General features: G+C 44.8%; 2 protein-coding genes, 1 long non-coding RNA gene and 1 other non-coding gene across 5 annotated transcripts in view; 2 read left to right on the forward strand and 2 right to left on the reverse strand.

Moving 5' to 3' along the window:
• Positions 1–6,580, reverse strand: part of LOC141374095 (uncharacterized) — a 16,144-nt gene extending 9,564 nt beyond the window's left edge. Inside the window, exon 1 of the long non-coding RNA XR_012380666.1 lies at positions 6,168–6,580. This is a non-coding gene — a long non-coding RNA (uncharacterized lncRNA). The remainder of the gene's footprint in view (positions 1–6,167) is intronic.
• Positions 6,581–24,680: 18,100 nt separating this feature from the next.
• Positions 24,681–49,155, reverse strand: LOC112831071 (uncharacterized). The gene is made up of 6 exons (XM_073900881.1): positions 49,078–49,155; positions 47,793–48,194; positions 28,266–30,093; positions 27,953–28,077; positions 27,123–27,195; positions 24,681–25,245 (listed from the first exon to the last, which is right to left on the reverse strand). Exons 1-3 carry the CDS (start codon positions 49,153–49,155, stop codon positions 29,845–29,847), a joined length of 729 nt encoding a protein of 242 aa, XP_073756982.1. The 3' UTR covers positions 24,681–25,245; positions 27,123–27,195; positions 27,953–28,077; positions 28,266–29,844.
• Positions 32,175–32,281, forward strand: LOC112832114 (U6 spliceosomal RNA). The gene has a single exon (XR_003210316.1). It is a non-coding gene; the product is annotated as a U6 spliceosomal RNA (small nuclear RNA).
• On the forward strand, positions 48,957–53,692 carry DUSP6 (dual specificity phosphatase 6). 2 transcript variants are annotated; one of them, XM_025882494.2, is made up of 3 exons: positions 48,974–50,052; positions 50,674–51,108; positions 52,161–53,692. In XM_025882494.2, the coding sequence occupies exons 1-3, from the start codon at positions 49,653–49,655 to the stop codon at positions 52,466–52,468; spliced, it is 1,143 nt and encodes a 380-aa protein (XP_025738279.1). In that variant the 5' UTR covers positions 48,974–49,652; the 3' UTR covers positions 52,469–53,692. The 2 variants fall into 2 exon arrangements, with proteins under 2 accessions (XP_073756633.1, XP_025738279.1); XM_073900532.1 differs by lacking the exon at positions 50,674–51,108 and having other exon boundaries at positions 48,957–50,052.
• The last annotated feature ends 17,585 nt before the right edge of the window (positions 53,693–71,277 follow it).

Genomic DNA, 71,277 nt, shown 5'->3' on the forward strand with positions numbered 1-71,277 from the left:
ACCCGCAACAAGGAAGAACCCCGAGAGGAGGACCTCATAGGCCTTGCGGGAATGGACTCAGACTGAGGGGGGCCGGGCTCTTTCCTCCTTGGCCCCCAGGAGCCCACGGTCAAAATGAAGGTGGGGGGCCAACCAGTGACTTTTATGGTTGATACTAGGGCCAAGCACTCTATTGTCACCTCCCCAGTGGCACCTTTCAGCAAAAGGACTGAGACCATCCTCAGGGCCACTGGGACACGGGCAATACAACAGCCCTTTTGCCAGGCTTGCCAGTGGGAACTCGGGAGCCATGAGGTCCCACACGAGCTCCTTTATCTGCCTGATTGCCCCATCCCTCTCCTGGGCTGAGACATACTCTCCAAGCTTAGGGCTCAAGATAACCTTTGAGCCCACTGGACACAGTAGCCTCCAATTGAACCCAAGGCAAGAGGAGATGAAGTCTCTAATTCTAGCAATTACCACGCCAAGGGAAGAAGAATGGAGGCTATTCTGTGTCCAGGTCCAACCGAGCAGCCCGCTGGAGTTCAGACTCGCCTTCCCTTCAGTATGGGCTGAAAACAACCTACCTGGATGAGCCCGGAATCAGGCCCATATCATTGTTGAACTGATCCCAGGAGCCCAACCTCAGAGGCAAAGGCAATACTCGCTTCCACAAGAAGCTAAGATTGGCATCCAAGAACATCTGACCAAACTCAAAGAAGCAGGTATTCTAGTCGAGTGCCAGTCGGCCTGGAATACCCTACTCCTGCCAGTCAAGAAGCCAGGAGGGGGATACCGACCAGTTCAAGACCTGCAGGCCTTCAACAAGGTGACCATCTCTCTGCACCCAGTGGTCCTGAATCCATACATCCTCCTTGGCCAAATCCCCAGGTCGGCCAGATGGTTCACTTGCCTAGATTTGAAGGATGCCTTCTTCTGCCTCCTCTTAGCTCTCCAGAGCCAGCCACTATTTGCCTTTGAATGGTCTAAACCTGATACACACGCCATATGCAACTGACTTGGATGTGCCTCCCGCAGGGGTTTAAACACTCACCAACCCTCTTTGGGGAGCGCTGGCTGCAGATCTCGCCAGCTTCCCAAGAGACACCACATGGTGCACCCTCCTCCAGTATGTGGATGACCTCCTCCTCGCCAGTGACACACAGGAAGACTGCACAAAAGGCACAAAGGCCCTCCTACAGCTCCTGTCAGACTCAGGATAACAAGCCTCATGGAAGAAGGCACAAATCTGCCAACAGGTCCGATACCTTGGTTTCCTCCTCACCCAAGGGAAAAGAGAACTAGGGCCGGAGAGGAAAAGGGTCATTATCTCCCTGCCACAGCCCCAGACAAAAAGGGGCCTACGAGAATTCCTGGGGGCTGCAGGATTCTGCTGCATCTGGATCCCTGGGTTCTCGGCAGTAGCAAGACCTCTCTATGATGTCTTAGGGGGACCAGATCGAGAACCCCATGCCTGGACTGAGGAAGCAGAAGCCACCTTCACAGAGATAAAGACCGCCCTGGGGCAGGCTCCAGCCCTGGGCCTACCAGATGTAGAGAAACCCTTCAATCTCTTTGTGCATGAAAAGGAAAAAATAGCTCTCGGGGCACTCACCCAGACTGTTGGACCCTGGCAATGGCCAGTTGCTTACCTGTCAAAGAAGCTGGACCCCGTGGCAGCGGGATGGCCACTGTGCCTCAGGGCGCTGGTGGCCACAGTCCTACTCATCAAGGAGGTGGACAAACTTACCCTGGGGCAAGAACTTAACGTCAAGCTCCCTCATGCAGTTGTGTCCCTCATGAGTGCACAGGGACACTGCTTCCTTTCCAACTCTTGGCTGGCACAATACCAAGGGCTCCTCTGCAAAAACCCATGGGTCACCCTCGAAACAGTAAGGACATTAAATCCAGCAACCTTTCTCCCCACAGAAGAGGGGGAACCAGACCATACTGCTCCAAGGTGACTGATGAAGTCTACTCGAGTTGTCCAGATCTGCAGGATCAAGCCATAAAGAATCCAGAGCTCATGCTGTTCAGCGATGGCAGCAGTTACCTACAAGAGGGTGCCTGGAAAGCGGGTTATGCAGTAACCACAACCACTGAAGTCCTAGAAGCTAAGGCATTACCAACTGGCTGGTGAGCACAATGGGCTAAACTATATGCCTTGGTCCCAGCCCTCACCCTCAGTGAAGGCAAGAGAGTCAACATCTACACTGACTCTCGGTATACCTTTGCTACTGTACATATACACGGAGCCATCTATAAGGAAAGGGGCCTCCTAACCGCAGCAGGAAAAGCTATCAAGAACAAAGAGGAGATACTGAGACTCCTCTAAGCCATCTGGCTTCCAAAGGAAGTAGCGATCCTGCACTGTAAGGGACACCAGAAAGGAGACAACCCCATAGCACGAGGAAATCGTCTGGCAGATGAGGCAGCCATGACCACAGCCAGTGAGGACATGGACAGAGCCCCTTCCCTCACCATGGCCCTGACACCCCCAGAAGAAGTCCCTCTGCCCGGTTACACTAAAAAGGAAAAGGAATGGGCCATGGCAGAGGGAGCCACCCTGACTGAAAAGGGATGGTGGATGATGCCAGATGGGCACATCTTTGTTCCAACAGCAACTAGAGGGAATCTAGTCAAGGAATACCACCAACTCACTCATCTGGGGAAAACTGCATTAGAGGCCCTTCTCAAGAAGCACTACTACATCAGTCAGCTGCTGGCACTATGCCAAGCAATGAGTGAACGATGCACAACATGAGCTAAAAATAATTCTCAGTCTGCACCATGGCCCCCGCCAGGTGTCCAGAGGATGGGAGCAACCCTCTTTGAAGATCTAGAGGTAGACTTCACAGATGTGCAACCAAGCAGGGGGTTCAGATATCTCCTAGTAATAGTATGCACATACTCTGGGTGGGTCCAAGCCTTCCCCACAAGGATGGAGCAAAGCCGGGAAGTAGCTAAAATTCTCTTGTGGGAGATTGTGCCTCAGTTTAGCCTGCCATTAACAATCCATAGTGACAGTGGACCCGCATTTGTGGCAAACATTGTACAGGTCTTGACCAAATCTCTCAACGTCACCTGGAGACTCCACACAGCTTACTGGCCCCAAAGCTCAGGGAAAGTAGAGCAGATGAATGGCAACCTCAAGGGGACCTTACTAAAGTTTTGTCAGGAAACTAACCTCCCATGGCCGGATCTGCAACCCCTACCTCTCCTGCATGCTCACTGCATGCCCGGGACATCAGGTTTCTCCCCATTCGAATTAATATATGGACGGCCTCCCCTGTGCTTGGAAAGCCTTCCAGGAAACTTGCATCAGGTTGGAGATAAAGGGATAAAGGAGCAGTTTCAGGCCCTGGGGGCCACCCTAAATAAATTACAAAAGTACACCATTGAGAGGGCCCCAATCTCTTTAGGGTCTCAGGTACACTCTTTCCAGATAGGGGACTCAGTTTGGGTCAAAGATCGGAAGAAAGACCCCCTGAAACCGCAGTGGACAGGGCCGCACACTGTTGTTCTAACCACCCCTACTGCCCTCAAGGTTTCAGGTGTCACTCCGTGGGTCCACCACTCCAGAGTGAAGAAAGCTCATCATTCAGACAAGGAGCCTCACCAGTGGAGAGTCCAGCCAGACTTCACGAACCCGCTCTGGCTTCACCTTTGACGAGACCCCACCAATTGATGGACACCTGCTCACCGTGGTCCCTGGCTCTCATCGGCATGATTTCCCTCATCTTGGGAGTCGGACTCTACACTGTTGCCCCTCCTGACTGGACTTTCCCCAAGAGACGTACTATTGTCATTGCGTATTGGGTGTCCCTAGGGTATATTACTGCACTCACTTGTCCACGGGTTTCATCTGCTGATGGGTTAGCCACGATGACTCCCTCTACCTAAGGTCTTAGATCGCACTTATACTGGCTCTCTGCTGTCTACTCCTGCATGCATTTCACCATGGTTTTCCTGGCCTCAGTCATTCCTGGTCTTCTGCTGCCTGGTGTGCTGTTCCTCTGCACTGCCTCTAGCTTGTCCGGCCAGGCAAGGGGGGCAAACTCTCATATCGCCATTACTGGTAAATGGACTTTCCAGCTTATCCCCCTCAGTCCTGCACCAGCACCCCCACTGACTTCTTCCACCTGGGATGGACACCCACCAAAGGTTGACCTCCACTTTGATGAATGCCAACTTCTTGATACCTCCTGGGAACCTCATAGACAGTGTTGCTACCATGGTCCTCACTCAGGTTACCGGCTGGTAGATATCTACATCTGGGGGGGCCTACGCCTCAACAGCCAAACACCTGTCCTCAGTTCTGCTCGCAAGCCTGGGGATGCGAGTCATGGGTGGCAACTTGGCCGGGAATGGAACGATGGTCCAATGGGTGGTGGAGCCTCAAACAGTGCAGTGACATCCGGATTTCCTTGTCACGAAACGCTACACAACACCACTCCATCCTCTTGCTCTAACAATCACATGTATATCAGTCTTAGAACCCAATGCCACATCATGGGCCACAGGAATCCCTCTCCTGTTGGGCCAATATCACTCTATAGGGACTGACCCCATGGCCAAGTTTATGATTAAGTCTGTGTTTGCCCCAAGCCTTGCAGTCAACCCCCAGAGTCAGACAGAAAATAACCCGCCCTGGAGCATCCCTGGGTCCCCCATCCACACGCAGCAAGCATCCGTAGCGCAACTGTTAGGTATGATTAATACCTCCCACCAAGTGCTTAACCACTCAAATCCACCCCTAGCGTCTGACTGCTGGATCTGTGTAAAGCCCAGTCCCGTCCAATACCTACGTGTCATCCTCAACCAAGCTACCGTGTCACCTCCTACCTTGGCACTGGGGACCTTAGATTATCCCATTCTGGCTCTGGTACTGCTGTATGGAAACTCTTCCTCTTCCATCACAGGCCACAGTCGGGTCTGTGCGCCTAACAACACTTTTCTGGCTTGTGATCAAGGTGTATACATCTGCATCACCCCGCACAATCAATCATGCAAGCTTGTCAGATCTTACCCGATCTTTCAATCCTCCCCGGGAGCCATGCCCCACTCATATGGAGACCTCCTAGCCGCCCCCGACATTCCCCCATGGCCATCCCTCTTATCGTGAGCCTGTTGGCTGCATCAGGTGTTGTCCTTGGCGCCACTGGCTTCGGGATGTCTCAGGTTGAGTACCAGGGGCTAACTCAACAACTCACGGTGGACTTTTCCGCCCTCACTTGGTCGGCTCTGGCCTGCAACGCCAGCTCAGTTCGCTGGCCTCAGTGGTCCTCCAAAACAGGTGCGGGCTCAACTTGCTCACGGCCGCGCAAGGGGGCTCTGCCTTTTCCTACAGGAGGAATGTTTTTTCCTTGCTAATGAGTTGGGGGTGGTCCAAGAAACTCTGACCCAATTACAGGAACGAGTACATCGCTGGTGGGAATCACTCCAGTGGACAACTTGGTGAGATCCCCTCTCACAATGGTTCCCTTGGTTTGCCCCCCTCGTTGGCCCCCTCCTATTGCTTCTCCTCATAGTAGCACTTGGTCCTTGTATTCTTAATGCACTTACTAGGTTTATCACTACTCAAACTGCTAAAATCAGACTCCAGTTACTCCTTACTATCGTCCCGTAGAAGATGAAAATGATGCCCTCTAAGTTTAAAGGGGCATCAAAGGAGGGAAAAGATAAACAAAATCTGTGTCCTAAGATGGCCAACCAAGCCAGCGAGAGAGTCCCAGCCCCTGCCCCGGGGCTCTTCCGGGTTCTTCTCCCTGCCCTGCTTCCTGTGCACACCAATCCGGGTCCTTCTCCCTGCCCCGCTTTGCACACATGCCAAAAGTGCCAAGTATGCAGAAGTAGAAGTATATAAATTGCCCCCTTTGTTTGTGCTTGGGGCTTAGACCTTTGGAGACCACTCTCCTCTGAGCCCGCCGGCGTTAAATAAACCTCCCATCCTCCAAGATCTCCGGGTGCCACTTGGTTCTTCCTTCGGGCGATCCAGTCCAGGTTCCATAACACCCACATCTATCTATTTTCCCGAAACAATTAAAAGTTGCAGACATGATGCCTCAGTCCCACTAGAAATGCCAGTGTGTATTTACTAGAAGACAAGGACATTACCTACATAACTACAGTTCAGCCCTCAGACGAAGGAAGCTGACGTATGGGGTACCACCATGGAATCCACCTACCTCATTCAAATTTCACCTATTGTTCTGGTAGGTACAGAAAAATTTCTTTTCCCTTCTGTTTCTGGATCCGATCCAGGATCATGCGTCACATTTACTTTTGATGTCTCTGTAGTATTCTTCAACCATTCTTTATCTTTTATGACTTCAAAGTTCTTGAAGATTTCACACCATTTTTTTTTTTTTGTAGAATCTCCCTCAGTTTGGGTTAGAATGATGGATTTCTTTATGATAGTATATGCATTTTGCCAGGAATATCACAGAAGTGGTGCTCTTCCTCTGTGCATGTCATACCGAAGGACGCATAATGTCAACCAGTCCCGTTTTTGACAATGCTTATTTTGATCCCTGGTCAGAATCAGGCAGGTATACTTGTAATAAGAAACGAGGTTATTGCAACCATTGTAGGTATGAGAGGTGCCTTTGCTCCAACCCCTGCACAAGAAGATGAAAAAAGAATCCAGGCTGGAAAGAAAAGCTTAAGAAAGTGTGCTACTGAGGACAACCAGATTTTCTCATTTAATAATTTCCTTGATTGTGAACGAGAAGAAAAATATGGTTTTCCTTTTTCTCCCTGCTAACAAAAAAGGGTGTGTTCTGGTTGACACATTCAGGAAGTACCAAGTTTGCTGTTAAAAAGATTATAAGACATGTTTTTGCCATATCAAACCATGAGATTATTCTAGGTCATGTTTTTATTGCTGACTCAGTCATCCATTTGCATGAATCAATTTTAACCTCCAAACTTGTCCAGTATAATCCAAACATGAATAGTGCGTAGGTTACAAGTGGATCAGAGAAATGCCAACTTGGGGCTGGAAATTTGAATTCTGGAGCAGCTGTTTCAAAGATAAGTGGCACATTGTGGAAACAAGGCAGATGGCCTTCTGAAGAGTACTCAGAACCCCCGTGGGGGCGGGGGGCAGAGCCAGCGTCCCCACAGAACAGGGGTCCTGGGCAGCAATCTGGTTAAAACAGGGGTGGCTGTGGGTTGTCTTAAACCTAGGTCATAGGCAGCACACTTTTAAGACTTAAATTATGTACAACAGGTCCGAAAAGTAGTAAAGTTCTCTATGCTTTTATATCCACCTTATATACTACTAAGAAAATGTCTATTATATATATCAAATAAGATGATTATTTTTATTTGTAGCAAATGGCCCAAATCAATCTGATCAACAGAGATTATGAGATTCTTCCTGGTAAGTTGCAGTTCCTTCGAACCGGTCAGTCGGCATTATTTGAGCCCAGCCAGTTGGTGGGTCATGATCCGAGCAAGTCTCAGAACAAATAGGTCAAACATATGCACACAGGGGCACCTGGCGAGCTCAGTTGGTAGAGCAAGCGACTCTTGATCTCAGGGTCGTGAGTTTAAGCCCCATGTTGGGCATAGAGTTTACTTAAAGCACAAAAGCCAAAGCCAACAGATGCACATCTTTTAGCTAGCTAACGGGCAGGCAGGAGCACTCATGGCTGTGGACAGCTCCCTAGCTGTGGCTATCCCGGCCACCCAGCATCTTACCAGAACAGCATCTTACCTGGGGTCCTCTTCCTGACATACTCACAGGAGGAGTGTATAGGTAACATTTGAGTGAGACCAGGCAGGAAGGGTTGTCCGTGGAGTGGAGGGACCCAGGGCTAAGAGACCCCAGATCTGACTGGGTGTGGACTGCTGAGCCCATGAACGTGCCGCCCATGCAAGGTCAATGGGTCCTGTTTCACCACTGCTAACTCACAGACAAATGGAACTCCAGTCCCAGGCTCCTCCTGTCTGACTCCTGAACTCCAAATCCCACTGCCCCTTGATATTACAAATATAACATGTCCAAAATTGAACCCCCAGTCTTCCTCCCGATCTGCTCCGCCTATCTCAGTCAGTGGCAACTCCAACCAGGCCAGAAACCTCAGAGCCTTCCTTCGTCTCTCTTTATCTCTCATAGTACCCATCCAAACCTGCAGCAATTTCCATCAGGCACACCGTCAGAATAATGCTAGTCCTGCACCACGGTCACCATCTCTCTGCTCTGAGCCCCCAGAATGTTTTGCCTGAATTATTGAAATAGCCTCACAGCTGGTCTTCTTCTTTCTGCCCTTGATCCCCTGCACCACCAGAGTGATACCACTGAAGAATGTGCCAGGTTCTAGAAGCCTTCTGCTCAAAATCAGATGATGGCTTTCCATCTTAGAGTAGAGCAAACTTCTTGAAAAGATCTTTGAAATCTCACATAATCAGTCCCATTTTTTTTACAACAGGGTTAGATCTTGAGGGCATTATGCTAAGTGAGATAAGTCAGATGGAGAAAGACAGATACTATATGAGATCACTTCTAAGTGGAATCTAAAAATGCTGATAGAGGGACTCCTGGGTGGCTCAGTTGGTTAAGCAGCTGCCTTCTGCTCAGGTCATGATTTCAGGGTCCTAGGATCGAGCCCTGCGTTGGGCTCCCTGCAGGAAGCCTGCTTCTCCCTCTGCCTCTGCCCCCTCCTTCCGCTCATGCTCTCTCTTTCTCTCAAATAAATGACATCTTTAAAAATAATAATAATTTAAAAATAAAAATGCTGATAGAAGAGGGCTAGAGGGTAGTTACCAGGGGCTAATGGGTGGGGGAAATGGGGAGATGTTGGTCAAAGGGCACAAGCTTCCAGTTATAAGTTCTGGGGATTTGAGGTGCAGCGTGGTGATTATAGCTAATAATACTGTGGTATATACTTGAAAGTTGCTAAGAGAACAGATCTTGAATGTTCTCACTCCCCAAAAGAAATGGTAATTATGTAACATGATGGTGTTAGTGCAAGTTCTACTGGTAATCACTTTGATATATATAATTTTGCAAATCAACACATTGTACACCTTAAATTTATACAATGGTTTATATCAAGTATATCTCAATAAAAAATCACCCATAACCACACTATCCAGAGAACCAGCATTTAAATGCGTATAAACTCACCATTCTTTTTCCTGTAGTCATATGTATTTTTGGTGGGGTCACTGTAGACATAGTTTTAAAACCTGCTTTAAAATTATTTGTATGTGGGCGCCTGGTTGGCTCAGTTGGTTGAGCAACTGCCTTCGGCTCAGGTCATGATCCTGGAGTCCCGGGATCGAGTCCCACATCAGGCTCCCTGCTCAGCGGGGAGTCTGCTTCTCCCTCTGACCCTCTTCCCTCTCATGCTCTCTATCTCTCATTCTCTCTCTCTCTCAAATAAATAAATAAAATCTTTAAAAAATAAAATAAAATTATTTGTATGCATATAATTTAGATTTTAAACACATAGCCCCATATAGCCTTTAAGAAATACCAAGCTTGCTGGAAATTTATGAGGGTCCCTTTTGACATCTTCTTCCCAAAACTCGATCTTACCAGATTTGTTGTATATATAATCCAACCAATATAATAAGTTTGACCCTGATCTTGAAATCTTTCTTAGCCGACGACCTTCAGTGGCTTCCCGGATTCCCCTGTCACCTTAATCGCTTGTCACTATACACACACACACGCTTCCTTCATCCCTAATAATTACAGGGATCCAAGAGAATGAAAATTGAACAGTCTTGCTAGAGAAAAATTTCATAATTTGAGAATCTAGCTTGCTAAAAACTGAAAGAGCCTAATAGTTTGAATTAGGATGCATGAATTAGCCAAATATGGGCACAAGCTATTATTTCCTAGTGGATATTTAGGCAACCGTCATAAACCATAGCTGTGTAGCCAACTGATTGTGCATCGTATGACTCCAGAGGGTTCCATTTACATGGGCAACACTGAGAGGTCGCCCCCTGGAGTTGGGCAATGTGGTGCCCCCCCCAAAATCTGGCGGGATTACACTTAATTCAATTTTAGGAATCGTTTCTAAGATGTTTTCTTTCTCTTGCTCTGCCCTCCGCCCCAATCATCATCTATTCAGCATTTGTCTAAGGAAAGCAGATTTTCTATTATGATAGCCAATTTTTAAAAATTCTCCTTTTAGACCCTCTCTTCAGTGGACAGATAAGGGGATGCAAGCTACATGGTCCAGTTAAATGACCAGACATGTCTGTCAAATGAGTCTGCTAACAGGGTGCTGTAGGAGAGTTGGGTGGAGAGCAAAGAGCTAAACTCTGAAACCGGTCATCTCTAGCGGGTCAGCCAGTATCTGGTAGGCTCCATGTGTTCCTTCTCTCACTGGGGACTGAAGGCCTTGCCTGCTCCACCTGTATCCTCCATCCTTCAGTGCTGAACTCGGGCCCTGTGATGGATGTGCTGGGTCTTCTGTATTTGAACCTAATCTTTTCCCCTTGCTGTAAGAACTTTTTTAGACCTGAAGATCCTTGTCTACCAAATTAGGAATTCAACAAGCCCTTACACAAAATGTTAGCAAACAAAACAGGTCAAGGCTGAGCTGCTCTGGCTGAAAATGTCCTACATCACCCCCGATGGGGCTCTTTTTGAATCCGTAGGTCTCAAGGAAGCAGAATCTGAAAACCTTAGACCTCTGCTGGAACTGCCATAAAGGACCCTTCCTTTCCTCCCACCCCACTCTGGCTCTGTTAGATTCCCCTGGAGGCTGGAGTGAGGCTCTTGTTCAAGATGCAAAATTTTAGAGGGGAGCACCAGAAGAACTCAGCCATCAACATAAAGATTATTTTAATGTAATATTTTAAATAACCAAAATGAATGCAAAAATCCACAGTTAACAAAATATTAACACATTAAATTAAGAGAGAAGCTGCAAGAGTGCCTTGCTGAGCCATACTAGAGTCTGAACCAAAGGAAAAAGTTAGTCATGATGATACCGTCTTTAGCATGAAAATATTCTTTATCTCGATTACTGATGTTTTGGTGTCCCTTTAATTTTGATCCGCAACTGAGTGCCTCACTCTTCTTGCCTGGCTCTCCTAGTACCCTTTACTTCTCTTACTCCATTGTTGTATGACTGGCTGTTTCTCTTGTTCCTCATCCCCCTTAGACAGATGCTCCCTGAGGATAAGGATCGTGTCATGCTCCGCTGTACCCCCAACATATTAAGCACAAGGTAGACATTTAATCAACCTTTTCTGAATAAAATGAATGGAGCTGGAAACTATTGGCCATGGGTTTTCTTTTATCTGGCTCAATCACCAATGAGCCTATGATCTTGGGCAAAACATAACGTCTCCGGCTTCAGCTTACTCACCTGTGAAATGAAAGACGTGGCACTTTCAAATGTCCTTCTGTATCTGTCTCTAGAAGGCATCAGTCTGTAGAAGCCGACGTCTCCCAGACAGTCCCTGCCTGGTGTTTGTCAGCACCAATATGGCAATGGCAAGAGTGCTGGTCTTTCGCAGAAGATTCAAGAGCAAAGCTGTGGAGCTTTCTGTAAAATGCCCTTTTGGCTAGGGGCACCTGGGTGGCTCAGTCATTAAGTGTCTGCCTTCGGCTCAGGTCATGATGCCAGGGTGCTGGGATGGAGCCCTGCATCGGGCTCCCTGCTCAGTGGAGAGTCTGCTTCTTCCTCTGTCAACCGCCTCCCCTGCTTGTGCCCTCTGTCTCTGTCAAATAAATAAATAAAATCTTAAAAAAAAAAGAATTCTTGAGACTTTTTTGGTGCAAAATGGTGTTTTTATTATAGTCTGGGGACAGGACCCATGGGCAGAAAGAGCTGTGCTGTGATTGTGAGGACTGACTGATTGTATATTTGGGGGAAGTCCCTAAAGGGATTTCCCCACGTTCAAGAAGACTAAGAGGATCCTGGGTGTCTGGCTATTGTCGAGCTAAGGTTGCTTTAGTCTCTAGCAAAGCATTAACATTAAGGCATCTGTGAGCCCCTTGAGGAATGTCCCACTCTGCTGGTCTCTGGTATTCATCAGTGGCCTGCAAGTTGTAAGGAAATTTAATTTTATCTACATTTCTCTTGCCTTGGCTCTCCTCATCACCACCACCCTTGCTATGTTATTGAGAGGGAGGAAAAGTCACACAAGCTTGAAGCAGGTCATCGCAGGTACAGAAACACATGGCCACCAGCACTTATGTCTCTCTACTCTGTCAGAGGGATCACCTCAGGGGGAAGCGCATCCCACGCGGCTCCTGTCCTCACTGAGTTTTCAGACCCTTCCAGGAGTGAAAACGTGAGCCAACAGGTGCCCTGAGTTTGTTATGTAATCAACTGCCAAGATGGTAAGAACAGTAGGAGTCAGAAAGGTGGGAGAAAAGGAAGAAACCTACTGTGGGAGGACTTGAAAATCTTACCTCGTGTAGTCTTGGTAACTATCACGCTGAGTTAGGTGTTAACGTCTCTAAAGTACTGATCAGGACACTAAGGCTGAGAGCAAAAGCCAATCAGGAAGCATTATTGGCTTTCCCGGAGTGTTCACGTACAAGGTCTAATGTATTTGAAAGGAATTACTTGACCTGGGAACGGGGAAGTTTAACCAGGTAAGGAAACGCCTTTCTCTGCCTTTCTCCCCCTCACGATGAAGGCCTTGGGTGGGCACCTGGCTTTATTTCACCATCTCGTTCGTGAAGTGTCTGCCTGTTGGAAGATCACCTGGGTTTGGAAAGTCCGGCTGGGGAACTTAAAACAGGCCATTAGTTTAATTTCCGCACTACGTCTGACCTTGCTAGCGAGCCATCAGAAATAATGGTCTCCAAGCATCATGTGGTCATTCTGAAAGCTCTGGTTTCCGTGGCCAAAATTCCCCCCACCTGGCTCCAAGCTCCAGGATTTTTCTTTCTTCTTTCTTCTGGCTGTTTCCACCGGAGTGCTCAGGTGGAAAGATGCCTCCTCTGTCATTCTAAAGCCATAACCTTGAAATGACAGCTTTGGAGCAGCAAAGCCTATAAAACTTGTTTGGTGCTTTCTCTCTCCCACTCTCTCTCCATTTTTTTTTTTTTTTTAATGAGTTTGCCCTGTTGTTGCTATTCTCTCTCTCCTCCCTCCTCCACCCTTGACCCCAGGCAGTGGGAAAAGGGGTTAGGATTTAATCATCCATGAACAATGGCAATTTTGCAGTCTTGAAATGGGGAGGTCTTTTTACCTAGAGGTCAAATGGGAGGCCAGAAGCAATACCCACCCCTCATGCCTCAGCCTCCGTCTGAGGCATCCAACCTGCCCGCTGGGAAGCAGGGGGACTCCACAAAGCTCTCACAGGTTTGTAAGATATTGGCCTGTGTGCCCACGAAGTATTTCTAACTTTAAATAAAATCAAATGGATCAAGAGACAACAGTGACCACCCAACATTTGCGATGTTTGAGGTAGCTAGCAATCACATCAACAAAAAGGGGGCTTTTAAGATCCTACTTTGAAAAAAGGATGACTTTGTTTCTGTAGGATGATGATTAAAACTTCTATTCCATATTGTTCAGTGGATTTTTTTATTATTATTACCCAATGAAACCCTGATGGAATTATTGGGGCAGGGATTTTGAATATAAAAGGCAAATTATCATCACAAAGGCTAAGAATATGAAATAGAAGAAAGCTGGTATTTAATGAGGACTGTGGAACTTTCCGGGAAAGTGCTCTGGAAGGTTCCTCCATGGAAGCAGCACGTACTTGCTTTGAGTCAAAGGCATGCATGTCTGCCCAGGTCTTGGGTTGCAGCGGAGAGCACACTGCATCTGTCCACGGCCACAGGGTCTTGCTAGTGCTGGCGGACAGAGCACGCAGGGGCTGACTAGTGAGTCAGCAGTGTAGCCCAAGAGGTGGAACACGCTCTTTGGAAACACTCTTTAGTGCTTTAGCAAACACTAGGGACAATAGCAGACCCATGGGGAAGAAGGCAAGAAAAGTAGAAACTATGGTCCCTAGAAGAGCTTATAATTCAATTGCATGAAAAGAACCCACATTCAGAGACCCTCTCATCAGCAAGTAGAAGATTCCTGATACACCAAGCACGGGGCGGGGACGGGGCGGGGACAAGGGGCCCGTTGTATCTGTCTCTGACCTGCACCACCTCTTGTACAAATCGGCATGCCTCTCCCCACCTGCCTTTACCTGCGTAACTCCCATTTACCTGAGCTTTTCCAGGAAGCCTCCTGACACCCCAGAAGATGACAGTCTTTGTGCTTCCGCCTATCTCCATCCTTGCCCTTAGCGCCTTTTATTAGGCTATCTTTTGTGTGTGGACTGTGACCTCCATGAGGACAGTGCCTGGGGACTTACTCACCACGGAGCCCGCGGGACTGAGCCTCCTGCTGAGCATAGGAAATACCCTGCAATAAGAGCGCTAATCAATGGGCAAACAACGGCTAAGTTAGGTTTGCAATGACAAGGAAGAACGACAGGGTAATCAGGGGATGCTTCTCAGAGGAGTTGAGTGTTGAGTAAAATTTTAAGGGTGTGGAACTAATTGGATTGGTAAGAAGAAGACAGCGGAGCATTTATGGGAAATGTCAATAGCTGCATTGTGCCACTCTCAGGGAACAGGGTCCGGGGCATTAATGAGAAGAGGATCAATACACGAAAGAGGAGGGTAGTTGGAGGACTTGAAAGCATTTTGTATTCTGGATTTGATGGACAGACCGTGTAATTCTTTCTGCTGCCGCAGAGGAGACGGTTAGCCACTACCAGCAGTGCCCTGATCCGATTCTCACCAGAGTCTATATTTGGATTATTTAAATCCCACTGTGCCTTCAGTTTAATGCAGCATTTCCTTCGTTTCCTGCCCGAAATCCTTATGAATATTTCAACGGTGGCTTTGGATGGCTTCCCTGCCTACAGTAAACCTATCTCCAGAGAGGTCCAAGCCGACTCAAGTTTTTCCTTAAGGCTACGCATTCTTTTTATTTATTTATTTACTTATTTTTTAAGATTTTATATAAATAAATAAATAAATAAAATTCATTTATTTATATAAATTTTTAAAATTATTATATAAATTATATAAAATTATTTTTATTAAATTAATTAAATTAATTAAATTTTTAAATTAAATTAATTAAAATTAAATTAATTTATTAAAAATAAAATAAATTATATAAAATTATAAAATTTTATTTGACAGAGAGAGAGACAACCAGAAAGGGAACACAAGCAGGGGGAGTGGGTGAGAGAGAAGCAGGCTTCCCGCGGAGTAAGGAGCCCAATGCGGGGTTCGATCCCAGGACCCTGAGATCATGACCTGAGCTGAAGGTAGACGCTTAACAACTGAGCCACCCAGGTGCCCCTAAGGCTATGCATTCTTTATCAGCAAGCAACCTTAATCTCACATTTACTAAGACTCAAGCATCATTTTTCATGTACTCTCATGTCATGAAAGCCTTACTTGAGTCCTGCGATCACAAGGGCACCATCAGGAAGAGGAAATGAGCAGGGCTGTGAACCAGAACACGCTGCACCTTTTTAAACATTAACCATTGTTCAGGTCTGCAGACCTGGCTGCTAAAGGAAACAAGGCAAATCAGGAATTAAATGCAAAATAAGATCTTACCTATGGAAAATTTTAGAGTTCTCAGATCTGCCTTGATTCACTAAAGTTTTATTTTATATATATTATGTATAATATATATAACGTATATGTTATGTATAATATATATAATTTATATATTGAAGAAATAAAAGTATAACTAAATTGACCTCTTCTCTGAAAATAGCTCTTTCTGACCCATGTCATGTTCAGAAGAATAAAGTCATTCCATGTGACAGCATTCAAGCTAGGATGACATCAATGGCATTAGAACATTACTATGGAAAGAGCTTTTGTTCCATGAAGAACTCTGTTTTAGGAATTAGAAGGAATTTGATAATCTTCGATACTTGCTGGCATAGGCTAAGCGTATATATTGGTTATCATTGATTTTTACAATTCAAGGAGCACTTTTTGGTGCTGTCTTGCTTTTATTTATTTTTTCTATGAATGTGAATCACGGAAACCAGTATTTAAATGATTCTATCAGCCATGTGATGGCTGTAGTCATCATCATTGTTGCCATTTTGTTATTGAGCGTTTCCTACTCTGGGCTGGGTACCATGCACATGATTTTGATGCATTGGTTCACGGAACTTGGTGCCTACTTCTGTTATTGTATTTCCCAAGGTGAACTAAAATATGTTGTATAAGCATCTGTCTCCACCCTATCCTGCCTCCACTACAGTCTTCTGAATACAGAGTCTGTATCTTCTTCATTCCGGTATCCCAGCACCATGCACATCCGGGTCACTTACATAAAGCAAACAACTGAGGTAACAAAATCATAGTGTTTCCAGGATCTTAAAAAAAATTTTTTTAGGGTTGTACTACTTTGATACAGTGGTATTTTTAACAACAAAATCTGGAAACAAACTATCTTCAAGCTATAGGGGAATAGTTAACATATAAGCCACAGTACAACTAGTCTGTGATATTAGGGTGACTTTAGAAATTAAGATTTCTGGAGAGAAACCTTGGAACCCTGAAAAACTTGTGGCAACGTCAGATAAAATGTCCTGGTACTCAACTGTACATACAGTTTGTATATATGCAACCCTGTGAAAGAATGAATATTATTCGTACAGATGGAAAAAGTACCTGAAAAAAAAAAAAACAACCCAGAATTCTGATAGTAGTCAAGGTTGCATAATTATGGACGCTCTTTTCTTCTTTTTCACATTTTTTGTTAAACTTTTATATTAAAAATGTAAACATAGCTTTTTTTTTTTAAAGATTTTATTTATTTGACAGAGACACAGCAAAAGAGGGAACACAAGCAGGGGGAGCGGGAGAGGGAGAAGCAGGCTTCCCGCGAAGCAGGAGCCCGATGCGGGGCTTGATCCCAGGACCCTGGGACCATGACCTGAGCCAAAGGCAGATGCTTAAGGACTGAGCCACCCAGGCGCCCCTAAAAATGTAAACATAGCTTTATTTTATTTTATTTTATTTTTTTTGTAAAATGGTTTTATTTATTTTTATTTTTTATTTTTTTTAAAGATTTTATTTATTTATTTGACAGAGACAGACACAGCGAGAGAGGGAACACAGCAGAGGGAGTGGGAGAGGCAGAAGCAGGCTCCCCGTGGAGCAGGGAGTCCGATGTGGGGCTCCATCCCAGGACCCTGGGATCATGACCTGAGCCGAAGGCAGACGCTTAACCGACTGAGCCACCCAGGCGCCCCTATAAACGTAGTTTTAAAAGAAAAAGAAAACAGCTTTTCATGCATTATCATGCGTTAATGAAATAACTGGTCATAGTCATTTAGCTGGTCCTCACTGCCGAAATCTTTCACCGTAAACATGTATACCTGTTTGATTAAAAAGTTTTCTGAAATAACACAGCAAGGACACTTGGCACTAAAACCATTAAAATCCATGTCTCTCCCACCCACAGAGGTTCAGAAGACCACTTTGGGTCATAAGTATCAACATCTCTGTAGAATCCCTCAAGATCATGTTTGGTCTAAATGACGGCATGCAGACCGTGAAAAATAACAACACCGAGAGTATGGTTGTTTAATTTTAATGCCAGTTACAGGGAGACAGGAGCTTTCTTCTGTCCGCTGGATGCAAACTGTAGGGTGCAGTCGGCCACGCTGCAGAGAAGAGGAGTTCCCGGAGGACCAACACCCTGAGACGCTTAGCGTGACAGAAACACATTTACCGAGAAGGTGGCCACCAGGCAGAAGTATAAATGGCCTGTGTGTTGGGACAGCTTCCCCTTCTGAGCCCCTAGCAGGGTTTCAGGTCAGAACTTTCTCCAGGCTTTGCCCCTTCGGATGGTCTCTGCACTGAGCGTTCTTTTCTCGTTCACCCCGCCAGGCCACTTGCATTTTATTTTATTTTACTTTGTTGTATTGTATTGTATTGTATTGTATTGTATTAATTTATTTTAAATATATATATTGTTTTGCTTCTTTCTCCCCATCACTCTTAGCCTTCCTAGGTACTGTGCTTCTTGCTTATTTGTTGCCACAGTTCTACAGAGAACAGTGACATCGTTGGCAGCAAGGTGTCCTGTTAGCAGACTGTCCCTGCCTTGGTTTGAACAGCCCTTTTTTGTACGTACTTTACATAGCTCCTGGACTCAGTTGACCCTCACTGTCCACCAAAAGAGCTGCCCAGACAATTTTTCGTGGGATAAAACTGGACCTTCCCACTGCATAACAACAAAATAATAATAAATACATGCACACCCTAAGGAAACATTTACTTGGTTCTGCACAAATCAGAAGAGATTATTTGCACCCCTCAGGATTAATGATCAATGAATTAGCAGAATTCCTGATCCTATTAGAAATGCTAGTCTTGTGAGAACAGAGAGTGCCATTTCTGGAAGGGGCTGAGCTGTCCAGGCTGTGCCGTCCCCATTGTCTTGGCTGTGTGAAGAAGGAAGGGAAAGGGGAGCAAGGAGTGTATTTGTTCAGCACCTACTGTAGTCCAAACTTTGAGGAAGGGGCTCTTGCACACTGTGTGGTTAATCCTCACAGCAATCCTTCACAGCAAGATAATGACCAGTCTTGTTCCTGATGAAAAACCTGAAGATCAGTGAGATTAAGTAACCTGACCTGGACCACACGGCCAGGAAGTGTCAAACTTGGATGTGGGGACTTGAACTCAGGATTTTATGAGTACAAAGTCTGTCATATCCTCATGGTAGCAGTTGCAGACATTGGTTAGATAGCTGGTGGCAACATCTCGGGCTATTAAAGACCAAAAAGCAAGGTACAGGTTGACTCTGCGAGGCTGACTCCAGTCCCCTGCTGTCACGGACTCCAGGACTCACTCCCATGCTGACTGGATGACACGTGGCAAGATGAGAAGTCATGTTATCCCTGACAGACTCCAGGAACTCATGACCTTAGGAATCAGGATTTATGGCCCCTGCCCTAATTCCAACTGACTGACGTTGTATCATTTGAGAAGTGGCTGGCCCAATGAGTAGAAAGGACTTGAAGGCCATTGGAGCCATTCTTTATTCTTAACCAAGTGCTTCTTGTTTTGGGAATTCTACCACTATAAAATCATCCCTTAGGATTCCAAAATATCCTATTGAAAGACATAGACCCTTAAAAAGGTATCACCCGAAACTCCTTTATAACCCAGCATTCTTGCGGGAGGTATAGGATGAGGCCCATAATGGCTGGTGCTGGAGTGGAGAAGCAAAGAGAGGAATTCTAGAAGAGAAATTTCGCCTTTACCACATGAACCCTCACCTTGTGTTCAATCCTATATGTGTCAATTTTCCTTTTGGTCAAATATCAGTAATAATGGGACATTGGGAATAGGAGTTGAAGCCAACCTAAGTGGAAACCTGAAATGGACTCAAATGATTGGTTTCGCAGGACTATGAGCCAAACTAATTTCTAACATTTATTTTTTAAGGAGCATTTAATTTTAGAATAGTTTTAGAATTATGGCAAGATTGTGAAGATAGTACAGTGAGTGCCCATATCCCCCATACCTGGTTTCCCCTACTGTTAATATCTTTCATCAGCATGGCAAACTGGTCACAGCTGTGGAATCAAAAATGATACACCATTATTTACTAAAACCCATACTTGACTCAGATGTCCTTAGTTTTTACCTAATGTCCTTTTCTGTTCTTGGCATCCCACCCAGGACACCACATTGCCTCAGTTGTCATGTGTCTTTTGGCTTCTCTAGACCTAGCAGTCTCTCAGACTTTCTTTGTTTTTGATGACTTTGACAGTTTGAGAATTACTGGTTAGGTAATTTATAGGATGCTTTTCATTGGGTTTAGCTGATGTCTCTCTCACGGTTTGACAAGGGTGATGGGTTTGGGGGAGGACGCTTACAAAGGTAAAGCGGCCATCTCGTCACATCAAAGGTACATGACATAACACTGTTGACTTCACACTGATGTCTAAAGAAAATATATCACGTGGTAAGCCAGTCTGAACCAGAACGGGACCTGCACATTTTCTAAAATGACCGAACCGGTGCAAAATCGAAAGGAACCGATGTTTCACTCAGTCCAAGCCCCTGGTAGTACAGTTTATGCAAGCTCCTTTTGCAGACAACATTTGGAGCTCCTAAGGGAAAACGGCTGTCTCAAATATAGAATGTAGCTAGGATGCCACGTAGGAAGAATTTTGCTGAACTGAGAGCCAAGTGAGCACTGTCGATCCAGAATACCTGCCGTGGACATTGCCTGTCTAACCTCCAGGACTCCAATCCCTAGAAGACATTAGCAATGAACCAGACTTCCACATTTCCTGCCTCCCCTTACTTGGAAACATTTCCAAACGGCGGGGCTGCTCCGAGAAGCCAGTGCCTTTACCTTGTAAGGAAGGCACTGGCAGATTCACTTTTCATTTGTGCTGCATAAAAACATGATCATCATTTCAGTGATTTAACCCTGATTAAATTTAGCTGTCAGCCTTGAAAGTTCTCTGAGAAGCTTTCAAACTCGGGAAGGGAAGGGGCCAGCCGGCAGGTTCCTGCGATAGCTTCCCCTCTTACCTTTCTGCAAGCTCCTTTCCAAACATCTGAGCGAGGCTGGCGTCCTTCAGAAAGCCATCCTGTGCCTGGTGGGAATGGATTTCCCAACCCAGCAGCCCTGCGGGAGAAGGGAGCCCTGCGCTGCCTGTCACTTTTACATTGTTCTACTTTTTCAAGATTTTATTTATTTGAGAGAGAGAGAGAGTGAGCGAGCACAAGCAGGGGGAGTGGCAGAGGGAGAGGGAGAAGCAGGCTTCCCGATGAGCAGGGAACCTGATGTGGGGACCCTGGGATCATGACCTGAGCCGAAGGCAGATGCTTAACCGACTGAGCCACCCAGGAGACCCATACTTGTTTTACTTTAAATTGCCTCCTTTGCTTTCTTGCTTCTCAGGTAAATGCCTCCTGTGGGTTTTGTATTGATGTGATGTGTATTTTCATTGATTTATTTTTCTGCTCTTTCCATTTTTCCTTTCTTGGCCGAACCATCTTCTGTGTGGGTCCCACCATCCCCAGCCCCCACTGAACACACAAGGACTGTCCGCCCGCCCCCAGGAGTGCCTTTCCGGTGCTCTCTGAGGCTGCCTTCCTGCCGTCCTGCCATTAGGGAGAGTGAGGAGGCGGGACAGGAGCAGGATGCGGTGGTAGCTCAGCCTTCCTCCCAGGAGAGGGCCGAGGGAGCCCCATCTAGAGGTGACATGCACAGTGCCACAGGCCTCCTCCCACGCCCCTTTTTATGTGTAATTTCTTTTTTTTTTTTTTTTAATAATCGCAAGGGGCCCATTGCTGTAAATTGCATGTCATGTCAGTGTTTGCATCTTGTGCTTTCTGTGCGCTGACCATGTGGAAAACTAAGCAGAACTTCAGAATGACCTGAAAAGAGATCCTAGCAATTCTTGGAGGGGACTGTGGCCATTACGGATAGCCCTGCCATCCACTTAGCAGCATCCTAAAAGGATGTGTAAGAAGGCGTTTGTCATCAGGCCCATGGGCTCCAGGCTTGGTTGATGATCAGGACAGATCATAGATGGTACACCCTCGCCAACTGCTTTGATCTTCTCCCTCCTAGTCGGTATACCCAGCTGGATAAATAACATTAGTCTAAGCGTAGCTTCCCGGACAAATGATTAAAATTGATAATGTCCTACATTTTTTTCCGAAGCGCAGTTGTTTCAGATCAATGGGGCTAATCTTGTGGAAACAACTAATACTAAGCCTTTTTGTAAGACAAAGAGCTTTTGTGTTTACAGGTTCAGATTTGGGAGGTAAAATGAGTTTTCTGGGAACTAAAAATTGTTCCTTTTAGAGCTAATGGATTGTTAACATCCAGTGTGGTTATTGAGCTCTTTTTTAAAAAAAAAGAAGAAAAGGAAGACAGCCCAAACAACAAAAGTAATAAAATCTGCATTATCATCATCAGCTTACTACAAGTTAACTTTCTGTTTATGAGTTTTTCAAAGACGACTCCCCTGACAGCTTGAGAAAAATGTACTCTTATGAAACAGATAATACTTCTCCAGGCTCGCTCTTCTCAGAACGCATCCAAATGGGATCGGGACTCCTGCTGGAAAACGGCCCCTTTATGATTGTTTAGAAATGTTTCTTATAATTGAGTAAATGACCTCATCATTAGATTCATGAGCGTCGGTTTGTCAGGACCCCACTTTCCATGGCATGTACTCAACTCCACTTTCCAAAGATATTCCTCTGGAAATTTGGAGGCAAATACCAAAGACTCTTTCTAGCTTTTCTTGAGTTGGGAGAGGCCATGTGGAAGCAAAGTCTCATTCGGTTGGTGAAGACCTATTGTGTGACTTTAAGCAGACCCTTCCTCTACCAGGACCTCTGTTGCCTTGTGCCTAAAATAGGGAGTTGGGTGAAGGTCTAACTCGAATAGTTTGTGCCCGTAATTCGAACGGTGATCGGGGAAGAGGGTCCTGCGGTCAGATAGCCCTGTGTCAAACACGGGGGCTCCACCCCTGCGTAGATCTGTATTGTTGAGCACACAGTTCCCCTTTGGAACCTCAATTTCTTCATCTATGAAACTGTTATGATAGTAGTTCCAACCCGAACAGGTTGGGATGAAGATGGAATGAGAGAATTACATGAAATACTTAGCATAGGCCCTGGCTTACAATAAGTGCTAGATAAACGTTACCTTTCATTAGTAGAGGCCATATTATCATTTTGTGTGCTGCCGAAGCGAGCACAGTTGAAGCCATGTTATCACAACAAAGGTTTACTTGTGCGTGGTTTCTATCCTACTCTCATGAAATTAATCAATTTTTATGGGGATGGATGAATCAGGTCAATGAGTCATGGAAGGCCAGGACTCTTACTGTTATAAATTCAGAGGAAAGGTTGCTGCGATTAATAACTCTAGTGTTTGATGCAAAACAGTAATTAAGTTTGTAATGTCCTCTCTGGATTGCTCTGTGTGACCATCCCTGCAGGGAAGGCCAATGCCCCACTGGCAATGGGGTTCTTTTCCTCAACTGTCCTCTGAGCCAGGCAGAGAAAGGTTTAAAAGTAGTAATTTTTGACCAACGATGGTAGCAGATTACCGGGTTATGTACTTTCTAGGCGTTTGTGCATGTCGGGGGACATGTTCTGTGTCCCAATCAAAATACCGTGGCTGATCCCGATCAAACCCAAACTAGCAGAGGATTTTGCGCCAGATGAAAAAGATGGCGACAAGAGAGGTGGAAGAGAAGTGAGGACCAAGGCCCGGGCCAGGACAGGGGGGCAGTCCGGCTGCAGTGAAGCTAGCTGGGAACACTGGGAGAGCTGAGTGAGCCTCCGTCTTCTTGTCTGTGAAATCAGAGTAATATGTGCGCAGCCCTCCTCTCATGACCAAATGAAAGGGCTCTGCACAAATCACAGAGCATTCTACAAAGGCAAGGCGCTTGCTAGATTCCAAATGGGCGAAACAAAGAAATACTGAAATATGTCAGTGGAAGTAGGACCTTCCCTGAAAGACTTTCTTTCTTTGAACTTACTTGCCATCAACGGTTGCCTGGTTTGATCGTTTCTGGCCTGAAGCGTTTGTCCTTATTGCTCCTTCACACAAACAACCATTTCTACCTGGAAAGTCAGGGCGTCAGACTCCCCTTAACCCACTGGCTAGACCCAGGGACTGCCCGGGCGCCAAGCAGGTCTGAAATTGTGTTTGTTTCTATCTCCCTCCATTGGATTAGAAGCTCCCCAGGGGTAAGCCCCTTGCCTACCTCGTTTACCAGTGCCTGGTACAGATTATAGTGCTTGGCACGTAATAAGTATTCAACAAATGTTGACTGAAAGAATATACGGAGACGCTGGGCGCTGGAGTGGCACCTGCAGTGAAAATAAACAAATTTTAAAAAGAAGAAATTTTACCCAATTGAGGAGGGCTCTGGTAATGTTTCAGGAGCCTCCTCTCCTATGCACGCCTTCCCCCTTCCCTCCCTAAACAGGAGGAGAAGGCCGGTTATTGCTAATCTAGGAGACTTCGCAAACCAAAACTGAAAATAACTCCGAAAGCATGTGACATCTTAGGGATACAAAATGCCAATGCCAGGAGATGTTGCTTATAGGAAAGTAAAATACAGTCTCTTTTCTCAGTTTGCTGCCGTGCAGAAACCGTGGATCCAGCTGACTGAAATTGCTGCCTAAATGAAGGAATGAAGATCTTCTGGGAAATGTAGGTTCCTAATGGAGGGTTGCAGTTTGAAAAGGTGCCCACACAGTGATTTTTTTTACATGCCTCTTGACCTAACTGCAGTGGCTACTTTTCCATCATAATCTGTTATATAATTACCATGCAGCTTTGGCTCTGCCTCTTATAAGACTGATTTAAACTTCTCACCTAGACCAGCACCACTGATCTTTTGCTAGAATCTGTGGGGCTTATTGGAATTACATTGGCAGAAGTAGAGAATCCGGTGATTTCAATCAGATTAATCCCGGGAAGATGGGGCTCCTTTGCCTTCCCAGGCTTGTGAGAATTGTCATAAAGCCAACATATGGGATGTAAATGGCTTGAGAAAAATTGAACTTGATGCCTAGTGAATGTTTGACCCTAAGTGACTCCCTCCACCTCCCAAATTTTGACCTTTAGCATTGCATATTGGAGCCTGTAGCATTTGAGAAGCTATTTTAGTCCAAATTCTGTGATGGAAATAACAGAAGCTAAGTCTGGATATCGTAAATAAACAAATGAATTTATTAGAAGGATAGAGAGTAGCTCACAGAACAGGAGAAGCTGAGGATCTTCTTCATAAAAGTGTCAGGGAAGCTCTGGGAATTCCGGTGTTCGGAATAATGCAGTTTTCTTTGGCCGCTGTTACCAGAGTAAATGATCTGGGACCATTCGAGTTTTTGTGCCTTTTCTCTTGACATCAGAATTCCAGGTCAAGAGCATCTGATAGACCTGCTTTCAATCATGTATGCATCCTCCCCTTGGCCAGGTTAAGGGGAGGCACCATGATTGATAGTCATTTCTCCTATCAGGGAAGAGTCCTTCTCCAAAGAAAAAACAAGCCTCTCTGTCCTCAGGCTACTGTAGCACCATGGCTCCCCTTTGGCAGGGAAAGAAGTGGTGTAGTTCTGCAGCACGAGGTGTGGAGGTGGCTCACACTATTTGTAGCTCACCGTCTTCCAGCTCTACCTCGTACCTTCTCTCGCCTCCAAACCATGAATTAGCACACTCACCGTTCCCACACCAGGAGAGCATACGCACACTCTGCCGCGTGTGAGCAGCTTAGAATCTGGGAGAACAAGAAGAGTGGGCAAGAGGAGTGAGACTGGAGACAGAAGTGGGGATCACGCCCTCCTTTTGAGCTGTCGAGTTGATTTTATGTCTCCTCAGGTCAACACGTTTTTTTAAATTATTATTATTATCTAATTAGAGAGAAACTCAAATTATCTTTTTACTGCAGTACCTTGAGTTTTTTGTGATTTCTTCAGTGAGAAGAGAAAACAAAAATACAGTCATTGTCAATGTTTAATTCCTTTTTCTAGAACCAACCTCACTATAATTTTTATTACATCACATAATTAATTATACCATACCTAATTTAACGTGTTCTTTTATTGATGAGATAAATAAAAAAGAAATTGAGCATTCCAGAGGAGTGGAAAAAAGTTAATGAGCAGAGCCCCCTCCCCCACACCCACCCCCCAGGCAACGTGCTCATTTGAATGCTTGCTGACTCTCCAATCCTAGATCAGTTCTGTCTTGGGGTTTCCATATGAGTGACCTCTCTGCTGGTAGCAGCTGGCAACTTATAATACACTCAGGACTTCGTCCCCGTGGAACAAAACAACGCCACAACTTTAGAGAAGAAATCTCTTCCAATGTTATGCCTGTGCAGGTTCCAGTTTGTGGAATATCTAATTCTGTTGTTTTAGAAATATATATGGGCAGGGGCGCCTGGGTGGCTCAGTCGGTTAAGCGACTGCCTTCGGCTCAGGTCATGATCCCGGGGTCCTGGGATCGAGCCCCGCATCGGGCTCCCCGCTCTGCAGGAAGCCTGCTTCTCCCTCTCCCACTCCCCCTGCTTGTGTTCCCTCTCTCGCTGTCTCTCTCTCTGTCAAATAAATAAATAAAATCTTTAAAAAAAAAAAAAAGAAATATATATGGGCTTGTTTCTCCCTTAAACCCACTTAAATTTTTTTAAAAAGATTTTATTTATTTATCTGAGAGAGAGAAAGAGTGGGAGGGTGAGGTAGAGAGAATCTGAAGCAGACTCCATGTTGAGTGCAGAGCCCAACGCGGGGCTCGATCCCATGATCCATGAGATCATGACCTGAGCCCAAAGCAAGAGTCGGACGCTCAACCGACTGAACCACCCAGGCACCCTAAATATTTTTTAAACTTTGGTATGTTGTATATAGTTTGGTGAGAAGCTAATAATTGAGTTTGATTCATGACAGAGCAAATCATTATGTTCATTCGGCTTTTCTCTCTTTTTCCTTTCAGTTCAAATTACCTACTCTAACACTGCAGATTTCTCTCATGCCTCTGTCACTGTAAGCCACCAAAGCAGAATGGAGCTGATGTTCACTGAACACCTGTCACATGACAAGCATTTTGACAAGTGTTTTTGCATACATTATTTCATTTACCCTTGTAGTATCTTCAGTGAACATACGTGTAACCCAAGATCCAGAGCAGTTAAAAAAAAGTATCCAGGGTCACAAAGCTAGTAATTGGTAGGTTCATCTTGGAACCTACATCTGTTTGATTTCAAAACACATTCTTTCCATTCATTGTATAATGTCAAGTAAGATAGTTAGAGATCAGCTTATCAAGAATTCCTAAGCATCCCAGGAACAAATGCATGTTAGGAGTTCCTGAAGATCAAATGGTGACAGAAAAGATGGCTGAATGGGAGCAGAAAGAATCTTGTATTTGACATGTAGTCTCTTGGTTCTCTCTCTCTCTCTCTTTGGGAGCACCCAGAGGGTGAGTGGACTGAGTACTACTGAGTTCAGTGTTGAGCAGGTTAGGTCAGGAAGAAGGATCACTGAAGGCTAGGGGATCATAAAGTAATTCCAGAAGCTTATAGACTAGACAAAAACAAAACTTTCATTTAAACGGACATTGATTCATTCTTTCGTACAATGTACAATGAATATTTACCGTGTGTATCTGTGGGAGGCCAGGCCATACAAAAATGAGTAAGACATGGTTCTTCCTTCAATGACTTTAGCATCTATTGGGGAAGACAGATAAGTTAACAAGCTAGTTAACAAAGGGATGGTAATATATACCATTGGTATATATATTGTATATGGTAATATATACCAATGGTAATATATACCATTGCACTTGGGTGCCCTTTCTATAATCAACATATAGTGGGCACATGCTGATTTTTGAACATTCATTATCTACTCCATTTAAAAAAATTTTTTTAAAAAATTTTATTTATTTATTTGAGAGATAGAGAGAAAGAGCATGAACAAGGGGAGAGGGAGATGAAGAAGCAGACTCCTCGCTGAGCAGGGAGCCTGATGCGGAACTCAATCCCAGGGCCCCGGGATCATGACCTGAGCAGGAGGCAGACGCTTAACTGACCGAGCCATCCAGGCGCCCCTATCTACTCCATTTTTATTTCCTTTTGAAGGATTACATCTCCCTCACTGGAAAGTGTGATGAGATTGTTAAATCTAGGTGCCCTGAGCCCTCTACTCACCCACAAATAGCCACCTGACCAAATAGCCACCAGCCCCTTGTTGGGGGAGGGTAGAAAGCAGGAAGACCAGTTAGGAGACTACCACAGGAATTCAGGTAAAAGATGGTGACAAATTGAACTCAGTGGCTGGAGAAATGGAGAAGGGGAAGATGGATTCCAGACTCAGAGAAGACAGAGCTAGTTGGACCTGGTGACTACAGATGTGGAAAGCCAGGAATATGAACAGTAGGATGAGGAGATTTTCAGTGAAACAGAGTAAGACAGCTTCCCTCACCTCTTTTCTGTTGCTCTAGAGGGTACATTCTGAGTCAGCCTCGGTTTTGGCAGCATTTTCTTATTGGCTAAGGCTGTCTTCTTCTCACTTCACCCTCCCAACCCTGGAATGAATATCATTTCCTCCTAAAAAAAAAAATCCTCCCCATTATCTAGAAATCTTGGCAAGGACACCAAATTCCTCTTTTCATCTTATCTCCTAAGCCCCGGGGATACATGTTCAGTAGATTCTTAGAAACAGTCCTGGATGGCACGTAGTAGTCCAACATCAACAAGCAAACTGCATGATGACTATATGTCACAAGCATACTTACTATATTTGTGATCCCATTTACATTCTCATCTCTGCAACCACAGCCCACGTAGTTCACACAGCCTCACCTATGGGGATTCCCAGAGTGCTCTGCACCTACAGGCTTTGCTACAGACGAAGGGTATTCAAGTGCTTGTGGTCATGTGGAAAGAATCCAACAGCACTTGGGTGTGCAGAGTTGGACTCGATGGGCTGTTCTATCCCTTCCAAAGGGACAGGCAGATGGCAACCTTGGTTGAGTCAGTGCCCTCTCTGCCTGCCTGTCCTTTGTACCAGTCTTTTGGACCAATAAATAAATACAGTGACACCCATAACTACAACCTCTTATCTGCAGGAAAATAAGCCAGTAGGAAGTTGTGCATGCAAGACACGCAACATCTACAAGAACTAAGGACTTCCCTGTCCCTAGAAAGGCCCTAAGCCCTGGATTTGGGGAGGCTCACTTTTGAGATGGAAAAGACGAATTGATAATAGCTCTAGTTGGATCTTTCTCTAGTTTCTCTTATTGGAAGATACGTTGGAACTTTAGTATCTTCAAACAAACAAACAAAGGTAACTAGCATTTCCACAAACATATTAGTGGTACTTGAAATACCCCATTCCTGGGCAATCTTCTGAAAAATAAAAGCAAAGTTTTGGTGCGTTCCAGTAGCTTTCAGAAGCCCAGCATTTTCAAAGCCGTATTATTGAATAGCTCCCACATTTAATGCTAAGTAAACAATATGCTACGGACACCCAGATTATAAGGGAAATTCTGATGGATGGGAGAAGGAAAAGAACACTGTCTCATGTACAATTTAGGCTCCAAGGCAATTTCTGCTAGATGATTACTGTATTTGTTACAGCTTGATCACCTGTATTTCATTTCAAATAAATTTTCTTCAGTCTCTTTGCCAACAAAGCATATTTGATAGAAATGCCTCAAAATCAATTTATACTACTTCACCAGTTTTATGCATTTTAAATTTAAGGAAACAACAATTAGGATATTTGCAATGATGAAAAGAACTCCATTAAGCTGCCACAAATGTCAAAAGTTCCTGGCTATGCTAACGCTTATGTAATTGTTCTGGAAACCCCACGCACCGGAATAGACCTACAACACTAGGCATGACTCACTGAATATTTCTATGCACATAGAAATTTAGAGCATCTCTCTAAAATGCTCTCCAGTTGGGAAAAAGACAAAACATAAAAACCCCCAGAGAACGTGTGGGTTCTCCAATTTCCAAATGGTCCTCATTTCTTCTCGTGACTTTATTCCCAAGTTTGTTTTTGGAGAAGTGATGGCTGGTAGCATATGGCTGGTGTCCTAATCCCCTGACCAGTGTCAAGGAAGATGACATAACACCATGAAGGGCTCAGCAGTATGGGCGGGCCTGGGCCCACAAAGTCAAGGCTCACTGGCAGCGTATATTCTGATCGTTTCTGTTGGATGCCTTGTGCAAGTCCAAATTCTTACAGGGAATTTACAAGAGCTTATGGCATACCTGTGTCCTCAAAAGCCGATGTGTGGTGGTACTTCTAATACCGAGGTAACACATTGATCATTGGCCCTAGTCGTGGGATTGGGAATTCACTCAATGGTGAGCCAAACCAGTTTCGTGGATGGGAAGGTTCTGAGGGCAGTTCCACCAGGCCGTTGAAACAGTTTTTGTTTGGGCAGGGAAGAGGCAGGTCAGCCATTTGGAGGCCACTGGCAGGCCACCCCAAGGAATGTCAAGAGGAGGAATCTGGCGGGCAATTGCCATCGATGGACCAAACGGCCCGTAGTGAGCCCCAAGGCCAAGGACAGGGCTTGAGAAGAGACCCCCAAGCGCGGGGGAGTTCTGAAAAGAAAAGGCAGAATTCCGGTTTTAGAGAAACTTGGAGGCGAAATATGGAGGAATGACTGAGACAAACTCAGTTGGTAGGACTGGAATAGCAGGGTGAGCCTGGAATAGGAATAAGGTGGGCACCTCACAGCCGTAATGAAGCAGGAGCTCAGAACAGACTCCAAACAAAGCCCAGCTGACCAGGGAACGAGCGAGGTGGACTTGCGTTTCCTCCGCCCACGAGCAGGCTTGGGCCCAGTACCTGGGCTGGGGCTGCGCTGCAGGTGGGGCCCTGCGGCCGAAGGTCGAGCCGGAATCAGGGCAGGACACCAGGCAGATGGTGGGGCACCACCCACACCAAAGTCCTTGTGGCCCCTAGCCCTTTTGTTTTCATGACTTAGGTCCCGTCTTTTTTTTTTTTTTTTTTTTTTTTTACTTTTTTTTAACTCTCCGCATCTTTTTTTTTTTTTTTTTAAGATTTTATTTATTTGAAAGAGAGAGAGCACAAGCAGGGGGAGCTGTAGGCAGCGGGAGATGCAGGCTTCCCGCTGAGCGGGGAGCCCGATGGGGGACTCGATTCCAGGACCCTGGGATCTTGACCTGAGCCAAAGGCAGATGCTTAACTGACTGAGCCACCCAGGCGCCCCTCTCTCAGCAACTTTCAAATATACAATACAGTATTATTAACTGGGGTCATCATGCTGTACATGATCTCCCCATGACTTATTTATTTTATAACTGGAAGTTTGTGCCCTTTTTGCAACCTGAAATTCACAGCCCAAACTCCTCAGGCTGCTCATCTTTCAGGATCCAGTTCAAAGAGCATCTTCTGTGTGAAGCCCTTCCTGGCTTCTCTGGGTTCCAGGAGCACCTTATACAACTCTCTGTTGTGACACTTAATACACTTTGTCTTGTCCTGTTTTTCTTTACCCATCTCTCTCCCAACTAGCCTTCAAATTTCTTGCCAAATGAGTCTTGGCATCTCCTGAGCCCAGCATAGTACCAGCACACTGTAAGAGCTCAATAAATATTTGATGATAAATAAATGGGGTGAACAAGTATTTATTAAATCCAAATCGATCAACTGATAAGGTAATGAATGAAGTAATTGTTAACAATTCCATATATTGACAAAAACCACAAAATATTAACAGTCGCTAACATTTGTGTGCTGACTGTCCTGGGCTTCTATGCTCGATCCTTCACATAGACTATCTTATTTCATCTCCACAACCACCCAAGATGTAAGTGCTATTATAACACCCATTATACAGATAAGAAAATGGAGGCATTATGCTAACATCTTTAAGAACTGGATCTCATCTGGGATCTGTATATTCTACTCAGCAATAGAATTCCTCATTCCTTGGGCCTTCCACTTGCCACAGGGGATGTAGTGGCTCTTGACAGTTGGGAGGAAGGTGTGATCAGGCTCTGCTTGTCTCTCTGCTTCCCTCCTTCTTCCCCATGTCTTCCATTAACAAGGAAATGATGTCCCATGCAGTCCTACTGGCAAGTGCCACATTGGAAAGTGCCTTTCCTGATGGGTAAAGCCTCACTGGAATTGGCCAGAGTTCCCTACTCCTCCTTTGAGTTCTTTCCCTTGCTAGCTGTAAGGTGTAGGATGTGGCAGAAATTGAAGTGAAATGACAAGGAGTTTTCCGCTGCATCTGATATTTACATATCTACCTTGTTGTGAGGACCACACAGGACTTTACATACCTTACCCTCTTTAGTCCTTACCCTACCCTATGAAGCAGGTTTCTTCATCCCTCAGCGTACATGGGAGCCACCTGAGATTCCCAGAGGTTTAGCAACTTGCCTAATGTCCTAGAAGCTAGAAGCAGAGCCAGGATTTGAACCTCCAATCTGATGCAACTCAGCAAATATCTATGGACCACCTCTTTTTGGATGCACCATCCCCTTCCTACACAGCATGTGGCCACCAATACCTGTTAATGTCAAGGACGTGGCCATAATCACCGTCTCTGGCTATTGGTCAGGGTATCCTTTAAAGCATGTCATGGAGGCAGTTTTTAAATCGACCTATTTAAAAAGTCACGGTGTTAAAAAATAAAAAAAAAAAAAAAGTCACAGTGCTCACTGCAGCAGCACATACACTAAAATTGGACCCGTACAGGAAAGATTAGCGTGGCCCCTGCACAAGGATGGCACACAAACTCATGAAACGTCCACATTGTTTCAAAGAGTGCACTTGCTGTGGTGAGGACTGGGTGCTGTGTGGAAGTGTTCAATAACCATACTGTACCCCTGAAACTAATATTACACTGTATGTTAACTAACTGGAATTAAAATAAAAACTTTAAGAAAGTCACAAAGATCCAATTCATTGGTGGAAAAATCGCAAAAATTTGAGACTGAAGCCATGGATGACAGTGGGTAAGATGAGCAGCGTCTCTAGTTAGAAAAACCCCACTTCTTTCTCCTGACTTCTGCCCTTCTTTTCTGCTTGCTGGCAGCTCCCGTGCTCCTAGTTTACACGCAGGCACTTCTGTTGACCTGTTCATGATGGGTGGTGATAAGCTCTTACGAAATGATGCACCAGTGGGAGAGAGCAGATCCAGAGTTCACGCCCGCACTGCTTGCTCTGTGAAATTCCAGACTGTTTAATCGGCTCTATCTCAGCCTAAGAACTCCGGATTCCACTTTTCTTAATGACTTTCCCCTCCTTAAATGCCTACACAGTTATCTTGGAAGAAGGAGAAAAAGAATAGATGAATCACTTGCAGGAAACGGGGCAGAGACATGTGGTTGGAACGGCAGATGGCTGTGTGTGTGGGCACATCGCTGTCTCTGTTGTTCCTTCCACCACCCTCTGGAAATGAAGCCTTTGGAAGAGTACGTTCATTCCAGAGTGGGGGCTGCGCCTGCTTTCAGGTGCTAACATGCAAACCCACATCCACACGGCTTCTTCTCAGACATCGGAACTCCGGGGAGAGTAGAAAACTCAGGCTCTGGCCCAGATTGGACAATTCATCCTCTCCTCCAAGTTTTGACATTAAACCTTCTAAAGATAAAGTAATAAGCTACATACAATTAGTGGCAACGAATTTCTCATGCTGTCTTTTTTGTCCTGCAGGATATGAAGTAAGTACATAAATATTCTTCCTATGTGTCACAGTGCAAGCTCCTGACCTCATAAGGGATTGGCAAATGCCTATAGGTAAGCTAGAGGGAGATTTACATTCAGATAAAATAGGCATTAAGCAGGAGAACACAAAACTGTTCTTGGTGGGGCTTTTGGTGGTGGGGGCGTGAAAAGGACATAAAGACAGTGTCCATGTGTTACTCCCCGTAACAAGTTAGCTTCTTGCTGTATGTATTGGGATGTCACCAACCATGGCTGTTTCACTTGGATAACGGAAATAAGTTTCTAGAATCCCAAGGATTCAAGAGAACACAGTTTGATACACTGTTTTTCAGAAGGCTTCATGGAGGCCCTCCTGTTACTTCTACATAAATTCCCAAGTGTCATCTGGATGTAAATGCTAAGATAAGTAATTGTTATTTTATTTTTAGGTGTATGAAACTCACTTCACTGACAGACTCTTAAGAGAGTCCTCGGTCACTGCCATCTGCCCTCCCTACCCTAGACCCATGCTACAGGACCTTGTTGTGAGCACAGAAATGTGCAGAAAGAATTTGTCACCTTTTTCCTTGGTGCATTAGAAGTTTTGGTAAAATATACATCTAGAAATCGAAATATATTCCCGAGCACAAATTACATACTATTTGGAAACAAAGCATTGAGGTTAGCAGTTTTAAAATTAATGAACACTCCTTTAAAATTTAACGTTATAATACAAATCATCTGACTAAGAATGAGTAAACTCAGTCCAGAAACCAATCTGAATAGCCATAAAAAACATTTCATCAATCATAAATCCCAATAATAGAATTTCTACCCCTATACTCATTATGATTTGATGACTCATTTATCTGAAAGTCGTTCATCTTAACCTTCACGAAAGCACTAATTCTTGAATCCTAAAATGCTTTAAAATTATCTTTTGTAATTTTAAAACACGACCATACTGGACTAATTTTTGTGCCTTTCAACATCCCCCCAGCCCCACGTGATCCCTGGGCCTCGGCCTCCTCCTGAATGGACAGACTCCTGAGGGTGCAGCTTTGGAAAGACCACATCTCACCTGCTGCATCAGTAGCCAGGGGCTCCAGGACCCAGGTCTGAGCTGACGAGGCTCTTGGACCTTAATGGATGGCCAATCCCCTCCCACATCTTCCAGGCAGCTCAGCACCATCTCCCTCCTGGTGTAACTTGTAGGACAAGCAAGGAAATTCGCAAATTTCTTCCTGAAGTATTACCAGTTCCTTAACACACCACCTGGTATCTGCATTCCTTCCTTCCTGGCTTTCTCTCTCTTTCTCTCATTTTTTGAAGCCTTGGGATTGCACCTTCCAACACAGTCTTAGCAAGAGATCTTTGCCTCAGGTCTTATTTTTTAGATAATTTGACTAAGACAATGAGTTTTTTAAAAATCACATGTTGTATCTCCAATCTGGCCTCCTGCCTACAGTCTGTTTTCTTCCCGGTTAGAATGATGAATGGAGATCTATAATCCCTGTTAAGGTTAACTAGAGCTGCTCCAGTGAAATGTCTCTGGGTTGAGAATATGTTTCCTAAATCTCATCTAACTTTCCTCTAAGTGAGTTTTTTTTCTCACCGAAATAGGATTGGATATAGTAGCTCTTTTCTCAGATTGACTGCTTCTGCCCAGCTTGGTGTGGAGAACCAGGACACCAGACAGTGGCCTTTCTATATCCACCCTGCTGTCTACTGGACCCACTTCCTGACCGCCGTTTTATTATCTCTGATGGTATCTTCTACCTTCACGGCGTCCTCGCCTCCCATCTCACTTACAGCGACTTCCTCCTATGTACTCGTGATAAAGCCAGTTCAAAGTGATATTCAAAATCCCTTTGACTCAGGATATTGTTTTGTGTAAAATATGTGTCTTTTAATCAGCAGCTAAACAGCATCAGCTGCCAAGAGCAATGTGGTACATGGGGATTGTAAACAAGGCACTTCGGTGTCACAAGTCTTTCCCAGACTGAGAAAGAGAAGTCAAGGGACTTTTTCACTCCTCTGTTTAATGGGTCAGATCATCTCTCATGAAGGGGACTGGGGGTGAGGATGAATGCTCTTAGATATCTGGTGGTATCACTCTTTCCACCTGAGCAGGAGGCGGGTACTGTGAATGCCTGGAGAGTATATTAAGGCTGTTATTTTAATGAGTTAAAATTCCTTAGAAGGTTTGCATAGATAATAATGGCTGAGGCAGAGTTTAAGACAAACAGCCCTTCTGGGATTAAAACTAAACAAAAACCAGGGCTCCTTAACCCTGAGCAATTCTAAGGAGTGAGAGCAGTTTTAATTACAGCATGAGATTTATAATGAGTCGAGAAGGAAAAGTCAGGCATCAGTGAGTTTTGTATAAAAATGTGCTCTGGGATTATCCAGTGCCTCTACATGTTTTCTGTTCGAAAACAGTGATTGAGGGACGCTTGGGTGGCTCAGTTGGTTAAGTGTCTGCCTTCGACTCAGGTCATGATTCTGGGGTCCTAGGGTCGAGCCCCGCAGTGGGCTCCCTCGCTTCTCCTTCTGCCCCTCCCTTGCTTGTTTACTCTCTCTCTCTCTGACAAATAAATAAATAAAATCTTAAAAAAAAAAAGAATTTATCCTGCAGATATACTCACGTGTAAAGGGGATAAATGTGTAGAAGACTGCATTCATTGCAGTCACTACTTGCAATAGCAAAAAAGACTCTGCACAACCTCAGTATCCATCAATAGTTAAGATCAGGTAAATAAATGATGCATGCCCACACAATGGAATACTATGTAGCCATAAACATGAATGAGGAAGCTCTATGTTTTCTCATATGAACCCATTTCCAAAATGTGTTCAGTGAAGAAATCAAACTGCACCCCTGTGTGTTTAGTCTGCTACAATTTTGTATATGTGCTGCCGAAGCGAGCACTAGTCTGCTACAATTTTATAATGAGAACATCAATACTACTAAATGTACATGCTTATACATGCGTAGACGCTCTCTGGGCAGCTACACAGAAACTAGTTAACAGTGGCTGCCTCCAGGGAGAACTAGGTAGCTAGGAGAGCCTACCTTTACTGTATATCCCTTCTTTCCTTTGGAATTTTATTCCATGCACAAGTTATCACCTGTCCATATATAACTCAATAATGCTTTATTCTTTAAGAGAAGAAAAAACTCGGTAACATGTGCAGACATTTGAAAGGGGGCTCTCATCCAATGCACGGGAAAACTACATTCTGTAGTTCCAAGTCTGCTGACAGTAGCATATCTGTTGTTGTTTTTTTAAAAATAGACTTTATTTTTTAGAGCAGCTTTAGGTGTATAGCAAAACTGACCAGGAAGCACAGAGATTTATACACACACACACACACACACACACACACACACACACACACACACACATATATCCCGCCCCCACACATACACAGCCTCCCCATTAACCACATCCAGCACCAGCATGGTACATTCATCATAATTGATGAGTTTACATTGACACATCATTATCACCCAAAGTTCATAGTTTACGTAAGGGTTCACTCTTGATGGTATACAGCGTATGGATTTTGACAAATGTACAATGACATGTATTCACCATTGCAGTATCATACACAATAGTTTCACGGCAGTAAAAATCCCGTGTCCCTCCAGTTCATCCCTCCCTCCCTCTAACCTTGGGCAGTCACTTGATTTTTTTATTATCTCCATAGTTTTGCCTTTTCAAGAGTGTCCTATAGTTGGAATCACAGACTATGTAGCCTTTTCAGACGGGCTTCTTTCACTTAGCAATATGCTAAGTTTCTTCCCTGTCCTTTCATAGCCTGATAGTTCATTTCTTTTTAGTGCTGAATAATATTCCATTGGATCAATCACAGTTTGTTTATCCATCCACCAACTCGAGGACATCTTGGTTGCTTCCAAAGTTTTGGAAATTTAGAACAAAGCCCCTATAAACATCCGTGTGCAGGTTTTTGTGTGAACACGTTTTCAACTTTTTGAGTAAATACTAATGAGGGTGATTGCCAAATCATACAACCAGAGTATGTCTAATTTTGTTAAGAAGTTGCCAAACTGTCTTCTAGAGTGATTGCACCATTTTGCATTCCCACTAGCAATATATGAGAGTTCCTGTTGTTCCACATCCTCACCAGCTTTTGGTGTTGTCAGTGTTCTGGATTTGGGCCATTCTAATAGGTTGCTAGTGGTATCTCATTGTTGATTCAACTCACATTTCCCTGATGACATTGGATGTGAAGAATCTTTTCATATGCCATCTGTAGATCTTCTTTGGCAGGTGTCCATTATGATCTTTGGTCCATTTTTTAATCAGGTTGGTTCATTTTCTTACCACTGAGTTTCAAGAGTTAGGTAACAGTCCTTTACCAGATGTGTCTTTTGCAAATATTTTCTCCCAGTCTGTGGCTTACACATTTTTTTTAAAGAAGTGAATGTAAACTTTGAAGACTGAAACAGAAATTAAATTATCAAATGGCTACGTTAGTAACAAATGGATAAATCTTTATTATTTTCCCTTTATAACTGATTCTTTGTTGTCAGCACTGCCATGTTTCTAGATGTTTCCTGGAGCCTTGGTAGTAAAGGAATCTAACAACTAATGGACGAGCAGGTGTAAATGCAGACTGTGATACTATGGTATTTCAACTGCCCTTAAAATATGATCTAATTTGTGTAAGGATTAAAAATTCTTCTTCTTCTATAATTTGTAATCTCTCAATTTCTTCATGATGAATTTTACCAGTAAGCTTTCCAAGAAGTTCATGTTAAGAGAGAATAAATGAATTAGAATAATTTACTACACCAGAGCAAGTATTTCATTAGAGAGAACTTATCACTTATTACTTAGGTGAAGGTACCTCAGGAAGTAGCATATATTATCTTCTCTTTATGTGTTCCTGGCATGTCTCCTCACTCTATCACTCTGTAACCCCTTAGTTGCCATATATAAAGAGAAGGACTCTGGATGGATGGACTCTCACGTCAGTCATCTAGCATGACCATCATTTTGGATCTAGAATTTTGAACTGTCCTCATAGCATGACAGATGCTACCTTTGTAATATTCTCTCTTACATCACAATCCCATGTGTGGAGGGGAGTGTCCCCATGTGATTTATCATTTTATCCCTCAGAATACCTTGCATCAGCTCGCAGGTATATTGAGCATGGATTTTTTAAAAGGTAGAAGACAAAGTGATTTCGGCAAAATTTAAAGCATTTTCAGTCTGTAGTGCTTTCTGCGATAGATGCCCGTGTTACTTTTCCAAAGAGAAAAGAGAGTTCCGGTGTGGTCCAGGGTGGTGAATTGGAGATTTAGTTCTGAGAAAGGGCCAGGTGGCAGATGGAAAAGGCATGACCAGGTGCCCTTAGCTTTGAGGACAGACTCCAAGACCCAGAAGGCGAACACAATCTGAAAGTCTTATCCCAACTCTCCACTTAAGTGACCGTGTGTAACTCCATCTCTGAACATCGGATGCTCCCCACCCCCACTGCTGCAATCGGAACCAGAGGAGTAACACTCCTTACACTCTTGTTTGTAATTAAAAACAATGAGGTGACAGGCTTTCTTCACAAAATGTCACTTTTGCAACCAAACATGTTGCTGTAGCATTTTCACCGTAAAGGTGATGGACCCTTTTATCAGAAATACTACTTCCTGGGTGGTGAGCACCTGAAACTTCTGCAGCCTCCTCCCTCCGTGGAGTGTTTCTGATGCTTTCATTCAGCTTTCTGCTTTTCTGTGGGGCTGGAAATTTTTTTTAAAGTAGGCTTCACGACAGGGCTTGAACTCACGACTCTGAGATCAAGACCTGAGCTGAGATCAAGAGTCAGACGCATAACCAACTGAGCCACCCAGAAGCCTTCTGAGGCTGGAATTTTTATAACAAAAAGTAAGAGGCAAAAGGCAGTTTCTCTCCTGGAGCAGAATTATACCACTGGCATTTAGAGTAACATTGTCCCCTCTTTCCTGGCTACAATTATAAGCATCTCACATACCTCCCTATGTGAGGTAAGGTAAGTATTTTGTCATCTTCTATTAATAGGGAGGGATTCTGAGTCACAGAAGGGCTAAGTGATTTTTCTAGCCCCAGAAATAAGAGGAATAAAATGAAGCAGGATGATGAGCACGTTATTTTAGGAATGTGGTGGTATAGCATCATTTTCCTGGACAATTGCAATTGCTTCCTAATTGGCTTTCCTGCCCCTGGTTTTTCTCCCCCCTGCAGTCTACTCACTTCTTTGTTATCAGAATCATATTCTGAAATCATGTCACACCCTTGTATAAATATCTTTGATGACTTCACGCTGCCTAATGAAAACTTCCGAACTCCTTAGCATAGCATCCGAAGTCCATTTCCATCTGGCTTTAAACTACCTTTCTTACATTCTTTGCCGCTCTGCACCCTCCATACAGTTGTCATGCATGTGCATGGCTCCAAACCTTTGCTTCATGCCACCTGTCTCTCTAGCCTAGACTGCCTTTCATCTCCTGTCCCTCTGGGATGAGGGAGAGGGGAAATTTCTTATCCATGGGGATCTAACTCAGATACCCTCTTCTCTGAGACACTTTGCAACATCCAAGGCCCATGAACCATTTCCCCCTTTTGCTCCCTCCCATAGCACTTCCTTTCTATTGCAATGATCATATTTATGGTTACATTCTAGCTACGTGGACAGGAGTCTAACCTATCCAATCAGACCTCCTTTTTGTGACAGCAGGGTCTGACGCTGACTGATTTCCACATGTCCTAGCAATCATTTCAGTTCCAGACACACGATTGACGGGTGCTCAAGAACTTGATGCTGCTTTCTTTCTTTCTTTCTTTTTTAACATTTTATTTATTTATTCACGAGAGACAGAAAGAGAGAGAAGCAGAGGGAGAAGCAGGCTCCCAAGGAGCAGGGAGCCAGATGCAGGACTTGGGATCAGGACCCTGGGATCATGACCTGAGCCGAAGGCAGACGCTTAACCATCTGAGCCACCCAGGCGCCCTGATGCTGCTTTCAAGAGAAACCTTCTTTTAGGCAAATCCACAGGCAGTTTTGGGTACAGTTTCAGGCCTCGTGAAAAGAAATCAGGGTGCATGCCAAGTTAAGAATTGAGCTTTCAAGGACAAGCAGATTAGTTATGTTTAACACTGCATTCTTCTGTTATGAAGTCCTGAAGTTTGTGGGGAGAGCATGCTCTTTGATTCCGGGTAGCCATCCAAAACATTTCTGTACTTCCTGACTAGAGCTGATGGGTGAGCAACATGGCTGTCTGGGATATCATTTGGAGCTTTCCAAAGTCTGGACCACCTGTATGAGCCACTCCTGGCTGCTGGATTACAACAGTTGCCTGGGCCCCTCTCTAGACATTCTGAATCAGAGTCCTTGAGTTAGAGACCTGTGAGGCCTCTGGACTGACAGCAAGTACCTCCAAGGTGTTTCTAAACATTCGAGACCCCTGGTCTGGCTGGAAACCTCTCCCGAGGCAAGGGGATTGATGGGGGATGCATGCTGTGGATCTGTGCAAGCCAGTGGTTCTCAGCTCAGGTTGCATATGAGAATTCCCTGGTGGATTTTTGAGACCTATCAACACCTGCCCACCCCCCCACATCATTTAAATCAGAACTACTGATGATGGGATTTGGGCATCTATGCTTTTTTGAAACCTTTCCTTCTGAACCAATCTGATGGTAGAATAAATGTCAGATTCCTTTTACAAAAATCATAGGTCTCTAGTGCTTAGAGCTCCCACTTACGTTGCACTCCTCACTGCGCTCAAACTCACTCTCACTATAGAAGTAAATCTCATACCAAATTTAACAAGTAAAAAAAAAAAATATGCTTCAGCAGCGAAGTACAGTTATGCAAACTGTGTGTAGCTGGGAAAGGTCTTTCTCTCTACCCCCAGTGCTTTGATTAACAGCACCCTGCACGAAAGGGCCATCCTAAAGGAAAGTCAGCAATGCTCCAAAATCAAAACCAGTGGGTTTTGTAATCTCATGGGGGCAGGATCCTAGGGGAAGTGGGGAGGTGGGGGGAGGTCACAGGACACAGGGCTGGAGGCCACCCGCACATAGGTGGGCTACAAGATGGAGGGTCCTATCACACTTCCTCTAACAATCACCGATTTCAGCAACAGAACTAATTTTTTTAGAACTAATTTTTAATCATTTCTTACCCCAAGCTGAAACAACAACAACAATAACAAAAACAAATGAACTCCTCTGGTCACTAAGCAGAAGGTGTTGATACATATTAAAGAATGTCCCAGCTAAGTATCCACTCCCTCAAGCGTTAGAGTACTACAGTTCTTACTTAGTTACTTCAAAGTAAATTACCATAAGGACAATGGAACAGAAGTCAGAGAAATCCCATCATAAAGGCTTTTCCCCTGGGAACTGGTTAGGCAAAATGTTAGAGAGAGGAAAGGGGGAAGAGTGGGGCATGACTTAGCAAGCATTTAGATTTTTGGGGTTTGGGTAAAGAATCTGAAAGTTCTGGTAGGTCCAGAAAAACCTGATGGGAATACATCAAAAGATGCACACTCGTCAGATGGTTAACAAAAATAACCTTGGAATCATACACGCGCAAAAATCACTACAGAAACTGTGCTAAGCAGCTGGTCTGTTTACTTAGGGCTAGGGGTGTCTCCATAATGTGTCCTCTAACAGGGCATCCTTCCCCCACGAATGGAAGATTCCTTTCCATTTCACAGGACAGTGGCTCTCGTACCGGGCTCGGACCCACCCCCTTTTCCTTTCACCTCTGAAAAGCTCCTGCTTGGCAGGAAATCAGAGAAGGGAAGGAACTTCCCATAAGATGAGGTTTCTTTTTTTTATTATTATTTTTAAAGATTTTGTTTATTTGAGAGAGAGTGAGAGCACGTGAGCGTGCAGGAGGAGGGGTGGGGGTGGAGAGGAAGAGGGAGAAGGAGAAGCAGACTCCCTGCTGAGCACAGAGCATAGTGCAGGGCTCCATCCCAGGACCCTGAGATCATGACCTGAGTCCAAGTCAGATGCTTAACAGACTGAATTACCCAGGCGCCCCAAGATGAGGTTTCTTAGATGTAAGGTCTTAAAAGCATAAGGACCCAGTATATAAATGGGTGTTCCCATCAGAGACAGAGAACCCAGATTACTGAGAGTGGTTACATCGTTTGGGCGGTGAACTCCCAAGATTCCTCTTGCAGAACATGAAGTTAACAGAACTGGCTTGAGGGGCACCTGGGTGGCTCAGCTGGGTTAAGAATTGTACTCTTGATTTTGGTCATGATCCCAGGGTCCCGGGATGGAGCCCCGCATGGGGCTCTGCACTCAGTGCAGAGTCCGCTCATCCCTCTCCCTCTGCTCCTCCCCCAGTGCGCTATCTCTAAAATAAATAAATAAAATCTTCAAACAAACAAACAGGACTGGCCTGAGCTGACAGTGATGGGGGGTGGGCTGGGAGACATGTTGCCCCTTCAGCAGGTGAGTCCTAGACTCCGCTGGGAAATTCCTCGGAAGCAAGCAGCAATATCAAGGTCACCAATTTATCCAGGTCTCGACACATTGAGAAACTGCAATTTCTGGGGGGCTTACATCACCAGCGAAGGGGATGGTAAAGCAATTGACTCTTTAAAATTTTATTTTTCAACATCTTGTATGGATAGTTTTTCTATTCCTGAGAATAAACTGACACTGTAGTGTTTTTTACTATATAATCTCCTTTTAGCAGGGTCAATAAATATTTATTAAGAACTGTGTGTGTGTGTGTGTGTGTGTGTGTTAATAATAAAAACAGGTAACTGTCAATGAATTATTATTGTTTCAGGACTGCTCCAACCCCTTTACAAATAGAAGTCACCTATTACAATAGCCCTGTAATATAGTATCCCCATTTTACAGATGAGGGCACTGAGGCACAGGGAGATTATATGATTTCCCCCAGAGTCACATGATTAGAAAACTGCTGAGTCAGGATTAGAATCCAGGTTGGTCTGACTCTGGAACTCCCAATGTTGAGCAACAAAATAAAATTTAACAAGTTATGTCCCCGGGGTTCCCTCAATATATTCTGGAGGATCTGCAAGTTCTTAAATTCGATAAATTCAGCTAAAGCATGCCTTGCATTGTGGACACGCACAATCATTTTCCCTGATTGCTGAGGCAAAAAGGGCTGACAGGAAATAGTACCTACTTAGAAAAATAATCCGTCTCTCTTACACAACAGCTATTTGGATTGCTCACACCTGCGTAAATAAAGGAACACAAGATAAGGAGAAAAGTCACCAGAGGAACCGTGGCCCACACAAGGAGGCACAAGGCAAATATTTCGCGTGTAGATGCAGCATGGCTAATGCCCAGGGAGCATCCATGATGCTTCATGACATGACTGAGGAGCTTCTGGAAAGACGACTACATATAGCTCCTTGCCTCCCTGGAAGGCAATGTAAGCCTAATTTCCCACTGAAGATATTGCTGGGCTTTGGAAATAATACAATGGGAAGCATTGTTCCTTTTCCAAACAACAAAGACAGTAACAAAAAATAGTTAAGTGGGGTTAGCTGTACTCAGAGATGCTAGCTTCCTGAGGACTTCTTACATATACACTTACGTATGCTTTTAGATTTCTTTTTTGAAAATAAAAGATACAAGGGAAGAATCAATGAATGTTTTCCCACTGGAAGGAAAGGGATGGAAGCAACCAAAGAAAGAAGAAAACAACATTAGTATCTTTAAATGAATTTGTTAGAGCATCTAGCTTCAAAGGAAAATTCTGGATGACGTCTCTATGGGCTCCTGAATGTACATTAATGTGCATTCCACTGGGTGATGGGAAACAAAAATACAAGAAAGTTGATGGAGACCATAGTTTTTAAAAGCTTAGCCTGATCAGGGCCAAGGTCTGAATTTCACAATAGTTTATATTTTTTCTTGAGGTCCTATCATTCTGGCAAGGTGTGACGGTGCCATCTCGTTTATAGGAAAGCTCCAACCACTCCCTAGATGTGACAGTGGCTATCATTCTGGCTCTGCTGCTGTCTAGCTCCCTGTTGGTTGCTGTCTAACCTGGCCCGTCTCTCCCCCAACCTCCACATTGTTTGGGACAATCATTAGCCTGTGCTTAATAAATTAGACCCTGCAGCTCCTCACCAAAGGGCAAGCTGTTCGACAGCAAACCAGGGGCTCATATTTGAAACTCCCTTGGGTTTTGCCTCTGCACAGCCTAAGATGTGCTGAAGGTGTTTCCTATTGGCAGTCCTTTGGGCCTCTTGGGTTCCACAGTTTCTGCTGCTCAGACATAACTTGCTGTCTTTTTGAGGCACCTGTCAGAAGAGCTCAGCTCGAGTTTTGTGAACCCAACTGCCCTTTAAGTCAGACTACGTTGAACACATTTCTCAACTGCAGTGAAATTCTGTTCTGAGATTTAGCGGCTCAGAAAGCCACTGGCTGTCACTTTGAAGGCTCCTTGGGACTTCTAAAAGGGAATCCTGAATATGTCACAAGACCACATTTTAAGTCAGACCTTCTAAAACACGCTCTCCTTATTAGCGGAAAACTGTTTAACTATTTTCACATGATGTGTTAATAAATGTGATTGTATTCACAGAGATTACTCCAAGAGGATTAAAGGTCATGCTGACCCTTTTGGGTCTAGTAAATCGCAAGTGTCCTCAAACACAGGAAGATTTCTGCAGAGTTGAAATGCTTCTCCAGTAGGCAAGCAAACATTCATAAACAAAAGACTTATTTTTAAGGAGCCTTCCAGGGGGAAACACCTAATGAAAGAAGGAAGAATTGAAGCATGGGTGCTTGGGGTATGCACACAAATACACACACATAGAGAAGTTAGGATGTAGCACGTTGCTTCTGTGCACTTGTGAGGAGTAGGAGATGACCTGCATCGCTCTCCAGGCTGGAAACACAGTTCTCTGGACATGAATGATACCCTCAGCAGGGAACTGGGGCCTCCGGAAATGAGGCGGCCTGTGGTCCTCTGCCTGATGCTAGCTAGAACTCTTCTGAGCTTTTTTCCTGAGAGCCTGGGCAACAGGGCCAGGATGATGAGGTTCATTGCAAGATCACCAGGAACAGGGAGTCAGCTTTCTGCAGGAAGGAGGCAGTGAGTTTTAAAGACATCATCTTTTGAATACTCACTTTGTGCCCTACACTTTTTGTGTGTCTAATCCTCCTTGTTCTGTAATGAAGGTATAGCTAGTCCTAATTTTACATACTGCTGAATTCCCTTCCTTCCTTTTTCTCCATAGCACTTTCACTTCCGAATATACGCTATAATTACTTTGTTTATTGTCTGTCTTCACTAGAATGTAAGCTCTGGCGGGGGATGGGGGGTGGAGGTGGTATTCTTGCCCGTTTTATTCCCCGATTTTCTGGAACCCAGAATAAATGAGTGAAGGAATAAATGAACGAATGAATGGAGGCCCAGAGAAGCTAAGTGATTTTCCCCTATCAAACTACTAGTGAGTGGCTGAGCTAAGGTTGGAGCCCAAGCCCATGTGCTGTGCTGACACACCAGATTATAATGGCAGTTGTTAGGATTAGAATCTAAGACAAACTCTAAGGAAGAAAAATATGAAGCATTTAGGGAATGGCTGACTAATAAAGAAGTGAGTGCAGAGAAAATCACCAGATGTAAAAGGAGCAGGGAAATAAATCTAACTTTTGATCTTTGACATTTATAGGGAGGGTGCAACAGGATATGTGAAGCTGGAAAAGCCCGGTGGTCAAAATTCAAAATGTAAAACTGAGTCCTTCGACTTTTGGCAGGGAACCGTGCAGTGCATGGTCTCCATGTTACCCTACAAGACGTGTATGAGGTGATCCTTAATGGTCTGTACAGGGTTTGGCCTCAAATCCTGACTCCACTGTTTGTTACTGAGTGACCTCTTGCAAATTCCTTAATCTCTGTGAATGGGGATGATTTACATGGGTTTTCTGAAGACTGACCAAAATTCTGCATGTTTCCATTTTTTTGTAATTTTTTTTTGTAAATTTCCAATTTACATATTTCTACTCAATCAATTTGGTGTGGCTGGAGAACAGGGTGTTGAAAGGGAACCAGTTAGGGAGAAATCAGAAGGGTGGCTGGATACACCGTGTTGACCATATTAAAGGATTTTGACCCTGGTCTGTAACAGCGCCTACTCTGACAGCTGAATTGGGATGGCTTAAACTGCCTAGGGCAGTTCCTCCGAGGGCTTCTCTGTAGACTAGGGAGTTCCAGGCGGGCTGTTAGGCAGGCCTCAAAGGGCATCTAGATAAGAACTCAGAACAGCAGGCAGTTTGGGAATTCAGAACAATAAAAACATCAACAGCTAATAGCACATCTACATCATGCTAGGGCACTTCACCCATTTAACCATCACAGAGATCCTACGAAGAGAATATTTTCATTATCTTCATTAGGCCACGTGGAAGATGCCGTTCACAACGGATTTAACCAAGGGCACACGCTTAGGAAGTGATAGGGACACAATTTTAACTCCGGCCACCCCGTTCCAGGGACCCTTTTTATGCCTCACCTCTTAGAACCGAGTGGTCAGAATGCCATTTTATAAAATGTGCTGAGAAGGACCGACATTCCGTTGCCGTAGGGTTCAGAAGCATGGGTCAAACTGTCTCTATCTTTAGGTTTGAGAAGTGTTGCGAGTATCCTCCCAAATCTATGCCCAGGTTCAGGTAAGTACACTTTCAAAATAGCGAAGGAACAACCAATTTCCCTCCCTGTCTCTTCTGTTGGAGATCCCGGGCTGAAAGATTTTGCTCTTTGCAGCTCCCCTGCAGGGCATCCTGCCTCGCCCCCAGGTCCCGGGGACTGAAAAGTCTCGGGGTGGGAAAGCCTGTAACAGGTGGGGGCGGATCGGAGGCATCAACTCCGGCGCAGGCCTTCTCCAGTTGGAACTAGATGATATCCAGTGAAATACGGGAATTTTGTTCCAAGGGATGCCCAAAAAAGGCGCGGGGAGAGCGCGCGGCAACCCCCACCTTCGTCAAACACGCTCCTCCAGGGGCGGCCTGCTTGCAGCAGAGCTCCAAAATTGGCAACCTGGGCCTCGCAGCCGCCTTTTTTTAGCCTACATTCCCCAAACCAGGGAAGAGGCGGGTGACTAAAAATGCAAATTGGAGCCGGGTCTTCAGCAGGCAGGTCCGTGGGTGCGGGGCGTCTGGTTGGGGGAGACCCCACGACCTCAGGTGCCCTCCACTCTACTCGCGGTGGGCGCCGGGAGGGGCGCCGGGGGAAGACGCTCCCCGCCGAGCCGCTGCCCCCGCTTCCGCCTCCCGGGCGGCGGCGGGACAATGCGCGGCCTCTTTTCCGCCGGGGGTTAGGGAGGGGAGGCCGGATTAGGGCCCGCGCTTTCCGGCCGCAGGGCCGGCCCCCCCCCCCCCCCCGCCCCGGCCCTAGCGCCGCGCCGGCCGCACACAGGTGGTTTTCCGCTCGGGAGGGGCAGGCCCCGGCACTTTTATATAACAATAGAGCTCTGCGCGCCGGGAATGCGCCTTCTAGCCGCCGCGGCCCCCGCCCGGCCACGCCTCCATCCGGTTCCCGGCCCGTCCGCCCGGCGGCGCCTCAGCGAAACGCGGCGCGCTGGCCTGGCCGGCACTTCCCCAGTTACCTGCGGGCCCTGCAGAGCCGTGGAGACGTTCTCTGCGACTCCCAGCCCTTCTTGCGAGTCGGGGGTCTCGGCAGGCACTCCTCCTCGACCCTCACCCATCCCAGGCCGTGACGGAACCCCAGAGTCGAGCGTTTGGCTCCACACGGTCGCCCGACACCCCGCACCAGCTGAGCCAGGAGGTGGGGGTGGCGGGGTGCTAGGCAAGGAGCGCACCGCGCAGGCGCGGCTGGTGCTCCGCAAGTGCCCGGCGACCCACAGGGGAGGGGGTTGCCGGGGTGGGACAGAGGCTTCCCCCCGTCGGGGCTCTCTGTGCAACGTGACCTGTCGCCGAGCCTGCGCGAGCTCCCAAGCCTCGCCGCTGGTGAGGACAGCCCGCCAGGCTCCCGCGCGCCCTAAATGCACCTAGCCCTAGCAGCCTCGCCAGACCGGTTCTTCTGTCGGAAGCCGAGCTTGCTGCCCAGAAATGATTAACGAGCGCAATCCCCCAGCGCGCGGTGGGTGACCGCGGGAAGGAGGGGGCGGGGGGGGGCACTTGGATCCCCGGAACAATGGCTCATAACGCCCCAGGCCGCTGGAGAGGAATAAAAGCATCGGATTGTCCAACCAGTTTGTTTCTGCAGGCTCCACTGTTTAAAAACAAAATAAAGTAATTTAAATGCTATTAAAAAAAACCCTTTCTTCCTATTATCTGGACAACCAGCCATTTGTTTGTTTGCTTGATTTAAAATGTTTCAACAAAATCCTAGTTTGTTTCGAAAGATGTTGGATTAGCATTTAACACCTCATCGGTCACTAAAGCCTAGGCAGTTCACCAGCCCCAACACAGCCTCAGCTAAAAGAACATCGGAGCAAACAGAGCTGGGCTTTTTAAACTGGCAAACAAATGCCACACACCGCCTAAAGGAGGGCGGAGGAGGGGGGTTAAGGCGAACTCCAGTCCAAATGAGTTTAAAGGGAATATAAAGGAAAAATAAAAAGCACAAGTTTTCTTAAAGCTAGCTTGTGAGCGCAGGCGTCACGAACAAGGGCTTTTGTGCCTGCTAATTGCACCATTTGTGCGCAAAAGTTCCGACGCAAAGTGTGAACTCTCAACAGAAGGAAACATGAGACAACTGAAGTGCCCTGGTTTATGTGCCCTGCTCCTCCTCCGCCGCCGCCTCCTCTTCTTTCTCCTTCCTCCCGCCGAGCCCGCTGTTGCAGCTTGTTTGCACTGGGGCTTATCCGGAGCGGAAATTCCTTTCCGTTTTTGTGAATGACAAACTCATTAACAATTCATCAACACAACCTGTTCCAGCCGGCCCGTCCCCACGGCAACAGCCCCTTCCGCAGCGCGCTCATTGGCTGGCCGAGAGAATGTATCCATTGAGACGCTCGCTGTTTGTATCCATTGAGGAGCTGCCTCGCGCAGGGGGTGTGCGAGGGTTGAGTCCAAGGGAGAGTGAGCAAATCGAGGTTTGAATAATTCGAGGAGAAAGACGCCCGGGCGGATTTGAGGTGCAGCCTTGAAGGGAGGGATTAGGAGCCGCTGGACTTTTTTTTTTCCCCTTCCTTCCCTCCCCTCCTTAGTAGCAGGGAGTCCGAATTAATTGGATTTCATTCACTGGGGAGGAACAAAACTGTCTGGGCAGCTTCATTCAAAGAGATTCATTGACACCAAGAGCGAACGGGTGCAGCCGGGAGCAAAGGGAACCGCCGGCTTCACTTCTGTCTCGCTTTCCCCAACCGCTAACCCGGTCTGGGAAGGGCAAGGTGGAATTAAACCCCCGCTCGGAGAGCGGCAGCTTCGCGCGGCGCGCTCGGCCTATGCCTGCCCCGAGGGGCGTCTGGTAGGCACCCGCCCTCTCCGGTAGCTCGACCCCCATGATAGATACGCTCAGACCCGTGCCCTTCGCGTCGGAAATGGCGATCAGCAAGACCGTGGCGTGGCTCAACGAGCAGTTGGAGCTGGGCAACGAGCGGCTGCTGTTGATGGACTGCCGGCCGCAAGAGCTGTATGAGTCGTCGCACATCGAGTCGGCCATCAACGTGGCCATCCCGGGCATCATGCTGCGGCGCCTGCAAAAGGGCAACCTGCCCGTGCGCGCGCTCTTCACGCGTGGCGAGGACCGCGACCGCTTCACCCGGCGCTGCGGCACCGACACGGTAGTACTCTACGACGAGAGTAGCAGCGACTGGAACGAGAACACTGGCGGCGAGTCGGTGCTTGGATTGCTGCTCAAGAAGCTCAAGGACGAGGGCTGCCGGGCGTTCTACCTGGAAGGTACGCGCCGGGGGAGTCCCGCGCGCGGGGCCGGGCGGGGGTCGCGGGGCTGTGGGGTGGGTGCGGGCAAGGCACGCGGACTGCCAAGTGCCCCTGCTGCGTTCGCCTGGAGCTTCTGAGTCGCGCTGCCGGGCTGGGGGCCCTCCGCCGGCTCCCGGCTGCGAACCTCCAGCGTCCCGCACCCGTGAGCAGGCTGGCGCAGAATCCACCAGCTTCCGGCCACAGGCACGGGTTGTTTCTCTCTAACGAGTTGTTCTCCTGCCTACCCGTAATATCCTCCACCTGTCCCTGCTTTCTATCATTCGATTTCGAATTACGATTTGCAGGACAGTAGAGGTCACTGGGGGTGTGGGTTGCATCCCCTAGCCCCTCAAAATATTTAGAAAACTTGCCACTTTGTGCATTTCCGGATTTAAAAGAATAAGGGTTTCCAGGGAAGGCGGGCCTGTTCGTTCCACTCCCAAGGGTACCCATTTAAGTGTCTTTCTCTTATAATTGGCTCTGTGTGCAGGGGGTTTCGTAGGGTGCTATGGTGTTTCCTTCGCCCGGTTGCGGCTCTCACAAGCTGTGAAAACTACTACGAGATCTCAGGTTACACGATTGCTTTTCTCGTCCTGGCAGGTGGCTTCAGTAAGTTCCAAGCCGAGTTCGCCCTACACTGCGAGACCAATCTAGACGGCTCGTGTAGCAGCAGCTCGCCACCGTTGCCAGTGCTGGGGCTCGGGGGCCTGCGGATCAGCTCCGACTCCTCGGATATTGAGTCTGACCTTGACCGAGACCCCAATAGTGCAACGGACTCGGATGGCAGCCCGCTGTCCAACAGCCAGCCTTCCTTCCCCGTGGAGATCTTGCCCTTCCTCTATTTGGGCTGTGCCAAGGACTCCACCAACCTGGACGTGTTGGAGGAGTTCGGCATCAAGTACATCTTGAACGTCACCCCCAATTTGCCCAATCTCTTTGAGAACGCAGGAGAGTTTAAATACAAGCAGATCCCCATCTCGGATCACTGGAGTCAAAACCTTTCCCAGTTTTTCCCTGAGGCCATTTCTTTCATAGGTGAGACTAATGAACAGTCCTTTCCTCAGACTTTTAAATGCAAAATTCCTAGCCATTCATAGAATTTAAGCTGTTAATCTCTCTTGTTGCTTGCCTAGCCTGTCAGAGTGCAGGTCTCTAATGTTACAAGGGGGTTCTTCATTCTGGTTTATCTTCTCACTAAGAAAAGAAAAAGCGCCTTTTTGACATGGCTGCAGACCACAGGTGTACTTGAAATGGGGTTTCTTGAGTCTTTGAATTCAGTCATTTGAAGGCAGGCTGTACATGATCAGACAACAGAATTTTCTCACAGTCTTTGGACTTGGGACCGGCTAGATGGAAGTACTCACTACTGACAGGAATTTTAGCATTGCTTTATAATTTTAAAAGATCTGGGAGTTATTTTAGGACATGGGGTTAGTTGTTGGAAAGTGCTATGAATGCTAGATGTTGTAATCCAGTTGAATGTTACTGTGATACCGGTTAACTGTGAGACAGTGAGGGTAACCTGAGCCCAGCAGGAAGGACTGTGGGCTGGAAGCCTGGAGAAGCGAATCTCCAGGCATTGTAATGCATTTCCTATTACAAAGGAACTCATTTTCAGGCCATGTCGACATCCTGTTCCTCCTAATGGGCTGTCCCCTGTGACTTCCCTCTCTCTTTAAAAATGCCTGAATACCTCCATTGTTAGCGGCACAACAGTTGGAGAATAATTTAATAGACCCTTGCAGTCTGCTTGTCTGTATAAAAGGCATTCAAGACCATATTGCAGGGTTTCTGGTATTCACATGCTGAGGCAAAGAATGCACACATTAAGGATTTTTTATTGTTGTTGTTGGCAGAAACTTAATACAAAAGCTCCCTTTTCAGAAAATATCTGAACTATGTAATTGTGCCCAGTGTACATGTTTTATCGCAATGATGCATCTGCTGCTGCCTGTGGGGCTCAACTGCCACACGCGGTTCTTTTTTTTTCTTTCCTTCTTTTTTTTAAAATTCAGTTTTTAGACTGATTGTTCACAAAGAGTGGTTTTTACTCTGCTGAAATCTTGCTTTTCTTTTTGTGTTTACAGATGAAGCCCGGGGCAAAAACTGTGGTGTCTTGGTGCATTGCTTGGCTGGCATTAGCCGCTCGGTCACTGTCACTGTGGCTTATCTCATGCAGAAGCTCAACCTGTCAATGAACGATGCTTATGACATTGTCAAGATGAAGAAATCCAACATCTCCCCCAATTTCAACTTCATGGGCCAGCTGCTGGACTTCGAGAGGACGCTTGGACTCAGCAGCCCCTGTGACAATCGGGTCCCTGCGCAGCCGCTCTATTTCACCACCCCCTCCAACCAGAATGTCTACCAGGTGGACTCCCTGCAGTCCACGTGAAAGGCCCCACGCCCCTTGGTGGGATGTGTCCGTTCCTTTAGCTGTTTCTCTTGGCAGCATCAGCTGGGCTGCTTTCTTTGTATGTGGCCCCAGGGGTCAAAACGACTCCAGTTGTCTGTATTAGACAAGGTTCCCACATGTGGAATTGGTTATTACGATGGGAGAGATTTGCTCCGCTCTTGTTGGAAGACCAGAACATGCTATGTAGATCCAGGCCGTAGGTTTGCTCCATACCTATGTGTACAGCCTACCCAGGCAGGGACTGGAATTTGAGGGTTTCCAGGTATATAGGGTAGGACCAAATGGTAGGGGTAGGAGTGTGTGTTCTTTAGGGCCTTGTGTGACTGTTTCTTTCTGCATCTGGAACTGACTCTATATTGTCTTCAGTGAAGACTGATTCAATATTGCATATAGAGGAGCCAAAGAGAGGTTTCAGCTCTGTATTTGTAGTATCAATTTGCAAAAAATAAAAAATACAAAACAAAAATAAATAATAAATAAAATAAATCTGATACTCCATTTGATTATTGTAAATATTTGATCTTAAATCACTTGACAGTGTTTGTTTGAACTGTGTTTGTTTTTTCTTTGATGGGTTTAAAAGAAATCATCCAAAGGGAGAAAGAGCAGTATGCCACTTCTTAAAACAACAACAACAAAAAATAGAAACGTTTGCTCTTTTCTAATCCAAAGGATATATTTGCAGCATGCTCGACTTCACCAACTCTGAATGACATTTTCATGGACACTTATCACTGAGACCTTGGTATGGTGCAGCCTTTAATCTCTTTCATATATCTTCCTTGTGATTTCCCCCCCTCTTAATGTAGTTTGACTATGCCTTACCTTTGTAAATATTATTTTGGCTTGTGTTGTCTCAAAGGGGATATCTTGGAAAGACACCAAAATCACGGGCTCACTTTTTTTTTTTTAAACTTCAGCTGTGCTAAACAGTATATTACCTCTGTACAAAATTCTTCAGGGAGTGTCACCTCAAATGCAATACTTTGGGTTGGTTTCTTTCCTTTTTTTAAAAAAAATTTGTATAAAACTGGAAGCGTGTGTGCGAGCATGGGTCCCCGTCTGATGGGTGAAGTAAGAGCATATGATTGTGAAAAGCGAGTTAGGTTGCTCCATATGTTCATGGTGTAAAGTTGTGAGCTGAAATTTATTATAAGAATGTAAAACCTTAAATTATTAATAAATAACTATTTTGGCTATTAACTGTGTATTTTTTTTTTAAATCTCTCCTTCATTGTACCTACATGTGAAATGATACTTCTAAGGAATCTTTGAGTAGGGGAGTGCCAGTGCCTTGTAAAGTCCTGTAGGAACAGCGGGGCAGAGTTCCCATGGTTTTAGCAACCCCAGGAATGTTTTTCAGGTGTAGTTTATGAAATTGATCTTTTGCCATAAATAAAGATGACATCATAGAATGAACTGCCTATTATGTGTCCCGACAATATTTTATGAATACGGTTCTGGCTTCTTTAAGAAAATAGTAATGCCCTTGAAGAAAATGAAGCCATAGAGCACACCTTGCTCAGGTATAAGGTTCGGCTGCTCATGACTGGTCATAAAGGGGGGGGTGGGTACCAGAATAAGAAAACACTCACAGTGTTAACCTCTCTCCTTCCCTGCCAGGGTCTTCTACTCAGTAATACACAGGCCAGGGAGGACATAGGGGTACTTCTCTTCCCAGTTTGTTTCCATGGCAATTCCACCTGCAAATTATGCTGCTGTCCGAATACCAAAGGAATCAGGCATGATGACTCCCCCTTGCCTTTCTCAGATACGTGGCAAGGCAGAGCTAAGCTCGTTGAGCCTGGATGTGGGCTTTAAAATTTCACGTTGGCACTTGAGATCACACTTTGCCAGTCCCGTTCTAATGTGCTTTGTGCTTCGCTGGTTTAGAATGTGGGCCAGAAACCACTACTGAACGTATGTCAAGGTTGTTTCGAACAGTGCCTTTCAAGGTAAAGTCTTAATACCTTGTCATTTTCCTTGGGACATCCCCTCTCCTTGTCCCAAGTGTAAAAATACACAAACCAAAAAAAAAAAAGGCAGGTGTATGAAATCAAAAGAAGTAGAACATACCTACATTCCAGCCTCTTTTCAAATGAACTTAGTCCCTTTACCTGCCTCGAGGAGAAAAAGGAGCTCTTCACCCAGGGGGCGCAAGTTGAGATGCCAGGGGGATGGTTTGGTAGCAAGCGGCTCTGAGTTTAGAGCAATCCGATCAAACCATCCAGAGTGACTTTGAGCAACTAAGCATGCATAAAAAGCAAACAGAAACAGTGCAGAAAAATACCAACTCAGTCTTTCCCATTTGGGTGCCCCAAGTCAGCCAGAGCTTAGAAAGGAGAAGTGGGTTGCAGTTCAACTTGGCTCGTGTTAATCCAGTTCTGAACGGTTTCCGCTCCTGGCATTCCCTAAACTGCCTGTTCAAAGTAGGGATTTGCAAGCAGCGTTAGCAATTTCCTGTCCAGCTGCAGCTCAAGTAGCTGCGTGCTTCCCCCCCCCCGCCCCCTTTCTTTTCTCTGATTTCTTTTTTCTTTCTTTCTTACTTTCTTTTTCTTTCTTTCTTTCTTTCTTTCTTTCTTTCTTTCTTTCTTTCTTTCTTTCTTTCTTTCTTTCTTTCTTTCTTTTCTCTCTCTCTCTCTCTCTCTCTCTCTCTTTCTTTCTTTCCTTTCTTTCTTTCTTTTCTTTTCTTTCTTTTTTTCTTTCCTCTGGGCAGTGGATAATTTTAGGGCATTTCCTCTTTGTGGATTATCATCTCCTTTCCTCCTGGAACCTGCATACATTGAGTTCCTACTGCTCTGTCCCAGCCGACAGCTGGCCTCCCCAGCACTTCCTCTCGTTTCACTGTGGGTTTGTTGTTTGTCAGTCCACTTCTGAAATTAATAATGTTTTCTGGCCAAGTGCCACAAGCCATTACCACAAAGGGGAAGTAACACATATGAATAGCAGGAAGCCATGCAGGGTCACAGTGTGAGCTAAACCTGTGGGGGGAGCATAATTGAGCCTGGCCCATTCAGCAAGTGTCTGACAGCGATTTGGGGAGAAGGAGCGCCCCGCATTTAAGCAGCTCAAGCTGTGAAAAAAAAGTTTCCAATAAATTGGTAGCAAATGGTCTTTGTCATCAGTCTGAATAAAGGAGCGGGAGCAAGAAGAGTTTAGGGCCCCCATAAAGTTGCAGCGTTTGGGATTTCTGCCCCCCGCTTCTGGCATATTGTTTCATAAGGCTGGTAACAGAGGGGTGCCTGCTTCCCTCTATGGCCACAAAAGGACTCATATTAAATGGGTGGTTTTTACGGTTCACTCAGGCCAGAAGATTCAAAGAGCTATTCTCTTGCTTTCTTTTTCTCTGTGGAAGGTGGAAGGTTATAACTGACAGCATGGGCCCCCACCCCGCCCCGTGCCTGCCTTTCTCCTGGCCTTACCTCCATCCCTTTGGCGCCTTTGTGCTTGCAGGGTCTGGGGAAGGCGATCTTTCTGTCTCTTGGAGTTGGGCTCGCTTTCTGAGTGGAGCCTGCGCGGTTACTAGGGCAACCTCTGCCAACAGCTGCAGCTCCCCAGCCCCCCTCCTCACCTGCTGTCCCTGCTAGTGGCTTCCTGAGGTCTCTTCCTAGGGAGAAAGCCTTACCTTTCCTGGCCTTCTGCAGGGGCTGGGGGCGGGGGGTGCCTTTCCAGAGAGGAGGTTATTTTCAGGGTTCATGGGGCTCTAGGAGACTTAGGGAATGCACTGCTTCATGGGATCAACTAATCTTGAGGTTAACAATCAGACCAAGAAAGAGTTATCTGGGGATAGAAAGATCAACACAGCCTCCAAAGGAGTGAAAATGGGACTGGACCCCGACCCAACAATTAGGAGCCTGAACTCTGACTCTTGCTTTCTCACTCACGTACCGGATAGCCTTGGGCCAGTCACCCGACCTCACTAGTTTCTTCTTTCTTGTCTGTAAAATGAGAGCCTTCCCCTTTCATTCTAGGATTCTCTTATAATTCCAGCCTTCTGGTCATGGATTGGCGACACTTGTTTGATGACAAATGAGGTACAGAGCAGGAGGAACAAGTGACATTTACGGAAGGTATCAGATACTGTACTTTGTGCACAATATCAGCTCATTCCATCCTCAGAAGAGCCCCGTGGGGTGGTTCCTATTATCATCCTCATGTCGCAGGGAGGAAACTGAGACAGAGAGGGACCAACAGCGCCTGAAGGCATCTAATGGGAAGTGGTAGAACTGAGCTTTGAAGCTTTAGTTCTTCTTGCTATAAACAGCAGTCTTTGCTCGACTTTACAAGGTCTCCTGATATAGACTAGGAAGTGGTGACCCCATTTTCTAGCTGAGGAAGCGGAGGAAGCAGAGATTAAGTGACCTGCCAAATCAAACCCAAATTCAACAGTAAAATCATGAGAGAGCCACAGGGCCCCCCGCAGATGTGTCACCAGAGAGATGCGGTGTCTGCCTGGAGGCTTCTATCTTCTCTCTCCGTGGAGAACTTGCCCTATCTTGGGGCCCATGAGCACATAAATTACAAAACTGATTTTCCTAAGGATATCTAGCGTGGCTAGCCTGCTGTCCAGTTGACCCGGACCCCTGCCCACATACCCCTTTCAGGATTACACAGTGGACTGACCCCAAAGAAATTCATGTCCTCGCTCTGATTCCTCCTGCAGGAAAGCTGGTTTGTGGGGGGCACACACATACACACACAGAGAGAGACGGAGAAGGAGGAAGAGAGAGAGGGAGAGAGACAGAGACAGGGAGAAGAAGGTGGGGGAGGGGGGAGACAGAGAGAGGAAGAGGAGAAGAGGGAGGGGAGAGAGAGAGACAGGGAGGGGGGGAAAGAGACAGAAGAGATGGGGAAGGAGGTAGTGAGGGTGGGGGAGAACATACAGCAAAATTTGCAGACTACGAGAGGCAAATTAGAAACCAGTGGAGGGGGCACCTGGGTGGCTCAGTTGGTGACGCGACTGCCTTCGGCTCAGGTCATGATCCTGGAGTCCCGGGATCGAGTCCCACATCGGGCTCCCCGCTCAGCGGGGAGTCTGCTTCTCCCTCTGACCCTCTCTCCTCTCATGTGCTCTCTGTCTCTCATTCTCTCTCTCTCTCTCAAATAAATAAATAAAATCTTAAAAAAAAAAAAGAAACTAGTGGAGAAGTGAAACACAGCAAGGGCAGATTATTTGGTAGCTGGCTGTTAAGTATTCTTGAAAATTCATCTTAAAAAATCATTCTTTGGATTAAACTGCTTCAAAAGAGTTACTTTGGGTATAAATTTCTTTGCAGGTTCTCACACAGTAATCATTTTCCGAAAGATCCTGCAGAATTTCAAATACCCTGACTCTTGTGTTCTTACCGCAGTTGGTCCTTAATCAGTCTAGTTCTGCAGTTGGGATCTTCAAACTTCTTTAAAGCCCAAAACTGATTTCCTAAGAGTATTTAGGGGCACGGAACAAAGTTCAAACAATCCACAAATATTTATTCAGGCCTTGATCTGTGTTGTACTGATTTGATGAAACAAGGTTAAAATAGAAGGCAATGGAAGACTTACCAAGCCCTTGAAGGCTGAAGGCAATCTCATTTTCTCCCCTCTCCCTTCCTTAGAGGGAGGGGGCGGGGAGGGGCAGAGGGAGAGGAAGAGAGAGAATCGCAAGCAGACCCCACACCCAGCATGGAGCTGAAGCAGGACTCGATCTCACAACCCTGAGATCAGTAACCTGAGCCAAAATCAAGAGTCAGATGCTTAACCAACTGAGCCACCCCAGGTGCCCTGGCAATGTCATACTAAGTGTGATAGTTTAATCTTTCTGCTAATGTCCCAAATCAAAGCAGAACCCCCAAGGAACTATGGGGCAGGTCCTTGTATGTCCCTATGTGCTGCAATAGTCAAAATAACATTTTAGACATGGTATTTTATACAGGAGAGTATTAATAGGCCACACGTATGCAGTTTGGCCCACCCACCTCCCTATTTTGTCATGGAAAATACCTTTCGAGAGTGTATATATCGCCAAAGCTTCTTAGGAGAAGTTTTGGACCACCGTATCTTCAAAAATGAACCCTCGGACACACAAAGGAAGAAAGAGAAAATATCATTCATGATTTGATAACATCCTAAAAAGCATCAAGCAAATCTGAAAAAAGTTGCTTCTTCTAAGCTAGAATTCCCTCTTTCCTGGTTTTGGAAACAATCTAGGTATTTATTAGATTAAGCATTTTTCATTAGGTCCAGGGTAATTCCTACAGCAAATATTAACAGGAGAAGGAAGAAAGAGGAGAGGGCAAAGAAGGGGATTTGGGGGAGCACATAGCTCCCAGGACAATTATAGCTAACCGACTGAGCCACCCAGGTGCCCCTTACCAGGAATACCCCTTTACCTTATGTTCTGATTACTATTGCTATGTAACAACCACCCCAAAACTTAGTGGCTTCAAACCATGACAATCATTTATTTTGTTCCTAAATCTGCATTTGAGCAGACCTCTGCAGGGAAGGCAGATCTCTGTTCAGCGTCTTATTATCTAGAGCAGCTCGACTGTGGGCCAGAGGCTCCATTTCCAAGATGGCTCTTTCCCATGGCTGGCAAGTTGGTGCAGGCTGTCAGCTGGGAGTTCAGCCAGGGGTCAGGGCCAGGGACTCTAGTTCTTCTCCATGTGGCCTAAATTTTCTCACAGTACGGTGTCCGAGTTCTGTAGGTGAAACTCCCAAGTGTGAGAGCCAGGTGGAAACTGTATTGATTTTTAGAACCTGGGCTCAGAAGTTACTTCTGCTGTATGCCAAGATCTACCTCCGTTCAAAGAGGAGATGAAGGAGGGGCAAGATTCTGGAAGAGCACATGGGATGGGAAATATTGTTGCAGCCATTTGGGGAAAACACAGTCTGCCACATCCTACAGGGAAACTGTTTGAATGTAAGACCATAAGAAGCAAGAGTGAGACCCCAGATTAGTCTCAGGACCCCATCTTAAAAACATTATAGTTGTCAACAACTGCTGAAATTATTTTTCCAATCCAGCCCTTTTTTCATCTGCTTCTAACCTTCACAACAGAGCGATACCATCAAAATAATCACTAAGATTGATCCATAAAATATAATATAAAATAGTTTTTTTGAAAGATTTTATTTATTTATTTGAGAGAGAGAGAATGAGAGATAGAGAGCATGAGAGGGAAGAGGGTCAGAGGGAGAAGCAGACTCCCCGCTGAGCAGGGAGCCCGATGCGGGACTCGATCCCGGGACTCCAGGATCATGACCTGAGCTGAAGGCAGGCTCTTAACCAACCGAGCCACCCAGGCGCCCCTAAAATAGTTTTTGAAAAGAATAGTAATGTTTTCATTTTGGCAGAGAAAATGTTATGTTTGAGATAGATCCACCAAAGTTACGGAGTGCGGTGATAGTTCATTGTTTTCAAGTAAAAGAGTACTCTATTGTATGTTGTAGTATTCCATTGTAGTAGACCATCCTACTTTGATAGACATTTGGGTTTTTTCCATTTTTTTTTAAGATTTTATTTATTTATTTGACAGAGAGACACAGCAAGAGAGGGAACACAAGCAGGGGGGTAGAAGAGGGAGAAGCAGGCTTCCCGCAGAGCAGGGAGCCCGATGAGGCACTCGATCCCGGGATCCTGGGATCATGACCTGAGCTGAAGGCAGATGCTTAACCATCTGAGCCACCCAGGTGCCCCAGGTTTTTTCCATTTTTAACTATTATAACCATTATGAAGACTTTGGTGCGCATACCCTGATGATGTACATGTGTACATGTTTCCCTGGGGTATAAAAGAAGTAAAATAGGTATAGACTGTGTAGATCCCCAACTTCAGATAATGACGAATTGTTTTCAAGGTGTTTGTGCCAATTCACATTATTAGCAACAGTATTTGGATTTCCATATCGTTCCATATTTTTGTCTCCAACACTTGATACTGTCAGACTTTTTAGTTTTTGCTTATCTGGTGGATGTGAAGTGATTATTTATTATGATTTTAATTTTCATTATCTGATTCCTCAAGAGGGTGAGTCCTTGTCTTGTGTGGATTGGCCAAAGGATTTTTTTTTTTTTTTGCATAGTGCCTATTCAAATCTCTTGCCAAGTTTTCAATTGAGTTATTTATGGGGTTTTTTGTTGATATAAGGAGTGCTTTGATATTCTAAAGATGGGTCTTTTATTGATTATATGCATTGAAAATATCAGTGCAATGCTTTTCAAACTTTGTTCCTCTGTTCCTCTCCAGGGAAGGGTGTAGCTGCATTTCACGGCAGGTTGTACCCTGTACAATTGTACCCTGTACAATTCTAAAAGGCACCAATCAGAAAGGCAATGACAAAAGTGCATGGCTGACCTGCATAATCTTACATGGATGTCTTAGAGGCCTGTGGTTTTTGAATCAAGGGACTTGTGGCTAAAAATGTGTGAAAACTATTGATTGAAACTATTTAATACACATGGAAACAGTCAGAGGGATTGAATTGAAAGGATAGCTACGTTTGATGATTTAGACTAAAGTGGGGCTGGTGTAGAAGTGTTTGGGGGTGGATTAAATCTTGAAAAGTTTGGAAGACAGGGTGCTTTTTCACAGAGAAGCAAAAAGGATGCCAGAGTTGTAGGTGATGAATTGTGCCTAGCTTTGGAAGAGTGAAAGACAAATTCCTCAGAAGGCCTGGCAAAAGTATTTTTCAAGGTATAGAACAGAGAGCAAAAAATTAGAATGCTCAGGGCTGTGGGGGATGACATTTAAAGAGACTTTGCAGAGTGCAGAAATACTTGGGGTTTTGGTCAGCCTCGCCTCTCAGTTACATCCGGAACTGGAAACGCTCCAGTTCTTCCTTCCTGTGAGTCTTTCTTCTATGTGTCTCCTTGACTACTCACACAGAACACTTCTCTTCAGACACTTCCGGTCACTAAATGTGTGGAGGTTTTTCCCACGTGAAGCAATTCTCTATGATGCCAGCTGGGTGTTCTACAATTTAATTCAACTCTAACACCATCTACATGGAGATGGTGTCCGATCCCACAGGTTAAGTGCTCAGTCCCCCAAGACTGCTTCAGATGTCCACAGCAAGTAGCAGGTCCCCAGGTTATGCACAACTTCTGTCCAACTTGGCTACAAACCAGAGGTGCCCATAGCCTTCTCCTCAGGTTTCATTCATTTGCTAGAACAGCTCACAAAACTCAGGGAAACGCTCATGTTTACCAGTTATGAAAGGATCTGTTAAAGGATACAGACAAATGAAGAACTACGCAGCCAAATGAAGAAACAGACAGGGCTAGATCTGGAAGGGTCCTGAGTGCAGAAGCTTCCGTAACCATGGAGCTGGGATGTGTCATACTCCTGGCAGGGATGTGTTCACCTACCTGGAAGCTCTCTGAACCCTAAACTATTGGGATTTTTTTATGGAGGTTTCATCACACAGGCATGACAGATCATTAACTCCATTTTTAGCCCTTCTCCCTTGTCAGGGAAATGAGAAGTAGAACTAAAAATTCTAAGCTTCTAATCATGACTTGTTTCTTCCGGGGACCAGCCCTAACCCAGCAGCCATCCAGGAGCCCACCCAGAGTCACCTCATAAGAATGAAAGACACTTCTATTACCCGGAAAATTACAAGGGTTTCAGGACTCCTGTGTCAGGAACTGGGACAGAGACCAATACATCTTATTAATCGCAGTATCACACATCTGGTCACAGAATCCTACAGTTTCAGAGAGAATTAGGTTCAGAAGCCTAAAATAGGGAACAAAGACTAAAAAATCATCAAAACTAATGAGGGTTTATTGTCTTCTGTAAAAGTCAGGAGGTGGGAAACCCTGGCCTGGTAGGACAACTGCATGGGATCATTTGAAACTCAAGCTTATTCTAGCTTTGATTCCCACAGTCAGAAGATGGTGGCTCCATGCTAGTCATCATATTCACATTCCAATCAATAGGAAGGAGGAAGGAGAGAAAGAGAGTGCACTTCTCTGTAGAGTCAGTTCCCTTAAAGAAGCTTCCTGGAAATCCTATACCTGACTCCTATTCTATGTACTCAGTGGCCAGAATTAGCCACATGGCCCATAGTTACAGAGGCTGAGGAATATAAACGTTTAGTTGGGCGTCTACTTCCCCTAATATAATTGAGGTTCTGTTACTTGGGAGGAAGGGGAGAATGAATGTTCGTTACCCACTTTCTTTCCTGGGGAGAACCCTATTCCCACCATACTGGAGGATACAGGACCCAGGCCAAGGGAAGAAGAGGGTCTCATTTTCCCCTCTCGGTGATTGGTTCAGGGATGAGACATGATTCAAATTCAGCCAATCAGATTACACTCTGTTTTTTTTCAGGGAAAATATTTTCCTCTTAGAGTTGCCAAGTCCCAGATCTACTGAATTAGACCTGGGAATCTGGTTTTTGTTTTGTTTTGTTGTGGTTTGGCTTGGTTTTTGTTTTCAAAGATCCACAGGTGATTCTTTTGACTCATCAGTTTGGGAATTACCAGATATGCTGTATGTATTAAACCAATAGTTAATTTTATCTAGCATCTCCTCTCTTGGGGTCTACAAAGAACAGCATGAAAGGGAGCTTGCTGGATGTCCTTCATAACATGGACATCGAAAGGTTGAGCGTATAGTTTAGCTATAACTGCATCAGAAGTTATTACGCGCTCACTGCTATAGGCTCTCTTAGAGTTATGGGTTTTTTTCCTAGTTTATTACCTGCTCTATAAAGTAGCATTTGAAAACATAAATTGCCCTAAAGATACTTTATTTTAATTTCACCAGGGCTTCTAAGTCTGCTTTGCTGGGATTCACTGTCACAATCTGTGTTCACTCTATCAGCACCCTCTATGATTTTGTAGACACTGGCCCACCAACTCTCATATTTTGTCTTTTCAGGCTGAAGGGTTTTAAAGTATCTCTAGTTTCTTTACAAACCTTAATACTTTTGAGTGACCTTCTTTGGATATGTTCCAGTTTCGTTATGACATTTTTGAGGTTGAATGACTGGAACTCTACCCAGTGCTTCTGGAGCAGATGAATTCTGGTGTCTCCGTGTGTCTATGTGTGTGCGTGTGTACAAGCACTCGTAACACTGTGCTTTCTATTTTGTTTTTAACATCCTTCCTGATGATGCTTGCTTTTGTAATTGCCACAATACTTTGGACCGACTTCTTCAGGGAATGGTTTGCGATGATGCCATCATCCTCTTCCTGGATCACGTCTGCACTCAGAAGCCTTGGTCTCCCGAGAACAAGGTGGGTTCTCTTTCCTGTTGGCATTGTGTGAACTGCCTCCACTGAGCATAAATGTTCTCTGCCCACTCACACAGCTCTGTGAGATCTTCTTGATGTTTATTCTTGTCAGGTTGGTTTTGCCATTGCCAGAAAATCTTGGTGCCTTTTATAAATTTGAGGCTTCACTTTATTGATGTTTAAATCACCTTTAAAAGTGGTAAGCAAGACTGGTCCACACACAGATTCATGGAATACACATTTAAAAATATATCCTCAAACAGAAGAGCAATTATCCCTTTAATGTGCCCCTATAATATCCATTGGCAATCCACAAATAACACTAGAACCTGATTACAAAATAGTGAGCCTCCTATGAAAATATAGCTTTATGCTAATTAAAAAAAATCCTTGCCCTTCCCTCCCCTTCTGCCTCAACTGCAATGAAATTGTTATTCCCAAACCCTTTCTATAAGGAAATTTGGGAATTCCCACTAATCTCTACCCCAAGTTTCACAACTTTAAGCCTCTTTTAGCTCCTTGGCAAAAGCAATTAAGAGTGTAAAACGAGTTAAAAATTTTTATTTATTTATTTATTTATTTATTTATTTATTTATTTATTTTTAAGTTGGCTCATGACCTGAGCTGAAACCAAGAGTCGGGTGCTTAGTTGACTGAGCCACCCAGGCGCCCTGACCAGGTTCTCGACCTCATTAAATTTTTCTTCTTTTCGTCTGTGAAAAACTGGAAATAATAATAGTACTAACCTCATAGTGTTATCGTGATTAAATGAAAAAAATGTACATAAAGTACTGAACACTGTCTTCGGCACATAGAAAGCCAGGTCACCTATTTCCCCAAAAGAGATGGAGAAGAAGTGCGGCAGGAATTCAGAGGAGCCGGGGAATGGTTTTTCTGCATGGGGGAGGAAAGAATCATGGAAGACTTCCTGCCTGTGGCTGACAAATCACAGAAGCAATTTATAAGTTTACCAGAAAATATGCATTGAGCTATTACCATGGCTGGCCCTACTATCCTAGGAGATGGATTTTATACAGAAATTCAGAGTTTAAAAGAAGTAACTTGCCGAAGTTTGCCCAGGTAAGTTGTGGAGAAGCTGGTATTTGTTCATAGGTCTGTTTACTTCAAAAGCCCAGGTTCTTAACATCTGCTGTCCATCCGTCTCCAGTGATGTGAATATTGCTCATCTCATGGGCCACTCCCTTCCCAGGATGAGGGCACAGGGAGAGCTGAATTTGTCATCGCAAGATAGCTGACAAGCATGGAATCAGAGTCCAGGGAGTTTGTGGCATACTTCATCCAGGTTATATTAGGGTCGAGACAAATATTCCTGTTCTGTGGTAAAACAAGAAAACAAAACAAAACCCACACCTTTTTAGTCACTGGAATGTTGGGGTCCATTGTGTGGTGCTGGATAGTCCTAACAAATTTTTATCTGCTGACTCTCTTGTCTTGTCCTTCTTCAGGAACTCCAAACCCTCCACACTGACGGTCAAGTTATACCTAACTGAAACACAAAATAGTTACTATTACTTGTAGATTAGATTCCTTGTTCTGTCCTAATTCCTTGATGAGAGACAGGAAGCACTCTAGGTTCATCAACAGCACATGGACACATCACATTTTTCTCATGGTAACAATGACATCTACTTTTTTTGAGCTCTTCCTTTGTGTGAGGCTTGATGCTATACCCAGATTTTCTCCTGTAATCTTTGGTATCCTCTTAGGAGGTAGAGATGGCTCTCACGCAGTGCCTAGTGCGAGGGCTCCAGGGCTAGACTGCTAACTTCAAATCCTGGCTCCACCACTTACTAGCTGTTGGTTAACCTCTTCATGCCTTAGTTTCCTTATTTCTAAAATGGAAATAATGTAAGAATGTGGTGGGGAAAAAATGAATTAATGCACTAAATGCTCTTAAAACAATGCCTTCTTTATTATAAGTAGCTCTGTTGGGGAGAGAGGAAAACTTTTTCTCTGATCTCTTAGGTTTATTAATCAGAGATTTGCAGATTAAACTGACCAAAAACAGATTGGCAAGAAAAAAGACAAACTCTTAGTTGTAGGGTTTTTTTTTCTTTTTAAAGATTTTATTCATTTATTTGAGAGAGAGAGAGAGAGAGAGAGAGAGAGAGAGAGAGAGAGAACACGAGTGGGGGCAGGGAGGGGCAGTGGGGGAGGGAGAAACGGGCTCCCTGACATGGGGGGGCTCCATCCCAGGACCCTGGGATCATGACCTGAGCCCAAGGTAGACACTTAACCAACTGAGCCACCTAGGCTCCCCAGAAAAGACAAACTCTTAATCATTTATGTTTGCTGGAATTCACAGAAAAGTATCACTCAAGAAGGTGGTTAGAACATAGGGTTTATATACCATCTCAATAGGGGAAAGGGAGAGGGTGAAGGGCACTTACGGAAAAGCAAATGACTTTTAGGAAAATAAATGGGCCCTTAGGAGAATAGATGGGAGGTATGATAATTTTGTGACAATGTCTGTTTAGGTGATTTCTTATCTTGTTGCTGATTTCTCTCCAGTGATAGGAGTCAATCTTTCCTGGTTGTGAAACCTCCGGCAAGGACACGTATGACCGCTGAATTCTTTTGGGAGGCTCTGTTTTTAGGCAAATAAGAGGAGTTAAAAAACAAAACAAAACAAAACCAACTCTTCACATTGGTGTATTCTGGATCCCCCCAACTGTTATCATCTCCATTTTGTAGATGGGATGATAGAGGCTTAGACAAATTAATTTACCTAGGATTAGTAAGGCAGTAAATGGTAAATCCAGGATTTGAACCCAGGCAGATCTGGCCTCAGAGCCTTCGATCTTCTGATTGTGAGAGATCAGAAAAGGAAAAACTCTAATCTTATCTCAAAATTTCTCAGGAAATATAAATTCTTTGGAAGAAATTTAACATATCTGGGCCTCAGCTTTATCATTTGTAAAATGAACTGTTGAACAATGTGACTTTTAAGGGCCTTTTTGCCCCCCTCAAATTATTATTTATTTTAGGCGTTTTAGCATAAGCCATCATTAGAGAAGAACTTATGGGCCTGTTTCTAAGAATGTATCAGAGGAGACATTGCAATGTGTATTTGCATGTGTGCATGCACCTGTGTGCTTGTGCATGCGTGTTCATGCATGCACACCTGCACATGTGTTTCAGTTGCTCTAAAAAGAACGATTGTCTCTGGAAGGAAAAGGGAAGATCCCAAGATGTCGATGCTTTAGTTGTTTATTTCTGCCAAACAATCCATTGAACTAGGATTCTGCACGTCCTCAGGGAGTGTCTCTCCCGGGCTTTTTCCAAAAGGTGATTGGCAAGGGAAGTCCTTCTAAAAGAGATAAGTGGCTTCTTAAAGTAAACTCAAGAATAAATGGAGCGCAAATGCTGTTTACTGAATATTTCCTGGTTGACGGATACTAACGTGCAGCCCCGCATGGTATGTTCTTCAAGGAATGGAAGAGATGAGGCTGAATTCGCTTTCTCTATCATTTGGGAAAGATCATTATAAGCTGCCCCAGACAGAAGATTACATCATTTCAGAGCAGAAACTCAAATCTGTAGAAATGGATGCTACCATAAACCAACAGGAAAACATTTTTTTAATGTAAAAAAAAAAAAAAAGAAATGGGTGCTACCATGTGGGACGTTTGATTACTTTAGAGACCACTGAGAGATGTCAGGCTTTTGAAAGCTCATTATAAAATTTGTTACATGTATTCTTTGTAGTTTATTAAATTTGTAGAATTTTTTACACAAAAACAAAACTTTCTTTACAGTGTACTTCTTTTATGCCAAATACACTTGGAGTTTTGCATGGTTATATTTCAGAATCACAGAGTTTTGCTGCTGGTGGTTCTTCTGTTCACCAAAGGCTTTTTCCTGACCCCTGTGAGGGTGCATAGAAGGCTGCATGCTTGCGCCAACCGAGTCAAACATTTCCCAATTCTCTTTTTCTTCTTCTTTCTTTCTTTTCAAAAAAGATACATTTTTTAAAGATCTTATTTTTTAAAGAAATCTCTACACCCAATGTGGGACCCAAATTTATAACCCTGAGATCAAGAGTTGCATGCTTTACTGACTGAGCCAGCCAGGTGCCCCCCCAAGATATTTTCTTTTTTTAATATTTTCTCTTCAGATGTTGGGCCCTAGTAATGTTAATGTAATAACATGATGCCTGTATTGGTTCTGACTTTTCAAGATGATTTCTTTAGCCTAAACACAGTCGAATTTAATCCCTGATTGGCTGGTGTAGGGAGGCCTATAATTAAACCAAAAAAACAAAGGCTCATATAGGAAGAGAAATCAAAGGATTACTAGCCGACACCCAAAGTAGTAAGACAGTGAAAGGAAAACACAGTTTGGCTTTTTACGCCACAGGAGAAGGAAAAACAAAACAACCAAAAACAACCCAACAAAACATAAGGAGAACTGTAAATCAATCACCATCAGCCTCCAAGGAGCCTGCCTGCTCTGGAGGAGAGGTGGGTTATAACCACTGAAGGCCAGAGAAACAAGAAAGGAAGTGGGTGGGATTGCTAAATGAGTATGGTTCTGAGGAACCATTAAAGCAAAAGGAAAAATAAATCCCACTGATGTGTAGATTTGAGGCTTGCAGAGGTCCTCACCGAAGCGGGTGGAACTCCCAGGTCATCAGAAGGTCACAAAAAGACAGAGGAAGCCCAGGCAACTCAAGTCCCGCCTTCTAAGGGAAACTAAAGTTGAGTCAGTTCTGACGTAGCTTAAGGAATGTGAGTAGATCAACTTGTAGGGAGGTGCTGGGGAGAAGGGAGGTTTAAGCAAAGAGTTTTGTTTTTTTTTTTTTAACATTTTGGAATCTCTTCCCTAACTTGAAGTGACGATCAGCATTTTTTTAGGATTTGATGATTTTATTTCAGGTAAACCTATGATTTATTTTGGTGGGAAGAACAAGGTTCTTGACATCTACCTAAATAAAAATTTTCTCCATTTCTTTCCCAAAGTCACCCTTGTCCTTAGAATCCAGGACTTTGGACTCATAATTTAGAAAACTTGTACAGAACCTACAGATCTTGGGAGTCAGGCTGAGCTGGGAGTGTAGCCCAGCTTCACGCTTAAGGAACAGGATGTTGCCAAACCCTAGGCAAGACCCAGCAGCAGTAATGTTTATTGGGTGGGGTTGGGGGGGCGGCGGGGAGGGGGCTTCTGAACCACAGGGCTGTTGTAAGACCAATGTCTGTGAGGTGCTTGGCACAGAACCTGGCATGTACCATAGTGACCGTCTGGGCCTGAGCAAGTCCTTTCAGTGATCTTGACCTCAGTCTTCTCATCCATGAAAGAGCCATAATGGCCACCCTCCAGGGTTATTGTGTAGCTGAAATGTGTTGATGTGTTTGCCAGCCGTCTTGGCAAACTTTTCCTCTTCCTTCAAGTCTCAGCTCAAATGCCACTTCCTCTGGGAAGCTTTCTGAATTCCTTCAGTAGATTTTAACATGCTCCCATGACAATTTGTCTTTATCTCCATTGTACAGTACCTCATATTCTATTATAAACATTGGTTCAACTGTGTCACTTCATCTTTGCATTTTAGTGTCTTTTCATGTAGTATAGTTGAAAACTAGGCTTTGAGATGGGTTGAGAATCTTTGTTCAACCAATACTCTCTGATCCTGAGCTACTTACTTCTCTGAAACTCCATTTCCTCAACTGTGGAGTAGGAGTAATAATACCTAGCTTGTAAGTACTCTTGTTAACCCATTGCCTAGAATAGTGCTTGGTACATACCAGATGCTCAGTAAATATTTTAGAATGCATGAACAAATAGGACTGTTGTGCATATTAATTAATGCAATGCATATGTAAAACATAGTGTCATGCACTTTGCAGATCCTTAGTAAATATTTATAATGTACATGTTTGTAAAGGGTCTGGGTGACTACATTTCATTAAATAGATATATATACTTGCTTATGTTCTAGGGGGTACAAGCAGTATATGAGTCTTATATAGTTTTTGCCTAGGACAAACATGCAAATCAATGAATGTTTGCGAAATAGAATGATGGGTCACCCAAACAGAGACAGGAAGAAAGTCTTTGGGAATCTGATATCCTAAAGGCACATAGAATTACATAACTTTTCGGAAAAAAAGGATCTTAAAGATCTTCATCCAATCTTTCTATTGTACTCATTTTTTTCTTGTTTTGCATTTCTTTGATTTCTGCTCTTATTTGAATCATTTCCTTCCTACTACTTACTTTGCATTTACTTTGTACTTCTTTTTCTAGCTTCGAATGTAGGAACTTGAGATTATTGATTTTAGACTTTTATTTTATGTAAACATTCAAGGCTATAACTTTCCCTCTAATCACTGTTTTAGCTGCATCCCACAAAGTTTGATAAATTTTATTTTTATTATTATGCTTAAAATATTTTCTAATTTCCCGAGCGCCTGGGTGGCTTAGTTGGTTGGGCGTCTCCCTTTGGCTCAAGAAATGATCTAGAGGTCCTGGGATCGAGCTCCACATCAGGCTCCCTGGTGCCTGCTTCTCCCTCTCCCTCTGCCTGCTGCTCCCCCTGCTTATACTCTCGATCTGTCTCTCTGTCAAAGAAATAAATAAAATCTTAGAAAAAGTATTTTCTTTTTTTAAAAAATGATTTTTATTTATTTATCTGACAGCGAGAGTTACAGCGAGAGAGGGAACACAAGCAGGGGCGGGTGGGAGAGGGAGAAGCAGGCCCCCCTAGGAGCAGGTTGCCTGACGCGGGGCTTGATCCCAGGACCCTGGGACCACGACCCGAGCCGAAGGCAGACGCCCAACAGCTTTTTTAATTTCCCTTGTAAATTCTTCTCGGACCTATGGATTACTTAGAAGTGTGTTATTTGATTTCCAAACATTTGGGATTTTCCTAGATGGTTTGTTACTGATTTCTAATTTACCTCCACTGTGGTCAGAGAATATACTCATATAATTTCAAACTTTAAAAAAACTAGACTCATTTTATGGCCTACCGTATGGTTTATCTTGGTGAACATACTGTATGTACTCAAAGAGAATATGTATTCTACAATTGTTGGGTATAGTGTCCTGTAAATATCAACTAGTTCAAAATAGTTGATGGTGTTCAGATCTTCTATATCTGACATTTTGTCTAGTTGGTCTATTAATTACTGAGAGAGGTATGTTCAGATTTGCTATTGATTGTTGAATTATCTATCTCTCCCTTTAATTCTGTCAATTTTTTCTCTTATTAAGTGCATACTCTCAATTCTTTTATTTTCCAGATGAGAAAGTTTAACACCCTGAAAAAAACCAAAACATTTAAAAATTTTGTTTGGGGGCGCCTAGGTGGCTCAGTCGTTTAAGTGTCTGTCTTCGACTCAGGTCATGATCCCAGGAGTCCTGGGATCGAGCCCTGCCTCAGGCTCCCTGGTTGGTGGGGAACCTGCTTCTCCCTCTCCCCTGCTTGTGCTCTCTCTCAAATAAATAAAAATCTTTAAAAAACAAACCAACAAAAAGCAAAAATCAGAATTAAAAAAATTTGTTTGGATGATTATAAATGTGTAGGGGCTCAAATTACAAAATTC

This window comes from Callorhinus ursinus, unplaced genomic scaffold, assembly GCF_003265705.2.
Source record: "Callorhinus ursinus isolate GAN/ISIS: 27379988/994484 unplaced genomic scaffold, GSC_fseal_2.0 scaffold14, whole genome shotgun sequence".
NCBI classification, from domain to species: domain Eukaryota; kingdom Metazoa; phylum Chordata; class Mammalia; order Carnivora; family Otariidae; genus Callorhinus; species Callorhinus ursinus.

Bases quoted from the DNA above. Each gene is read 5' to 3' on its own strand.
- LOC112831071 (XM_073900881.1), bottom strand. From the start codon at position 49,155: ATGGATACATTCTCTCGGCCAGCCAATGAGCGCGCTGCGGAAGGGGCT. The intron at 48,195-49,077 runs GTTGTGTTGATG...TGCTAGGGCTAG, and splicing joins GGACGGGCCGGCTGGAACAG to GTGCATTTAGGGCGCGCGGG. The intron at 30,094-47,792 runs GTAACTGGGGAA...TTTTCTTTTCAG, and splicing joins CGGCTCTGCAGGGCCCGCAG to AACTCCCCCGCGCTTGGGGG.
- DUSP6 (XM_025882494.2), top strand. From the start codon at position 49,653: ATGATAGATACGCTCAGACCCGTGCCCTTCGCGTCGGAAATGGCGATC. The intron at 50,053-50,673 runs GTACGCGCCGGG...TCGTCCTGGCAG, and splicing joins CCGGGCGTTCTACCTGGAAG to GTGGCTTCAGTAAGTTCCAA. The intron at 51,109-52,160 runs GTGAGACTAATG...TTGTGTTTACAG, and splicing joins TGAGGCCATTTCTTTCATAG to ATGAAGCCCGGGGCAAAAAC.